Genomic DNA, 62,373 nt, shown 5'->3' on the forward strand with positions numbered 1-62,373 from the left:
GCGAGAAAGTAGAGACCAGCGCGTTTCCCACGCAACTCTGAGCGGAGGACCCCTGGGGTGGGGAGGCGCTCCGCCTGAGGACTTCCCGAGGCAAGTTGCACGGATGGGTAAAAGGAAACCCAAAGGGCTATCAGCGTACAGGAACTTGCCAATTTAGGGTTGCCAGACTTTGCAAATAAAATGCAGAACGTCCACTTCAAAGTTGAATTTAAAATAACGAGTACTATTTTGTTTTTTGAGACAGGGCCTCGCTATGTTGTTCAGTTTGGCCTTGAACTTATGGTGATCCTCCTGCCTCAGCCCCCCCCCCCCGAGTGTGGAGATTGCAAGCATGGGCCATCACGCTTAGTGAGTAAGGTTTAGTGTAAGAATAACCCAAATATTACATGGGACATACGGGCACTAAAAGAAAAAACATCCCCCATTAACTTAGTGTCCTGCTTTTTATCTGGCGATCCTACCCCAAGGTCACCTAGAAAGAGCTGTTGAAGCATCTTACATACCCATAGGTTTTCCTGGGATTTGGGCTAAGTTTGTCAAGTCTGATTTTTCCCAAGTGTACCCTGAGTTAGTTTTCAGGGTAACACAGACTAGAACTGTGAAGTCCTTGAGGACTCACGGCAATTCATCTCTCCCTCACCGGTGTCTACCACAGAAAGTGCTCAATAAGTACCAAAGGAATTACTTTGTACTGTCATTTATTGAGCACCTAGTGATATTCTAGGCCCTGGGCTCAGTATTTTATACCCATATTCTTATTTAATCCTCACAATAACCCTCCAAGAGAAATATTATTTCACAGGCACATTTCACAAATGAGTTAGATTCAGACAGGTTAAGACCTATGTTTATTTATTATTTGACATATACTTTTGAGCACCTGGTCTGTTCTGGGTGATGAGGACACAGCAGTGAAAAATAAGGTTTTTGCTGCCAAGGAGGTCACATGCTAGAGGACTGACAGATGATACACAGAAAAACGTGCCATGGAGTATGTTGAATGCTAATAGGGGCTGTGAAGAAAAGGAAAACCAGTTAAGGGGGAAAAGACTGGGAAGTATTGTTTTCTAAAGGGCAATCCAGGAAGGCTTCAGGTAAAGAAAACATTTGAGCAGAACCTGAATTAAGTGAGCCCCACAACAGAGAAGATCGTTCTGGAAAAAAAGGGACAGTAAGTGCAGACCCAGAAGTGGAGTGAGAAACAGAGAGGAGGCTGGTGTGGCCAGAACCAGTGAGAGAGGGAAGACTAAGAGTCTGAGGTATTTGGGAAAGGACTTTCAGTGTCACTGATGAAATAGAGACTGGAGTGACAGTTTCTTGCTGCTGAGTGAGGGTGGAGAGGAAGAAGAAGGGGAACTATCACTGAGAGGGAGCGAGTAGAAGTTCATCTGGAGCAGTAGCCGGTCTGTTGAAGCCCCAGAGTGAGCAAGCATGAGCCCAGGACTTTCACAGAGTGCAGGTGGGTGTGGGGAGGAGGAAGTCCCTCGGTGAGGTTCCCAGGCAGGATGGAGCTGTGAAGGTCACTGCTGATGGACATCTTAGGGAGGAGCTCCAAAGGAGCAAACCTCTGTGTAGCCAGGACTCCTGGAGACTTCTCAGCTTGCCACACACAAGCCCCCAGCCCCTTACCATTCTCCACATTTCATTCTCTTTTCTTCCTTCTCTTCAGAAAAAGATGGAAATAAACAAATAACTGAAAAGAAATGACTATTATTGATTATTCTCAAGTGAGTCACATCAAGGTTCTGTATATACTGTATCTTTCTCAGAAAAGTACATTCCATTCTCACAGCAAAGGGAACACGAAACACCAGTAAGGCTCCAGTAAGAGAGATACGTGTTCAAGCTCTGTGCCCGCCACCGTCACTCCAAACACAGGGCCCTCCCCAGAGGACCTGCCTTCAGCAAGGTAGTAAGTTACACCTGCACTTCACCATACCCAGCCACATTTCCTGCCCCAGGGCTCCTGCTCCCTTTGATACCAGATGTTAACTCCAGAGGGAAAAATTGTATTTGCCTTCCTTCCTCTCAAGAAAAAGAAGTGTGTGCTGGGGATCTTCCCCAAACAATTAAAAGAATCATACCACAGTGATATATGTGCACCCATGTTCATAGCAGCGCAGTTTGTAACAGCTAAAACTTGGAAACAGCCCAAATGCCCATCAACTGGAGACTGGATAAAGAAAATGTGGTTTTTTTCTAAAATGGAGTACTAATCAGCCATAAAAAATGAGAAATTAGAGACATTTATAGCTAAGTGGATGCACATTGAGGCAATACTCTTAAGTGAAATAAATAGGACACAGATGTGTAAATACCGAATAGTTTCTCTGGTGTGAGAAACTGAAAGTGTAAATAAGGACTAAATGTATAATAGGTCATGTGAAATAGGAAGAAAAGGGGCAAAGGGGAAGGAAGTGGGAGGGCTAAGGGAAAGGATAGAAGGGAATGGGATTAATATGAGAAAATGGAAAAATAGGAACAAAATCTTTGTAAATAGGGAGGGCTGGAGAGGTTGAAGGGAGGGCTGGGCAAAGGTGAAAAACAAGAACCAAGAGAGACTATGTAAAGATGCAAATTTCCAATGATGAATGTCATTATATTGTATACCTAAAATGTACCAATTATTAGAATGAATAATCGATAATGTAAAATAGGAAGAAAAGGTCCAAAGGGGTAGGAGTAGTGTGAGGGGCAGGGGAAAGGAAAGAAGGGAAAGGAAAACATGATGAGAAATGGAAAAAATGGAAATAAAGTCTTTGTAAATAGGGAAGGGTGGAGGGCGTGAAGGGAGGGCTAGGAATGGGGAAAAAATAAGAACCAAGATGCATTATATAAAGGTACAATTCCCAATGAGAAATGTAATTGTGTTGTATACCTACAATGTACCAATAAAAGAATTTAATACAAAAAAAAGAAAAAAGAAAAAGAAGTGTGAGTAGGTCCAGATCTGCTTGGATATCAGAAGTGAAAGAGGGCTCAGTAATAGTCTCACAGAGGGCTGAGACCAATGTGGGAATATCTGTAAAGCAGAGCTTGGGGTGGTATCAGAGGGACAAGGGAATGACCTTAGTGATTGCTTTCTGAGTCTCTTGATGTCCTGAGCTTTCAGCCTACTCCTTGTCAAAGTACAGAAAGTAAACTCAGTCTCAAAAAGGGCAATGCCCTTGCTTTTGAAAAGTACCTAGTTCACTCCAGACACATGGCACATGGCCTAACTGGTTATCTCAAAGCCAGGTGCAGGCCTAGGACTGCCTAGGATGCTAAAGCAGGATACCCAGGCTTATCCTAAGAAAATCTAAAGTGAAGCTGGGCATTGTAGTGCACGCCTGTGAGCCCAGCACTCAGGATGCTGAAGTGGGAGGATTGCCATGAGTTCAAGGCTGGCCTGGGCTACACAGTGAGTTCAAGGTCAGCCTGAACTACATAATGAGACCCTGTGTCAAAAAAAGAAAAAGTGAAGATACAAAAACCATGGCAGTAAACATCCAGAACAGGCAAACCCAGAGATGGAAAGTAGATTAGAGTTGCCGGGGGCTGGGGGGAAGGGCACTTGGAGAGTGACTGCCAATGGTCGGGGGGCTTCTGTTGGGAGTAATTAGTATGTTCTAGAACATACTGACAGTGGTGATAGCTGTACAACCCTGCTAATACTCTGAAAACCACTCACTTCCACACTTTAAAAGGCTGAATTTTATGGCATGTGAATTGTATCTCCATTTTTGTAATTTAAGAAAAAAAAATTTGGTCCCCTCCAGCATCTGGGGAAATCTAAAATTCTGAACTCCTTTGCTAGACTGCTTATGCAGCATGGGTGCAGAGCTTGGGGCTCTGGCAGTGTGAGGGAGCCCTCGTCCTAGCAAAAGCTGCCAGTCTGAGGGGATACCGAGGCTATTGGCATTGGACAGCAGTGTTCTGTGGCCAGCCTTGTTCTAACAGTGACTGCCTAAAGAAGCAAAACCCACCACAACGTGTTAGCAGTACTCTTACTGCTTGCCTGCCTGCAAGGAAAGGATATAGAGTCTGCTCAGAACCTCCCATGGGGAAAAATGGAGTGGGGGATGTAGCTCAGTGCTAGAGCACTTGCCTTCTCTTTAGAAGCCCCTGGCTCAATCCCTAGCACTGTAAGACATCCATCCCTTTGCTCTCTCTCTCCAGTATGAGTTTCCAAAGCTCTATCAATTGCTTAGCTGTCCCTACACTGGGCCAGGCCTTAGGCTGGGTGTTGGGTTCACGCAGAGGCCACTGGCCAGTCGTGAGCTCCTGAAAAGAGGCCGCTCTGATCCCACACCTCACCCCCTGACAGCTCACCCTTTCTCGTGACTCCAGTCTTCCAGTCTCAGAAGCCTGTGAGGAGCACAGAGGCGAGCCAAACAATGTGTGAGTAGGTGGTGCCCACACTGCAGCGGGCTCAGGTGCATGGGCTCATTGTGAAGTGGGGAAGTCTCCTTGTCTAACTCTGGCCACTTTGTCAGTTGAACTGCTGGATTCCACTAGAATATTAGAAACCCTAAATATCTATTTTCATATTTACAAAAAAGAAAGATAAGAGACTCTGAGGATACCGCAAAACCTGCCTGACCAGGTTCCTTGCGCCGCAGAGAAGGCAGACACGGCTGGAAGGGACAGGATTTATGTTGCATACTTGAACTACAGCGGGTATAAGACCAGTCCTATGTACAGGGCAGGAACAAACACTACAGGTGGAACGTGGGGGCAGCAGAGTGAGCACCAGAGTCCTGGACAGAGAGTGCCTGGCTTGCCACCTTCCCCACCTCTCCCAGAGGCATCTCCACAGCCCCACTGGGGTTGTCCAGGGGGAATGGAGCCTGCTCACATGATGCTTGCTGGGGTGAAGACAGGGCCCACGCATAAAGTGTCTGTGATCTCCCAGCCGCAGGACAGAGGCTTGCACACACCCTCAGCATCCTCGTCTTGTTCCACAGGCAGCAGCTGCCCCCGCAGAGCTTCCCTAGGGTGAGAGAGGGGTCCTAAAGGCAGCCAACTTGGGGACAACAGGGAGTTTCTTTGGCCCCTGTACCTGTGGTCCTGGCCCCATTAGGCACAAGAGTCTCACCTAAGCCCAGTCAAGGTCAAGGAACACCCGCTGACCCTTGTCCCCTCTGCTGGCTTCCCCTGTGGTCCCCATTTCCCAACAGGAAAAAGGAACCCACATTTATTGAGCACTTCCAGTGAGTCAGACATCCTGCCAGGCACTTCCCATCCATCATCTAAAGCCCTGTGAGGGAGCCATTCCCATCCTCATTTTACTGATGAAGAAACTGAGGCTCAGAGAGGAGAGGCTTGCCCGTGACCACATCCCTAGTGGTGCCAGCACTAAGGTTGAACCCAGCTCTCTCCCCTGTCTTCCCCTCCAGTCAGGCCAACCTCTATGAATGCCTCAGATATACCACACTTGGCCCTGCCCACCCTCCTTGCGTCTGCCTGCTGCCTCACATCTTCCCAGGGAGCAGGACTAGTCCTCAGGGAGGGCTTGTGCTCCCACCCAGCACAGTGCCACCCCAAGTGCCTGCCTGCAAATCTGCATCTCCTGATGCTGCATGCAGTCTCCTCGGAGAAGCCCAGCCCGCTCTGTGGCCCCAGGCAGGTGGTATATAGGCCTCACATAACAGTAGGAGCTCCTTGCCAAGTCGGATTACATAGAAGGGGGTCTCAGATCACCGGTTTCCCTTGTTGCTTCAGCCTTGCTTGCCTCCCCGTGCCCCATTTTGCAGCAGGGCCCCCTTACCAGGCTACCCGGGACATGGCGTAGGTGATGTGGCAGGTCTGGGTCCCCCCGAGGAGGGAGCCTGTGCCCACGGTGTAAGCTCCCATGTTCTCAAAGACCAGCCAGTCCCCTATGTGTAGTTGCGGCAGCCACAGACCCTCAGCCACACAGTCACGGCCATCAGCAGCGGGGCCCCACAGGCTGCTGCTGTACAGGGGCTGCTCCGTGGGTGGTTTCTGTAGGAGAGAGACATAGCCCCATCAGGCCTCCTGGGCATACCACAGCTTCAGCACTTCCTCCCTTACAAGCCTCCCATGGCTCCTGTGACTGACGGGATAAAGACCAGATGGCCCTCATCATCTAGCATTTGATACCCTCCCCACTTCTCTGCATTCATTGCCTCTTACACTCGGAAGCCACAATACCTGGTCTCAAGTCCAGTTTCTAACACTTTCTAGCCGTGTGACCTTGGGCAATTAATCTGTGCCTCAGTTTGCTCATCTATAAGATGGGGATAATAAATAGTACCTACTTTGGAAAGCTACTAAAAGGATAAGTGAGTATATGTCGAACATTTAAAACAATATCTGGCACATGACAACGGTCCAATTTAGTTAGTACTATTGTTACTGCTGTTTCTATTACCACATCTGTTCTGTGCCCTTACCTCTGCAGCCCTTCTCCCAGCCTCAATTCCAGACTGTGTTCCAGGCCTGTCCTAGGGCTTGCCCTTCTGTGAATGCCTCCCAGATCCTCTTATTCCTTGCCAGGCCCAGTGGCAGGAGCCAGGACACAGATATGTTAGGCCCAGCCTCCCTCAGGTCTGTGAGGAAAGACAGGCCTCCAACAGAAAATCATGGGGTGACTGGGAAGACGTCACAGAACACATCCCAGGATAGACACAATCACTGTCTTTTTAGGGAAACAGGCTCTTAGAGGTTAAGGATTTGCTCAAAGGCACAGCTACTGATGAATTTTAAATTTTTTTTCTTAAAAGACCCAAATCCAGAAAAGAAATCTAAACACAGACCATCTGCAGGCAACCAGTATAGCAGTGCAGTCTGTCACAGCATAGGGCTCTGCCAGGCCCTAGAGGAGGAGTCACAACTTAGGAACAGGTGTGTGCAGATCCTGATTGTGCCCTCGAGGCCCTTACCCCACCTTCCACTGCACTCCACGAGTTCCAGTTACTCCTGTTTCTCTGGGCTTCCCAGTAAACCCAGCTTCCCTTCGCCTCCCCCGCCTTCACCCTTGCTGTTTTCTGAGGCTCCAAATCTGCCAGCTCCTGTTTGTCCTTTAGGTCCCACAAGAAACAGCCTCCAGGAAGCCTTTCCTAAAGCTCCATACTCCCCGAGCCTTGCCTTCACAGCATTTGCTATGATTTGCAAGTGCATAGTTGTTTGTGGAGTATCTGCTCATGCCTGTCTTCCCTGACAGATGATAAATTCCATGTGCCCAGAGATGGTGTTAGCCCAGTCATCTCTGTCTCTTCCAGCCTGGCATACAGTAGGTGCTTTCTGTAATATTTTTAAGTAAATAGCTGGATGGAAGGAATATATATATATATATATATAGAGAGAGAGAGAGAGAGAGAGAGAGAGAGGAATAGATAGATAGAGGGTAGAGAGAGGAGAGAATGAGAAATCAAAAAGGGATATAAATAGAAGCCACTAGAAGGAAGCAAGTGAAGACCTTAGCCAGGGGCAGGAATGAGGAAAATGAGAAAGAAAAACCTTAAGTCTCCCCTGGTACCAAAAAAACACAAAACTTTGTCTCCATACACAGAAGTGATGTTCATGTATTTAACAGTTATTAATAAGCTATGAATCCCATTAATAAAAAATACAGGGCCAGGGATTTATCTCAGTGGTTCCGCTGCCTGCCTCGCAAGCGCAAGGTCCCAAGTTCAATCCCCAGTACCAAAAAACCCAAAAATTAAAAATGCAGACTTTGTGAATATCAAGAAAATGAACTACCCTATATTCGTAATCCATTCATTTAACAAGTACTTGTTGAGCACCTACTATGTGCCAGGTCTGATTTAAGAGCTGGGGATGCACAGTGAGCACGAAAACAAAGTTTCTGTGCTTGGAAAGCTTGTGTTCTAGGAAGAGGAGACAAATAAATATATTCTTGTTCATTTGACTCAATATTCTTGTTTACAAGCTTTTTGTTAATGAGTAAAATTAATCTCAGCTGCTCTAAATTATTTCCCTTAGCCCCAATCATTAAAAATCATTAATGTTTAAAGCTTTTTGGGGAGGGGGGGGGAAATGGTCTATAAACACATCCACAAAGATCTTTGAGCAAATAGGTTTTAAAGGTTCTTCCACAATAAAGAGAAAAGGCAACTCGGGTTGTTATAAATTAGCATTCTCTCACTTCCTATTAGTGGTGCAAATAAAATGTAGGTGGGAAAAAAGATTTCAAAACTTCACAGGAGATAATGTAAACTACCCTTTTACTATTTAAAGTCATTTTTAAAAAGAAGCCTTCTGGCCCGGGAATTTAGCTCAGTGGTTCTGCCGCCTGCCTTGCAAGCAAAAAGCCCAAAGTTCGAGCCCTGGTACCAAAAACAGCAACAACAAAATAAAAGAAGCCTTCAACATAAATATAAGAAGCACATAGCAATGAGACTGTGCCTCTCGGCCCTGTTTACAAGTCTGATAACAATACAAATAGAAAAGCATCTGTAAAATTCCAAGATGTCCACTCTTCTAGCCTGGGTCACCTCTGTGATAGAGCAAAGGGTTCCTCATTTACAAAGCATGCCACAGCTTCACATCGCATTGGTGAGGTAGATGCCACAAGTGCAATCCCCTTTTTATAGATGAGCAAACTCAGAGAGGGGGTGACCTGCCCCCGGTTCTGGAAGGAGTTAGTAGCAGATCTCTGAGCCATCCCACACCCAGCTGCCTTCCTCTTAGAGGCCTAATACAGGAGCATAACCACAAAAACAACAAAGGCAAACATTTATAAAAGTATGTAGTCCTGATGGGCCCCTACCTAATCCCCATCTACTTAAAAATACTATTTCCCATATGACATAGAGTGTACAAAAACATTTTAAAAAGAAGAAAATGAGATGAACAAGGACAACACACAAACAGAGAAAAACAGAAAAACCTATGGTCAAAATTTCATTTGTAAGCATACAGGCAAAAATCCGACATGAAACCTTAGCTAACCAAATCCATGGGCATATTCAAAGACTCCTTTGCAATAGTCAGATAATTTGTTTCTAAAATGGAAGGAAGGGTCCACATGAGCAGAGTCAGCTACTGCCTTCATCATAATATAGAAAATACAGATCTACAATTCAAATTCTCTGACCTGCTTTGTGACACTAGAGCTGGACTCTAAACATTTCTTCTTTTCTTCAGCTAGCTTAGTGAGAGGCTATGTCAAGAGAGGTGACTAGGGGACAAGCAGGACAGATCAGGAAGAAGGTACTTCCCTCTTTCACCTTGCTGTTTTCTGTGACTAAGCAGGCAAGGGTCCAGTAGCATTCACCTCAGTGGCTTTCACAGGTAGCCTTTGCCTGCGTCTTTCAGCAAGTCTCTCCTGCACTATGATTGGGCACCTGAGGAGTGTCTTTGCCAGTGGCAGACTGCATGTTTTTATGATACTACAAGCTCTCTTCAAAGGTTATGATATGGCATTGAAGAGAATAAGCGAGGAGAGAGGCCTGATGCTCCCAAAAAAAGTAATAAAAGTAATTCAGTGGCTACCCCAGGCATCTTAAAGGGCTGGGTCACAGTTGCATCAGCCCCTCCTGGCTGCCCAGGGAGATACTTGCTTTGGTTGCAGCAGGCTTCAGTCACAGACCCATCACAATTGACTCTGCCACTCTGCAGCCCTCCTCAGTCAGGTCCTCAAGAGGTGCCATTCCTCCCCATGGCCACCCTCTGTAAGCATCATCCTGCAGGTCAGTCTGGGTCAATCTGTGCAGCATAAGCCCTTTTAAAAGCCTCCTCTTATGACATCCCTGCCCATTTGTGATGTCTGTCTCAGGTAGTGCCTGCTGAGCTGGTAACACAGAGAGCAAGTGTGCCAAGAGCTGTCAGCAGCCTGGGGTGATAACACTGAAGACAGTTGGCAGCCAGAGAACAATGGAGAGCAGTGAAGAATTGCTGGGAGCCACCATCTCTGGCAGCCAGAAGAGTTCCCAAGACCTTCCCATAGCTGCTTGCTCTGAGCAGCAAAGGGGGAGAGCCACTAACATTAACAGAGCTGATACCTACTTGACTTAAAAGCTCAAGGCTGTTAAAACTATAAGAACTATCCTTTGCCAATTCATACTTTATATATGAATTCAGCAAGAACCCCCCAGCAAGTAGTAACATCTCAGAAGCACATATGGCAACTCTCCTCTTCAGAGAACCCTGAAGGAAAGGATAAACAATGGTGATGGTCATCAACAGGCTCAAAAATCAGCCCATCTGATTTCCATCTTACATGTGGCTAAGAACCCACACTAGCCAGAGACGAGAGGAGGTATTCTCTTAAGTTTCTAGATCCTTGTTCCCTCTCCCAGGACCAGGAGTGGTAGCTGGTTTTGCTCCATTTAGTAATTAGCTACCCTCAAAGATAATAATTCCTTATATTAAAATGTTCCTATTCAAATAAATTACTGGTATGGTTTCTATATCTTTTTTTTTTTTTTTGCAGCACTGGGGGTCGAACTCAGGACCTTGCACTTCTGAGGCATGCGTGGCACCACTAAGCTAAATCCCCAGCCCATGGTTTCCATATCTTGATACAATCTCTTCCTGAAACTAGGACTGGATATTCTGTCTTCTCACTGTATGCACTACTTTTTTAGCCTTTCTTATTTTATTCCTTTTTGTTTCTTTGTGCTATATTTCTATGATGTTTTCAACATTATCTCCCCGTGCTCTTTGTTTCTAACATGCTGCCTATCTTGTGTTTATTAAGCATGTGCTCTATCATTGAGCCAACATTCACTCATTCTTTGATCATATTTTCAATCTCTTATTTCTTTACACATTATAGAATTTTGTTTGTTTGTTTTGGCCAGATGTGGTGGCACATGTCTGTAATCCCAGCACTTGGGAGGCTTTGGCAGGAAGATCATGAATTCAAGGCCATCATGGGCTACATACCAAGTTCAAGGCCAGCCTGGACTACAAAAAAAAAATTGCTTTGTTTTATGTTTAGCACCTGGTAATTCCAATATATGAAATAACTTCAGGTCTGATTCTGCTGTCCATTGCTTCCACTAGTTCCCTCCTCATGGTAACTTGCTTGTGTTTTGTGATTTTTGGCTCCCAACTCATGTTCTGTGAAACCTTACCTGTAAGAATTGTTAAAAGTCTACCTAGGTTGAAGATTCCTCCTCCAGAGAGAATTTGTGTTTCCTTCTGCCACATACAATCAATTCTAGGCTTGAGGTTTTTTAGAGCACAAAATTAGTGTAAATGTGAGCCAGATGGCAGCCTATAGTTTCAAATTCTCAAATCTTTGCTGTCTTCCAACCACTACCAAAATTGAAACAAACAAGTTTTTTCTTGCTGTCCTCTGTGGAGCAGGGTGTTTTTCCTAGCTGACTTTTACACTAAGGGTGTCCTTTGAGAAATCTGTAGCTTTTCGTGAGGGCATCCTATCATCCTTTCATCATTAGGCTATAATTTGACACATATTTGAATAGTTACTGTTTTATGTGCTTGGGACACATTAATGAACAAAATAGGCAACAATCTTTGTCCTCATGAAATTTTCAGTCTAGCAGGGTGATGGCAAACAAAACAAATAAGTTATATAGTATGAGCCAAGCACAATGGTGCACACCTATAGTCCCAGCTCCATGGGAGGTTGAGGCAGGAGGATCACTTGAGCTTGAGAGTTTTAGAGCACCCTGGACAACATAGAAAGACCCACTCTCAAAAAGGTTTTTTAAAATTTTTTTAAATGTAGCATGTTAAAAGATAAAATGCTGGGCCACGGATTTAGCTCAGTGGCACACTGCACCTGCCTCACAAGTTCAAGGTCCTGAGTTCGATCTCTGGTACCACACCAAAAAAAAAGATAAAATGCTACAGCTGGGTAGTGGCATGCACCTGTAATCCCAGCTACTCTGGAGGCTGTTGGGGACAATTGTAAGCTGGAGGCCAGCATGAGCAACACAGTCAGACCCTACCTCATAAAAAAAACTGTTGGGCTAGGGATTTACCTCAGTGGTGCCATGCCTGCCTCACAAGCGCAAGGTTCTGAGTTCAATCCCCGGTACCCAAAAAAAAAAGTCAAGAGAATGAGAAGAGAAGCTACAGACTGGGAGAAAATAACACACAATTGCAAAGGACACACCTACAAGAGACCGTTGCCCAGGGCCGGGGATTTAGCTCAGTGGTTTCGCCACCTGCTGCACAAGCACAAGGACTGGAGTTTGATCCTCAGTACAAAAAAAAAGAGAGAGACTGTTGTTGCCCAAAGTTCTTAATACTCAACATTGAGAAAACAACCAAATTGCAGAATAGTCTAAAGACCTTAACAGACACCTCACCAAAGAAGATATACAGATAGCAAAGGGGCTTGTGGAGATTCCCTACACCATATATCACCAAGGAAATGCAAATTGAAACAACAAATACCCCTTGACATCTATTAGAAGAGCCAAAATCCTGAATACTGACAACACCAAATGCTAGTGAGAACATAAAGGAACTTCCATTCATTGCTGCTGGGATGCAGAATGATACAGCCACTTTGGAAGACATTTTGGCACTTCCTTACAAAGCCAAATATATCATTACCCCAAGATTCTCATAAAATTCCCACAGAATTGTCCCTCAGGGTCTCCCCACCCCCATATCCAGCTGTACTCAGCATGTCTGAAGTGCTGATATACATTTGTTGAATTAATTATCTTTACATCCTAAGTACATATCAGTTTAGATAACTCAATGAACATTTTAAATGTTTATATATAAAAGTCTACCTAACATGCCAATATTTAAATAAAACCATATGTTCATGGTTTGTTTGTTTTTGTTTTGTTTTCTTGGTACCGGGGATCAAACTCAGGACCTTGTGCTTGTGAGACAGGCTTGGGGCCACTGAGTTAAATCCCCAGCCCTCAGGGTTTGTTTTTTAAGTTAAAAACAGTGTACAGGGCCAGGGATTTAGCTCAGTGGCACTGTGCCTGCCTTGCAAGCACAAGGTCCTGAGTTCAATCCCCAGTACCACACACACACACACACACACACACACACAAAAATGTACACCAAGACACTTAGAACAAGAAGGAATTAAAGTAAATTTTAAAAAGTCATCTATGAGTTGTGGGATTTGTGAATTATTTTATCATTTATGCTAAACTTTCTCCAATAAATATTCTAGTTCTGTAAGAGAAAAGGCATATACAAAATAGACATGATTTACAACTTGCAGAGCACAAAAGTTAGAGATAAATTTTCATACTATTATAGCACACTAAGTTAAGATACATGAGATTGTGCTGAAACTTGGTGAAAAAATAATCATAAAACTATAAATCAACAGATTGAAAAGAATTGTATCAACTGTTACTTTAAATACACACACATGCATATGCAAGTTCACCTCTATTTGTAAGAAAAACCTTCAAGACCTCCCAGATTAGGTAAACAGAGTATGTAAAATGGCATTGACATCAAAGGAAAAAAATAAAGATTTCTACTTGTTGGGCTGGGGATTTAGCTCAGCGGTTCTGCCGCCTGCCTTGCAAGCACAAGGTCCTGAATTCAATCCCCAGTACCAAAAAAAAAAAAAAAAGTAAAGATTTCTACTTGTCAAACACATAGAAATGAAAGAAATCCTGAGGTGCGCCATTTCTGATAAATGAGCCAACAAGCAGGGGTCACATGTAGTGCTCAGTGCTTGTGAGCTTACTGAGAAATGGCCACAAGTGGTGACAGTACAGATAGTCCAAGATTATGGGAAAGTAATCTGGCAATACACATCTAGAGGCCTAGAAATGTTCGTATCATTTTACCTGGTAATCTAATTCCCAAGGATTCATCATAAGAAAATAGTTTGTAAAAGTAATTATACTGGGGCCAGGGATTTAGCTCAGTGGTTCTGCCACCTGCCTCACAGGTGCAAGGTCCCGAGTTCCATCCCCGGTACCAAAAAAAAAAAAGTAATTATACTTTAAGCAAGTAAAATGAGCCAGCCATGCAGAGAGATAAGCAAAGAGCATGCTAGGCAGGGGAGGATGAGTAAGGATAACAAAATTTAGCAATGCTGAAATGTCCAGTGACACCACATTTTATAGAGAGGTAGTAACTTTATAGGAAAGTAGTTGAGAGCTTTTCCTCTGGCACCAGACAGATAATCAAAGATGAATAAGACATGAACCCTACCCCCAGGGCTCACAGTCTCCAGTTAATAGCATTTCCCCTTATTAAGTACATGACTTTGAGCAAGGCAAGCTACTTCACCTCTCTAATTTCAGTTTTCTCACTGTAAAACAGGACTGATAATATCTACCTTGAAGAATTATTATAAAATTAAGAATAATGCTATGTGAAATGCTTAATACAACACCTGCACAATGACTTCAGCAGGCACCAATATATACGTGGAGTTTGCAATCACAGCACCGTATGGGAATGTTGAAAGGAGAGGTAACATGAGTTCCATTAGGGCACAGGATTCCAATTTTTTTTTGGCTTGTTTTTGCTTTTTCTTTCTTAAAAGTTCCTTTAAATTTTAAGTTGCTTACATAAATTTCTAAAATCTATTCAGTTCTACCAGGTATGGTAGCATGAACCTGTAGTCCTAGCTACTCAGGAAGCTGAGGCAGGAGGATCACTTTTAAGGCCAGGAGCTCAAGACCAGCTTGGGCAATGTAGTGAGACCCCCATCTTAAACACAAACAAAAAACCTCTTCAATTCCAATGTATACTAAGCACCTATCGTGTGTCACATTCTATGCTGAGAAAGCATGTGTGAATAGTTTCTGCCCTCAAGGGTCTCACAGTACAGTAGATAATTCACTCATTCATAATTCATTCAACAAATATTTAAGCACTATTATTTGCCTAGCACTGTGCCAGGTATTAGGAATTCAGGGGGAACAAATTGAACAAAGTAGCTTCCTGCATAAAGCCTGCATGCTAGTGGAGAAGACAGACTTTTGAGAAGACAAAACAAGGGGCCAGGGATTTAGCTCAATGGTGCCTCCACCTGCCTCAAAAGCACAAGGTCCCGAGTTCAATCCCCAGTACCAAAAAAAAACCAAGATAATTACAGATGGTAACATGTTATAAAGAATAAACAGAATGGTGGCAGAATTATCCAGTGGTAGGATGTGAGCCACTTTAAAGAGAGTGGTCAGGAAGTTGCCTCCTGAATAGGTGACATCTGAGGTGAGACATGTAGGAAGAAACTAAGGAGTGAATGAAGAGCATTCTGAACAGAGCAAATGCAAAGGTCCTGAGATCAGAAATTTTGAGCTCAGGTGATCCAGAACAGAACGGTGGAGATGGAGCAGATGAGTGAGGAGAGGTGGACAGAAGGATGGACAGGAGCCTCACTGGCTGTGGTGAAAAGTCTGGATTTTATTTGAGAACAATGAGAAGTTATAGAAGGTTTTAAGCAGAGAAGGGACATAATCTTTGGGTGTTTTAAAAGCTGCAGTGTGGAGAATGGATGGTAAGTAGGGACTAGAAGAGCAGTTAGTGATTGCTGCAATAGCTCAGGCAGGAGGCGACTGTGGCAGAGAAACAGTGTGATGAACTCAAAATGTACATTGGAACAAGACTCAAGAACTGCCCATGCACTCCATATGGGCAGGAGGAAGGGGAGGCAGGAGCAATGCCAACTTTTAGTTTAAACATTTGGCTGGTGACAGTGCTATTTACTTCGAGAAGGAGTTTGGGGTTGGAAATCAAGAATTCATTTCTGAACAAGTTAAATCTGAGATCCCAGGAGAAATGTCAAGTAGGGAGGTGGCTATCCAAGTCAGGAGCACAGGGTGCCATCCAGGGTAGAGAGAAATTTAGGAGTGAGGAGGGAGAAGAAGATATTGAAAGCCTCAGTGTGGAAGAGTTCACCAAGGAAGTACATATAGACAGGGAAGAGAGTCAAGGACTGAGGCCCGAGGCGGTCAACACTGCGAGGGTGCCAGAGAGACAAGGTGGAACAGCAGAGGAGAGGACAAAGCTGGGATGCTGCCATGGAAGCCACGACAGTCAAGTGTGAAGTTGGAGGAAGATGAGTTGCTAGGAACACAGACATGGCCTTCAAGAACATGCTCTGAGCTGGGTGTGGTGGCATGTGTCCATAATCCCAAAACTCTAGAAGGCTGAGGCAGGAGGATCACAAGTTCAAGCCTGGCCTGGGCAGCTCAGTGACTTAGTGAGACCCTGTCTGCAAAACAAAAAATTTTAAGAGCAACTAGAAGAAAGAGGTTCTAGGGTTGACCAGGGCCCAAGGACAGTAAATCCAGACCACTCTGTGGAGAGGTTCAGCCATGAAGAGCAGTAGCCAACTTATAGAGTCTCTGGAAGAAAAGGAGCTGTGTGGCCAATAAATATTCACAGAGATGTCACGCTTGCTAGTAATGAGGACATCTAAATGAGGACACAATGAGAATCCATTTTACATCCATTCCAGTGGGAAAACTTTTTCATGTTCAGAAAAATGTGGATCCACCAAATCTTATACTCAGTTGGCAGGATTGAACATCTGGAACCCAGGCCCTGTCTCACAAGTTACACATCCACAGGCTGAGTCCCCAACACTCCCAGCACAACTGGAGCCACCTCATCTATAACAAGTCTCCACCATCAGACTGCCCAGGGTCAGTAAGTGGTTGGTAGCCTGAAAGAGGAAACGGAGGCCCTGCCCAGAGGAGGAATAGCACAGACCACAGAGTAAGCAACATCCTAGTGCCCTCATGCAAAACCCCAGCTAGAGATTGCTCAAAGCAAAGATGCACCAGCACAGCACAGCAGTTGGAAACCTCAGTCCTGTTCTCAGGGGCTGATGGAGAGGGTGGAGAGTGGGTTAGGAACAGCACGCAGCACGACGAGGGGCCTGGAGCCAGAGAACCACTGACTGCTCTGCTGCCTGGGCCAGCCCAGTATTTTCTCAGTGCAGTAGATGTGAGCTGCTAGAAGAATGCAGGCAATGCTGCTATGTCAGAGTAGAAAGCTCTGGATTCCTCAGCACAGCAGAAAGGCTTCCTCAGACAACCAGCATAAACATATTTAACTGTGGAATGAGGAGCCGCCCAAAATACATGGGCCCCTGGGGGAGGGACAGAGGGGTTCACCCTGCCTGCCTGCAGTGGGATAAGGGAGAAGAAGAGCGGACTTTCAAGGCCTGTGATGGGAAGAGGAGCCGCACAAAGGCCTAGAGATGTAAAGATACAATGGTGTGTCTGAATCTCTTCCCCCTCTTAAAGATGCCCACTAAAGTTGCTGGAGGCCCAGCAATGTTTTGTTAATCTTGTTCCCCTGGTAATATGAAAAATTCATTGCAGGTGAACTGTTTCTTTTTTACTTCTAGCAGTAATCAGAAATATATGTCAAGATAGACTCATAATGCTCAAAACAGGAAATCAAACAACCAACCACTAGAATACTATGTAGTCATCGATTAATTAATAGCTACACCCCATAAATGAAAAGGTTACAAAACAATATGATCCCATTTATGAAAACAAAGTACAATGCATTTTTAAAGGAATGAAAAGAAATGTAATGTTCAAAGAGTCTATCTCTATCTGATAGAATTATGGATGATAACCTTCTTCATCTTATTGCCTATTTTCTACAATGAACATCTTTTACATTTTAAAAATTAGATAAAGGGCTGGAGATGTAGTGGTAGAGCATTTGCCTAGTGTGTACGAGGCCTTGAGTCCAATCCCCAGCACTACAAAAATAAATAAAAATAAAAATTAGATTGAAACCCCACAGATGCTATTGAAACACACACACAGGTCCAGTGAGGTAGCTCACCTTCTGCAGGAGGGGTGTGGGGCAGATGTTGTCAAACAGGACAGAGTTGAAGATGCCATACACGCCATCATCAAGGTGGTACACGATGGTCTTGAGGGCAGAACCATTTTCCTCTGTGGGGAGGCATCAAGGGCAACACAAGCAGAATGTTAGAGGGGTGGGGAGGGGAGTTGACACCATGGCAGGCTCAGCAAGGACTCTGCCTTACAGCAGAACAGCCCTCCCCAGGGCACACTTCCCAGCCTGTATCCGAGCCCCTAGATGCCCCAGCAAAGGCAGAAGAGCAGCCCACGCAAACTCAAGACCCCAGAGGTTAAGCCACTTGCTCAGCAGCACCACAAAGGGCAGTGGATGAGCTGGAATGAGAATCGAGGTCCCCTGGCTGGACCGGAAAGGACAACCCCCAGATCTACAAAGGAGACCAGAAGAACGCTCTCCCTGTGCACATACACAGGACATTTGACCTGAACCCCACACCTCCACATGAATTTTGTCTGAGGAAGAGCACACCGTCCTCAGGCTCTCCTGCCTGAGGGTCCCAGAGCAGAGGGCAAAGCCCAAAATCAGAGTCCTCGACACCCCTCACTCACAGGGTGCCAAGAGCTCACTCTGGGAGACCTGATCTATGTGGAAGAGCAGGGAAGAGCAGTGATGCTGATGGTGTTGGCATCCAAGTTGAGTCAGTCCAGCCCAAACTTGAGTTCTAACCCTGCCCCTTATCAGCCATGTGCCTTGGGCTGGTGACTCAATCCCTCCCTGCCTACATTCTATCATCTGTAAAGAGGACTTAAACAAATTTAAGTTGTCACTAATTATTTTTATTAAGTTATAAGAAGTGGTGAACAAGAGCCTTACTTTGGAGAGGTGTCAGACAAGGGGTCAAATGCAGGCTTTTCCTCTTACTAGTTCTTAAGCAATGCACTTACACTCCCTTTGACTTTGATTCCTCACCTATCAAATGTTATCCAAAAAGTATCTATTCTCCTAATGGCATTTTTATCTCAGTCTGCACACAGCTATGGAAAAAGATGCTTAATAATTGTCAGGAATAAGGACTTAATTGCAAGTTTCCCTAGGGCAAGCACCCTTTTCTCCAGATTCCCCCATCCTGGCCACTGGGCCGAACACCAGGCCCTTTCCAGTGAGCCACTGTCCCAGCTTCAGCGGGGGACGGGGCTCTGCTTCCCACCTGACACCTACCCTCTCTGTTGGGCTGGTCCAGAAGAACCTCCTTCTTGGCGACAATGCTTACAGCCACGGTGAAGGCAGAGGTCACATAGTAGCGCCCCAGCTCAGCAAGGATGTCCACACCACAGCCCTCTGGGAAGTACAGGTCCAAGGCTGAGTTGATCACAGAAGCAATCTAGTGGGAGCAGGTTGGGGGACAATTGCGAGTTTGAAATGTGGGGTTTATGCTGAAGATTTGCTACATCTCCAAGTCTATTCTTAAAAGCCGCTTTGATTTCAGGAAGAAGGACTTGGAAGCTGCTAAGGCCCCAGCTGGTAACTGGGGACAGCTAGCCGAGAAGGCAGGAGGGGAACAGGGCTGGGTTGAGACCCTCAGACTTGTATAAATCACCCTCTTCAATGCCCCCACAATGGGAAGGGTCACTCTTCCTATAATGTTTGGTGCTCGGATTCCAGAAGTCCTGGTGTAGATCTTTCATAAATAACCCATCTGCTAAAGAATATATTATAGAAAATTCAAAAATTACAAAGAAAAAAAGAGAAGATAGAAACCACTCTAATTCTATCACCCAGATGATGCTGAACACTGTGAGTCATTTCAGAGTAGATTCTTTATTTCCTTTTTATGAGCAGTATTTTTTAATTATAAACATCATGGACCTGCATGTGTTCCTATAAGCTGTTTTACTCAACAGACTGGGAATGTCCTTTTACCCTGAGAATGTGCAAATGCTTTTACCCTAAGAATGCCCCAGGAAAGTTCACTACTGTTAATGCACAAAGCTACAGCTCCCATCTTTGAGGCTAATTCTTTGGGTCATTCTGGAATTACCTCTTCAGAGTCAGTTCCTAGATATGGAGATTGCAGAAGCAGCCACCTTCTAAGGAGAGGCGACCCCTAGTGGGGACCTCTATGCATCTTTCTTGCCTTCATCTCACAGATGAGGAGACACAGGAAGCAGGGAGGTTGGTTTTCCTTCCTCTGTCTTCCCATCTGATTTCTCATCAGCCCATCCAAGGGTAAAGAGGGCATACCCAGACCCTTAAAGAGCCTTATGACATGCAATGATGTCTTGATTAAGCCTCAAGTGGGCTGGGACGTGCATGAGCTGGAGTCAGGCAGAGCCAGTGTCAGCCAGCCCTGCTGTGCACTCAGGAAGTGACATAACTTCAATGAGCCTCCATTTGCTTAGCCATAGCACAGGGTTAATAAGTGAGGTGACCCAGGTAACACACCAAGTACAGCATAAGGCACATAGGATCCACTCCCAGTAGACTCTATGACATGCTACCCCTCTGTACTAGTACCCAGCTCCCCACCCAAGGAGCCCACAAGACACCTCGAGCCCCACAGTTACCTCTTCAAATCTCACTTTGGTTCTCTCTACTCCAGGGAAGCCACCACCAAGGTCAAGAATATGCATCGTGTGGCCCAGCTCGGCACCCATTTCAAACACAAGCCGGGCTTCTGCGATGGACTGAGCATAGACCTGAGGGTCAGGACAGCCACTGCCAACATGAAAACTGGGAAAGAAGGAATAATCTCTGCTTCCACACAAAGTCCCAGGTGCCCCAACCTCAGCCCAGCCAGTGGTGACCGTGGGCAGACACATGGGACAATATGCTCATGTTACTGATGCAGTGACTGAGGGCCTGAAATATTAAATGGGTCACAAGGGACCCTGTGGCCAGCTAGGATACAGCAAGAGACACGTGGTGCTCCCCTCGTCCCTCCATATTGTCCCTAGAGGAACCTTCTGCGATGAGAGCCAGGGCCCCAAAGTACCCACATTTGGAGAGGTCCGACCGTGATGTGGCCTGGACAAGTTACTCAGCCTGCCTCATTTAAGTCTCCCATCCAGAGAGTAGGGAATAAGAGCCTCTATCACCCCAGGCCATGGGGTAACGGACATGCAGCACTCAGCTCAGTGCCTGAAGTATAGAATAATGAAGCTGTACAACTGGTCTTTATTATTTTCTTCCACATCCCTACAAGAACAGAGGCAGTTCCAGGGTGTGGCTGCAGAACCTTTGGCCTACAGGCTGATAAAACTTTCTCAAGACTAGGTCCCAGTGGGCAGATCCTCCTGGGACAAGACGTTCTGGACACTATGGGGCTGGGGAAGAGGACATTCCAAACCTTCTTTGCAAAGAGAGGACATTCTTAACTAGCAGAATTCTAGGCCCAGGAGGGGCCTTGCTTGGAGGCCCTGGGGAAACTCTCATACAGAATGATTAATTCCTGTGAAAGAGGCATGGGCTGGGCGTGGGGGGGGATGGTGGGGCTCCTGATGCGCACCTCACACCCACCACCTCCATATGGCTCTTCTTGGCATTTTCAAGCAGATGTCTGCAGGATTTCAGCAGTGCTCCAAATTTCAGGCTCAGGAAGCTCAGGGAGTGGGTGTCATCGGTGGCAATGCACAGAACCATCCTGATGAGACACACAGTACACCACTGCTGGATGAACCCCACCTACCCCATCCCAACTATGTCTCCCCTGAGTCCTGGTCTGTGAACTCACATGGCTTAGAGCCAGACGGGCCCACAAGCTTCTAAACCCTATCTTCTCCCTGCACATCCAGTCAACCTCTGAGTTCTGTCCAACTCATTCTCCTAATGTCCCAGTGCACATTCCTGCATCGTCTGCATGGGGTAGATCTCATCGGCTTTCCTGGGCAGCTCTAGTCCCTCCAAATACCCTCCACACCAGGCAGAGTTTTCAAACTTTGCATGTATGAGGGGAACCACTTTTCAAAGTCTTAAGAAGAACCCCAGTTAACATGATGGAAGTTGCTTTGGGTGAACCAGAGTAGCCCCCCACCTAGCCTACCCTTTACCTAGAACTCTTCCCTGGATCCCCAGGGTTATCAAATAATTTTTTTTTTTTTTTGGTACCAGGGATCGAACTTGGGACCTTGCGCTTGCGAGGCAGGCAGCAGAACCACTGAGCTAAATCCCCGGCTATCAAATAATTTTAAAAGTTACAGCCAGAGCAAAATGCCCAGACTCGACTCCTTCCAGAATCCACCTGCATTGGGTCCCTACTTATGACCAGTGTCATTCACTGTGCCCTTTACCCGTCACACAGGCATGTTCCAGCCACACCAAATTTCTGCTCACCCCTCAAACACCTCACACTACGTCTGACACCCATGATTTTGCTTATGCACTTTGCTGTTTGTGTCTTCCCCAAATTCTACTCATTCCTCAAGGCCTACTTCTGAAGCTTGCCTCCCAACCCTTCTGGCTCTCACAAGCCTGTGACTTTGACCTGCACTATACCATGGCCTTCTCTTCTTGGGGCTATAGCCATTTAGTTCTGCCTTTGATCTAGCCAGGCCTGGCATCCTGGGTCCAGTCCAGGAGCAATGGCCATGTCCAGGGCAGGGCCCTCTCCCCAGCACCCCCTTCCACTCCCTCTACCCTCAGCCAGTAGCCCAGCCCTCACCCCCTGCATGCCTGGTTCTTGGCTTACTTGGCACTGGCGTGGTTCTTGACCACCTTTGCCAGCTCCACCTCGTTGTCAAAGCTCAGCAGCTGCACCCCATGCTTGGCAGCATACTTGATCTGTGCAATTTGTTTACAGGGGTTGGCATAGATGATCTTACTGGCAGGGACACCAACACGCTGGACTAACTCCATCTCTGCCTGTAGGGCCCCAAAGGAGGTAGTAAGGACACCAGGACCTACTGATCCATGGAGCCCAGGGAAACAAAAATGAAGGGCAATCATAACTACATGACAAGTGGGCCATCCCTTTAAGACAACAAATAAACAAGAAGTTAGGACTTAAGGCTCTTTCACCATTCTCTGACAGGCAGAGCTGCCACATAGAGTCACACAGGAAGTACACCGCACAATCCTGCTGGCTCCTGCTCACAGCAAACACAGGATAGATTTGTATATTTATTGTAACTTCCTGGCATAAAACATCTCATTCTAACAAAATCAGTATATTTATTATAACAATTAAGTGTCTTAGGAAGGGGTACATTTCTAATTTACACAAAAGTCTGTACAGACTCCTGGTGGCCCTAACAACAGGCTTCTGACATATTTTCCTGGCAGATTTAAACTTTCAATAACACTACTTGGAAAATAGTAGGCAGGTTCCTCAAAAAATTAAAAATAGAGCTAGTATGTGGTCCAGAAATCCCATTCTGGGTATATATCCAAAGGAATTGAAATCAGTATGTGAAAGAGTATCTCCACTCCCATGTACACTGCAGCGCTATTCACAATAGCCAGGAAATAGAACAACTCAAACATTCATTGATGGAAAAATGGATACAGAAAATGTAATACATATACAATGCACCACTATTTGTCCATTAAAAAAGGAGGAAATTGGGTGGGGATTTAGCTCAGTGGTTCTGCCGCCTGCCTCGCAAGCGCAAGGTCCCAAGTTCGATCCCCAGTACCAAAAAAAAAAAAAGGAGGAAATCCTGTCACTTGTAACAACATGAATGAAGCTGGAGGATATTATGCTAAATGAAATAAGCCAGGCAGAGAAACACAAATACTGCATGATGTCACTTATATCTGGCATCTAAAAGAGTCAAACTCCAAGAAACAGTAGAATGATGGTTGTCAGGCTGGAGGGGGGCGCGTGTGGAGCGGTTGATCCAAGGATACACCGTCTCGGAAGGAATAAATTCAAGAGATTTATTGTGCCTCATGGTGACTACTGTTAATAACAATGTATTGTATACTTGGAAACTGCTAGGAAAGGAGATTTTAGGTGTTATCACAAAAAGAAAGTATGTGAGTTAATGCATACCTTAGTTCGATGTAGCCATTCCATGATGTACACATGTATGACATCACACTGTATACTATAAATATATATCATTTGTCAATTTAATAAATAAGAATATTGCTTCATGTTTTAGAAAGTCTACAAAGCGAAGAGACTTTCTGACATATATCACCTAGCCCCACAGGTCTGTGCATGCAGGACACTATACGGGGTGGCTGGGGCTCAGCACCCCCTCAGGGCCTCCTCTTCCTCTTTTTTTTTTCCCTGTGGTGGTAGTGGTGGTGGTGGAGGTGGTGATGGTGATTTTTGCTGCTATTCTTTTTTTTTTTCAGTTTTGGGGGATGGAACCCAGGGCCTCACGAATGCCAGGCAAGTGTTCTGCCATTGAGCTATACCCAAGCTCTTCCTCACCTTCACAGAACATGGCTCTGCATGATTGCTGCTTTAATGATGTGGATGATGACGGTGATGAAGATGGTGTTCACTGAGTGAGCACTGCCACCAGCAGGCACTGAATGAGGTGTGGGCAAACTTCTACAAAGGGGCTACTCTTTGAGCCATTCCGTGTCTACTGCAACTGCTCAGCTGACAATAGGCAAATGAGGAGCATGGCTGAGATTCAGTAACACTTCAGGAAATCAGGTGCTTCAAATTTACTGTTTCATTCAGTCCTCACAATAACCCATGAAAATCAGTGTTAGCTTTGTTCTGCAGAGGAGCAGACTGATATTAGAGACTAGGTCGAGAGTGGGTGGCAAATGCAGCTTTCAAACTCTAGTCTGACTCTACCATAAGGAAAAGAAGTCCAAAGAGAGACGATTTTGAAACACAGTGGAAGACCTAAGAGTCATATGAAGTTCTAATTTTGATTTAGCAACTTTTCCTCACTAGGTATTCACATATATTTCATATAATCCCTACAGCCACCCTCTAAGTATTTACTGGCCACATTCCACAGAGGACAAAATTGAGTTCAGAGGACTCCACCTGATGCCACAGTCAATGAAATAGCAGAGTGGGACTTGCTGCCATTAGCGCTTGCTTCCCAGGGGCAGTGGTGCCCCACATACACTCTCTCTCTCTGAGTTTCAGTGGATGTGCAAATGTATTTTTGCTCCCTGTGGGGACCTGTAATTTAGTTTTGATTATAAATCTTAAATACTAAGTATTGTTATTCACAAAAGGCTCACTCTATGCCAGCTATAGCATTAAAATTTTATATACATTCTCATTTAATCTTCATAATACTCTTACCGTAGGTAGGGAAGAGAGGCTCAGAGAGGTTAAGTGACTTGTCCTGAATCTCACAACACAGCTGTTAATAGCACAGCTGGGAATGTAACCGTCAGACCCCAGCTTGCACTAATAGATATCTCTCGAGCATCTATCTGAGTTGCCAAGATGTGACAGGTGCTGATGAAAACAAGTTGTGAATAACGCTGTGGATCTTTCAGCTGGTGGGGAGACAGGCAATCACAAATGGACACTGGATCATGGTGGAATTACAAATGGTTTAAAGTCATGATGAAAAAGTATAGGATGCTGGAGAATGTGGGATAGGAGGATCTGGGTGTGAGGATAAAGAACAGCCTGCAGGTCAGAAATGTAAGCAGATCCAGGATGAGAGAGAAAGAAAAAATGTTTCCAGGAGAGGGAGCAACTTGTACAGAGGTTCTGAGGCAAGACTGTGCTTAGCTGAATCAAGAAGCAGGGGATCCTGGAGTGGTCAAGATAAGGTCAAGGAGGTGGGCAGAGCCACCTAGGAAACCAAGTCTGCATATGGATTTATATTTTACTCTGCACATGATGGAAAAGAATTACAAGGGTTTCAAGAAGAGAAATGGCAAGGTCAGATTTGTTTGGGGGGGGTGGTTTTTTGCGGTACCAGGAATCAAACTCGGGACCTCAGGACCTTGCGTTTCCGAGGCAGGTGCAGTGTCACTGAGCTAAACCCTGGCCCCCAGATTTGTATTTTAAATATAAGGTCTCAACACTTAGCATTCTGACAACCTGAGAAGGGGCCTGAGGGGCTTCTGGGGAGGCTAGTCACAACCAACCCAGGAGTGACCACTGAGCTGGCTCTAGAAAGGTGGGGAGATGTATTCCAGAAGGAGCCTGGCAAGTTGAGTGATGAACTGAGATGGGAGAAAATGAAGTTCCCCAAGAGAAAGCAGAGTTTACAAGACGGGGTCCTAGAACAATACAGAGAAATGCTCCATGAAGAGTGATAGAAGATAGAAAGAGCCCGTTCCTAGGACCTATGAAGAGATGAGGAGGGAGTGAAATCCACATATGCTAACACCCAGGTCAACGATCAGAAATGACTGGTAAGGGTGGGGACAGGTCCAGACCAGCATGTACTCTCCACTTATATACTTTTTCTTTTTTGAGACCGAGTTTTGCTGTGGGGTCCAGCTGGCCACAAATTCACAAACCTCCGGCCTCGGCCTCCTGAGTGTTGGGATTACAGGCATGTACCACAGTGCCTGGCTCATCTTATATACCTTTGAAGTCTTTAGGTAAGTGATTGTTGAGAATTTTTCAAAAGGGCTGAGGATGATGATGTGTAACTGCCTCTTCAGGAGGCTGAGACAGGAGGATCACAAGTTCAAGCCCACCCTGGACAATTCAGACTCAACTCAAAAAAAAATTTTTTTTAAACAAAAATGAAAAAAATGTGAAAGGATTAGGGCTGTAACTCAATGGTAGAGCACTTGTCTAGCATATGTGAGGCCCTGGTTCAGTTCTCAGTATTGCAAAAAAAAAAAATATTTTAAAAAATATGTTGCCAGAAGAAAAAAAAAAATGTTGCCAGGTGGAAAGCTAGGAACAACATGGAGTGTCCTTAGACCGGGTCTAGATGTATCAACACAGACATGTCTCCAAAACCTGCTGAGTTTAAAGCTATTGTAGAAGAGTCTATGCCATATGAGTGCCTTATATATCTTCTTACAAAGATCCCAAAATATTTTATATAATTCCTGTAGATCATTGATATATTTTTTACATAATGTTTTTTGCTATGTATCCAACAAACCCATAGTGGTGATTTTCTGTGGAGACAATGCTGATATCCTACTTTCTCTTTGGGTGAGTGAATCAATGTATTACTTGAATAATTCATAGTTAGTGTTTCAAATAAAGTGCTCATTGGATTCTGGAGGTCCCTGGGTACCTTGGTAAGAGGGAATTCTTCAGACTAGTAAGAGTAGAGGCCGGGAAACAGGCTTAAGGAATGGGTCCTGAGGGAAAGAGGCAACGAGCGCAGTTGAATGCAGACAACGCTGCTGAGTTTGGCCACAAGGGGGAGCAAAGGATTGGGTTAAAGGAGAATGTGGTATCTAGGGAAGGCTTTCTAAGATGGGAGGAGGCTGAGGGAGCCAGCCAAGAAAAGGCAAGGGTTGGGGGCCGGAACAATAACACAGGGCCCTCGGGGAGGAGGCTAGGTGGACCAGAGGCCTTGTGCGAGCTATGGCCTGTGCCCCTGGCCCTACAGTCTGTCCAATGGATGTCTGTTTTTACCTCCAGCCCTAGCTTATGCCAGACCCTTGATTAATGAATGTCGAGTAAGGCTTGGTGCCATTAAGCACAGCCTCCCACTAGGACCAACCAGAAAAGAGCAGTTTCTGCCCTTTAAGAAAAGTTGTTAAGTGGGCTGGGGATTTAGCTCAGTGGTTCCTGCACCTGCCTCGCAAGCTCAAGGTCCCGAGTTTGATCCCCAGTACAAAACAAAGTTGTAAGTCTGGAGCTGTAATTAGGGTACTGGGGACCCAGTACTGACAAAAAAAAAAAGAAAAAAAAGTTGTATGCCCAGGAGCCAATCTTCAGTAAATACCCAAAGGGTCTCTGTGATCCCACCACAAGTAGGAGACTTAGGCCTCTCCTCACCCTTGCAGTGAAATGAGGGCATCCATCATTAGCCAAGTGCCAGCTCAGCCACCCCCTCCCCCAGGCAATGAAAAAACCAATAGCAACAGAGTCCCAACACCACATCACTAGGTTCAAGCTGGCACCTCCAGGGCATGACCCCAGGCAAATCATTCAATTTCTGTGCCTCACTTCCTTTTAGGCTGAATTCATCTTCACCAGGCTGTTGTCAGAATCAGACCTCACAGGGATGTTTCAAGAATCAAATGAGATCATGTACAGAAAATGCTTGGCAAAGCGCCTGGCACAGCAGACACACTCAGCAATGTAGAAGCTTCTAATGTCCCCACTGTCTTTGAGGTGTTCCGATGCCCTACCCCACAGCCCTGTCCTTTGCAGTCCAGCTCCTGAGGATTGAGGACCAAGTGCTTCACCCCTGGGCTTCCAGAAGTAGAGGACTCTAGTCAGTGGGGTTTGGTCCTGTTCTCTCCCCTGGCCCAGGAGTCAAAGGATTCTGTTCCTTCTCACTCATATGGAGGCCCAGCATGCTGCAGGAGGCAGCAGGGAGAACAAAAGTCCTGGCTCTGCAGTGCCTCCCCCAGGTGCCTGACAGGTTTTACCTAACATAGGTATGAGTTAAGGCATGCAATGAAAACACAAGGGGAAGACACTTGTCAGCCACGGAGAGCCTTAACATTTGGTCCCTGGCAAAGGTTAACCTGCTCATTCTGTCCTACCCCAGTACACACCTCTCCCTTACCTAGACTCACTCCAGCCCCATCATTCTGATCGGGTTAGCTCTCCTCTTTTCTCCTCCAGGAATCCCTTCTAGAACTCTCCTCCCAATATCCAGCCACACTGCCAATGAAGGCTTAAAAAGGGTTCCTTTCAGAATGACCATTACTAACTACCAAGAAAATGATGGCAATGACAATATACAGAGCAATGCTCGCCAGGCTCACTCCCATCTCAGGACTTTGCACTTGCTATTCCCTCTGCCTGGAATGCTCTTCCTCTGTTTATCTGCCTGACCTGATCCCACACCTCTTTCAGGTCTGTATTCAAATCTCAGCAATGCCTTCTTTGGCCAAACTCTCTAAAACTATGATCCTCTCACCCCACATTCCCTTTCCTATTTTTTTTTCCACAGCACTTACCATCTGAAATACCATATACTTTCATTGTTTAATTTGTCTATGTTTTAGAAATCAAGCTCTATGAAGGAAGGACTTTTTTGTTTTGTTTTATTCATGGGTAAATTCCCACCTAAAATAGTACTTAGCACCATAGTAGCTGCTCAGTAAATATTTACTGAATGAATGAATATGTTCAGAGTTGTACTCTGATGAAACTTCATAACTTTTCTTTTCATCTAGTAAAAGTAGAATGAAAATATATAAACTGAGCATGCTACTCAAGGACAACAGAGCCTGTCTTACCCAGTGCAGTCCTGCCAGGCCTACCCAGCACAGTTATCACCACACTGTAGTTCAGTGACTATTGAGTGGCAGTATACAAGCAAAGCAAAGTCAATCAAAAGACAGCAAAGGGCTGGGGATTTAGCTCAGTGGTTTCACCGCCTGCTGCGCAAGCGCAAGGACCTAAGTTTGATCCCCGGTACCAAAAAAAAAAGACACCAAAAAGGAACAAGACAACAGCAGAAATCAAATTAGAAAGGTAGTAGAAAAGGGCCGGGGATTTAGCTCAGTGGTTCGCCACCTGCAGCACAAGCACAAGGACCTGAGTTGAATCCCCGGTACCAAAAAAAAAAAAAAAAAAAAGGTAGTAGAAAAAATGGAAACAAAGTCTTTGCAAATAGGGAAGGGTGGAGGGGGTGAAAGGAGGCCAGGGGAAGGGGAAAAAAATAAGAACCAAGATACTCGTGTAAAAGTACAAGATCCCAATGATGAATGTAACTGTATTTTATACCTAACGTGTACCAATAAACTTAATGGGAAAATAAAATTAAAAAAAAAAAAAGAAAGGCAGTAGAATTGGCAGCAACAACAAAACCCTAAAAGCATCAGTTAGGAAAATACAGTCACACATTAGCATTATAAAAGAAAAAAAACCAAGAATATAAAAGTGTTTTTCTTTTATTTTAATTAGAAGAAGACTACATATAGCTCTATGCCAAAACATTTTAAAGCCTCCATGAAAAAATGACCCGCCTACCCAGGGACACACAAGGTTCCAATATGGAACATCCAAGCTGACACTCCATACTCATGTCTCCCTCCCTTACCCCTGGAGCTTCCTCCCGAGTGGGTGGCCTTCCCAGAAAGCAGGTCACCCCTGCTCCCCAGAGCCCACCTGCACCAGAAGGGCTGCATCCCGTAGGAATCAAGGGTCAACACACAGGGAGGAGTGGATGCTCACCTTGTTAACACAGCTGAAGCCCAGCCCCAGTTCAGCCAGGACCTTCAGCACACCCAGGCTGCTGTTGCACTTGACAGCATAAAAGGGCCGGACTCGTGGCAGGCACTTCAGAAAGCAGAAGTGCTTCCTCACTATGGCACCCAGGTTGGCCACGAAGAAGGCAGCCACCTCACCCTGCATGACAAGAGGTGGATGGCTGTGAGACCCCGCTCAGCTCCCTCCCTGTGATGCCATCCAGTCTTTCCAAGTCCCTGCCCCAGTTCAGCTCTGGCCACAAAGCTACCCTGCTATAATGTTTTCTGGGGCTCCCACCCCTACAGGATAGAAAGCAAACTCCTCAGCATGGTATTCAAGGCTCTGTGATCTAGCCCCAGTCCCTCTCTTCATGCAGGTAAAACTTTCAACTATAGTCTTTCTTCTCTCTGCTGGCTTTGGCCATCTCAGTCTACCTTCAAGTTTCAGCTCAAATGCCACCTTTCCCAAGCCTGTAAGGCAACTTGGCTTTTAATATTGTTGTTGCACTTTGTTTGTGTTTTCAAAGCATCAGAACTGTACACACATCCATCTATCTGCTCCAGGAAAGGGTCAATTTCTTGAAAGCAGAATTTGTGGCCTAAAGCACACTGATTGTCACATATGGTGTTTAGTGAAGCCTTGAGGTCATCCCACTGCCACCATAAACCATGCTGGTGGACAACTGGTCATCAAAGACTGGCTGATGGCTGAACATGTATGAGGCTGTAGGTGAGATCACCTTATTTAAACCTTCCCTGGGGTTCAATTTCCTTTTTCTGCAATACTTTTTAAATGGTGCCTACTTGATGTCAGTTATAATGTTAGGCAACAGAGGTAACCAATAGGGCTTTAGTCCTGAAGGGTCTTTGGGTCTGGAAGAGATTGAACTCTTAAGTAATTACAACTCCCTTCAATAAATGCGACATGAGAGTTTCTACAAAACGTATTGGGAGCCATGGAGAATGAAAATACAAAATCTGCCTGGAGTAATCAGGAAAAGGCAACACTGACAACAGCCCACGGTAATAGAATAGAGCATTTCAGCTCTGATGGAGCATTAATATAGACTGTGGAACTATAAAGCCCAGAAATGGGGCTATAGAAGCAGGCTTGATTTTGTAGCAATGGGGAACTGTCAAAGAATTCTGATTTTAAGTAAGGCTACTGTACAGTTGGAGGGGGTAGTTTGAAATGAGGAGGTCAGGGGCCCTTAGGGAGATGAGGACTGGGCTACAAAGGACATTCTACATGAGTTCCCTGGAGGGCTATTTAAGCAGGCAGAATTCACAGAGCTAGGTGAAGCCTAGAGGTGGGAGGCGAAGGAGAAGGTAAAAGGGGAGGTGAAAGAGGGGGCAAAGGAGAGACTCCCAGGTTTCAACCTGGAGGGCAGGGTAGATGGTGTTTGTGCTGCTTATTCATCAGGGCAGGGGACACAAGAAGAGCAAATTGGGGGGGGGGGGTTGCAGGAATTGGGGATAAAATGGGCCAGTCTCTTGAAAAAAGCAAGAACTGAATACCAAAGAAGTGAAATTAAAAAAAAAAGAAGTGAAAGAATAAGATGAAGGCCCTTCCAGAGGAGGGGTCAGGGGCCCACCCCCACTCCCAAGCCCTCACCGTGGTGGCCTGTGAGGCCTCCAGAGTGAGCTCCTCCAGCAGGTCTCGGGTGCTGAAGCCCTCCTCCACCATCACAAAGTCCGATTCACTCAGGTAGCCAGCCATGCCGAGCCGAGCCGGAGTCCAGTCGATGGGCTGGATGGAGCCACTGCCGCTGTCGCTGTCCCAGCCACCGCCTTAGAAAGTATGCAACACACTTCGGGGGGAGGGGAGGGTACTGCTGAGGAGCAGGCTCCGAGGCTCCCTCCACCTCCCAAGCCAGTCACCCACCACCCTGCCCCCGGCACAAGCGTGGGGAATCTTAGGCTCGCTTGGAAGGCTGTGCCACTGTCAGAAATTCTGGATTCTACACTGGAACAAGGCGTTACATGCTCAGATGTCAAAGCCTCACTTGCCCTATCTGTAAAATGGATAAGTTGTTTTGGAGATCTTTTCCAATTCTGAAATGCTGAGCTTAGGAAGAGGGAAAGAATAAGCGAGGGGGCAGGAAGTTTGAGAAGCCTGGGTGGGGAAATTTCCGGGGTGCCCCATGCAGAGGATGCCAGCGGCCACGCCAAAGATTCTCAGCCCCAGAACAGGAGCTTAGGTTCGAGTTCGCTCTCTGCTGCAGGACCACGGGCAGTTTCCGACCGCTCTCAGTGCCTCAGCTTCCCCATCTGTAAATGGTTGGTCCTGCTGTGCTAGAAATTCTTAGGCGTGCAAGGGGGGGCCACGTGGAAGGCGGGGACCGCGAGCTCCCAGGCGAGAACTGACCAAGGTTCTGTCCCGGTGACCCCTTTCGAGTGCAGGGTCGAGGTCCCGCCCTTCCCCCCAACACCCTTACCAAGCCCCGTCCTCCTTCGCGGTGGCCAGAGCCAGGCGCGCTGCTAGGGGGGGTCGCTGGTGACCTCGAAACTTGTGCGACACTCTGCGGAGGAGTGGCAGTTGCGGAGCCGGGGCCCCTGCTGAAGGAGGCAAGAGGGGACAGGAACAGGTCAGCATCGAAGCCGACGGTGCCCGCTCCCGAGGCTCCCCAAGCCGACCCCGCTGCACTCGCCTTAAAACGCATTTACACGGCTTCGGCCCATAGGTCTCCCCAGCGAGTGAATCGGATCCTCAGCGCCTCCGCTCGCTCGCTCCCCGTATCCGGGCCGGCGGCCTGCGCCCCTCGCGCCCGGCAGCCACCGACCCCACGCCCCGCCTTCCGCCGGCTGCCTGCTTATATAAGCCACGCCCAAGCCCCACCCCTGGCGCCCAGGCCCCGCCTCCGCTCGCTCCGTAGCCCTGGCAACCGAGTGCCGCCGGCCCATTGGTAGATTCCGACAGAAAGCATTCAGCTTTGCCCGCCGGCTCCTCAAGCCCGTGCCGCATTGCTCCCGGCAGGGTCCTCTAGGTGGCTACCCAAGCTGGGAATTCGGAACCGCAGAGCTCTAGTGTCTACGCGGGTAGGACCCTTAGATCCTGCATCTTGGCTCTAGGAAACTTTTTCTATCCCTTACTGAACTCAACGATGCCTTCTGTCTCCTCTGCGTCGTGAAGTGCTAGCTCATCTTCGGGAAACCCAGATCAAACGTCATCACTTTGTATTGTTTTCTAATAAAATCCTTTTTATTTCATTGCCTCTTCTAGGCATCTTCTCTGACTCCATCAACTCAAAACCCAGCTCGAATGGGTTCAGAATGCCTTTCTTTTTGTGGCTTTCCAGTCTAAGAAAGATTCCTCTCTCCTTTGCCCTCTGAATCCAACAAACTCATAGTCCTCAAGTAAAATGTGTCTCCTCGAGGAGCTATCTCTGACTTCAAAGTATTTCTCCTGTTCTATACTGACAGACTCCTGCTCTGGCTCATCCACCAAAGTCCACTACAATGTCACCACCTCTGTTGAGCCTGCCATGGCTTACCTAGCCCCAAGACACGGTGGAATTAAGAGCATTTATGTCTGACTGGACCTCTTGCTCATTTGACACTTGCTGCCCATAGGTGAGATTCCCGTTGTTGTTTTCCACTTCCTGTCTGTTGACATTTCTCAGCTACTTCAGGGTGCTCAGTGCCTAGCATACACAAGAATGGTCTGGAAAATTCAATAGCTGTGTTACTCAAAAGCTAATTCATCTGGGGACCTGAGATTTATCTCAGTGGGTCTCCCGCCTGCTTTGCAAGTGCAAGGTCCTGAGTTTGATCCCCAGTACCAAAAAAAAAAAAAAGCTAATTCATCTGAAGCCGGGTGTGACGGTGCTCTGGATTCAGTACTCAGCACCACAAAAAATAATAATAGTAATTACAAGTTAATTTAGAACAGTTGTTCCAGAACAGTCAAGCCATTGTTGGTAAGAATAAAGAGAAGAACTTCCTCTACTAGATATCCAAATTTTTTTTATTAGCTACAGTCTTTAAAACAGCATTGCACTGGAAACAGGAAGACAGTGGTAGGATAGAACATAGTCTAGAACAGTCTTGGACACATGGGAGGAACTGGTACAAAATGAAGGCAGAAACCAGAAACCTGGAAAGATGAGGCTAAGAGGAGGGAAGGGGCACCCAAACAACATTGGCTCTCATTTAAATCACTTTGACCTGGCTTCAATGGATACCATGGTATGGGTAGATCTCACCTGCTTTTCTCATCATCTGGTATGTAACAGGCAAAGAATAGGTATATTTATTATGCTTATTGAATGAACAGGCAAGAAGGAATGAACTAGAATCCAGTCTATTTGTGATCTGTCAAGGATAATACGTAAGCAGAGCAGTAAAATCTATGCCCTGGTTTGGGTATTGAGAGGCTGCAGCTTTATATTTTTCCCTACTAAGTATGTTATCCCCCAGAATCACTATGACAATCCTGTGTCCTAGAAACTATAGTTGTTTCCATTTTATAGATGTGAAATCTGAAGTCCTGAGAAGTTCAGTAATTTGTCTAGGATTACACAGCAAGTAAGGCAAGTAAGGGTGGAGCCCAGATTCAAACCTAAATCTGGGCTGGAGGTGTAGCTCAATAGTAGCATTCAAACCCCCCAGCACTGCAAAAATTCAACCAAACAAAAATGTTCTATAGGTTCATAGAACTGGAGAGTTTGCAAAATACTTTTCTACCCATCATTTTATTCAGGCTTCCCCAAATTGTACTCATATTAATTTCCTAGGGCTGCCAGAACAAAGTGCTAATTAGTAGTGGTTTAAAACAATGGGAATTTATTGTCTCACAGTTCTGGAGGCTGGATGTCTGCAATGAGAGTATTGGGAGGCCTATGGTCTCTTTGATAGTTCTAGGGGATTATCCTTCCTTGATTCTTCTCATTTCTTTGTTTTTTTGTGGGTTTTTTTAGTACCAGCGATCGAACTCGGGTCCTTGCACTTGCAAGGCAAGTGAAGGAACCACTGAGCTAAATCCCCGGCCCTCTTCTCATTTCCATCCTTGATATTCCTTGACTTTGAGTACATTGCTCCAGACATTTCCCTGTCTTCCCCATGTGTCTTCATATCATCTTCCCTCTATTTATGTCTGTCTCTGAGTCCAAATTGTCCTTTTAAATAAAGACACTAGTTGTATTGTTTATGGCCCACCCTAATGCCCTCACTTTAGCTTGATTACCTCAAACAAAGTCCCTATTTCCATATAAGGTCAAATCTGTGGGGGTTAGGATTTTAACATATCTTTTGGGAGAAGAAACACAGCACCATCCAAACTGCCAACAGACACTTCCTTTCATATCTTTGCCCAAGACATAAGCAGTGATATCTAGCTGCAAGGGAGGCAGGAAAAGATAGTCTTAGTTGGGTGCATTTCTGTTCCTCCCTTGCCCTAGTAAGCTCAAAATACCTAGAGAGGGGCCGGGGATTTAGCTCAGTGGTTCCGGCACCTGCCATGCAAGCACAAGGTCCCGAGTTCAATACTCGGTCCCCCCAAAAAAATACTTAGAGAGAAAGGGAGGTTTAATATTGTGTGGTAACTGACCATCTCTGCTACAGGTAGGGAAGATTATTTCTCCCTTTTAAATATTAGTATACATAGTTCAGAATGATTATGTGATTTGCTGCATAGGCAGAAAGAGAAGTAACAAACATCAAGCATCATGCTGAATGTTTAAAAACATAATTGCATTTGATCTTTAGAAAAACCTGTGAAATAGGCATTGATTGCTCCATTTTACAGATGACAGAGTTCAGATTATTAAAGTAGTACAGCCTAGGACTATCTTGAAGAAGAACCTGAGGCCCCAACCCTGGGAACCCCAAATTCTAGTCATCAGTGAGGTGTCTGTGCCCCCGACACAGAAGCAGACAAGTAGAAGACCACTCTGTGCCAACTCTGAGAAGGCAAAGTTCAAGTACATTGATTAAATGGGTGACTGTATTCACAACCCTCCCCTAAACAGCTGCGATGCTCAGATGTTAAAACCCATAGTTTGGATTTCTTTGTGTTTATTTTCACTCTCTTTTAGGCTGCACACAAATGTGAAAACATAATAATAGTGTGTGACAATTAAGGAATTCACACACTTTCCCTTAAGCCAGACCTGAGTCATTTCTAACAAATGTGATGAGAAAACAACAACCACACACAGGAAGAAAAGAAAAAAACCACTCAGCTGAAAATATTGCTTTCTGCAGCTAAGTGTCTTCAGAGCCACCTGGGAGTGGGACGGAAAGGCTGCAGCTTTCCCCTGTATTCTCCAGTGGTTCTCAGGCAGCAGAACTACCTGGAGGCTTGTTAAAACACAGAGTTTCTGATTCGGTAGATCTGGGAGACTCTAATAATGTGCATTTCTGACAATTCCCAAGTTTTGCTATGCACCTTTGAAAGAAGGCATCAGACTCTCACCTGGCAGGGACCCAGGATGAGGCAAAAACCAACTCAGACTGGACGGCGTTGCTGTCTGTAGACAGTAGGAACACAAACTTCAGGGGTATACATGCTTCAATCCTCACTGGCTGCGTGACCTTGGCAAAGGTACTTATCTTCCCAGAACTCACTTTATTCATCCATGAAATGGGGATAAGAGTGCCTACCCCTTAAATTGTTCATGAGCATGTAAAACCTGCTGCCTAATGCCTGGCACATGGATTAGCAATGTATTCCAAATAATAGCTGCTAGTATTACTACCCTGGGCCAAGATGCAGAACAATATCAGAGGGATACAGCTAGGCCAGAACAAGGAGAAGCAATTTCTTTGGGAGGTTTTGGGACCTGGGCTGAGGAACCCAGCAGGGGACAGAGGCTCAGGAAGTGGCTCAGTGTGATGCAAGAGGGTATTCCTGTGCATTCCCTGTAGGATTTCATGGGGCAGAGACTGATGGGCTGAGCACCAAGCCATACAAGCTTGACCCAGGCAGGGCCTCTTTCTAAGTTGCTATAGTAGTCACGTTCTCTTTTTTTAAAAAAACCTCTTCACTTCAATTGGGCATGGTGATACGAACCTGTAATTCCAGCTATGTGGGAGGCTGAGCCAAGAAGATTGCAAGTTCAAGTCCATCTGGGGCAACTTAGTAAGACTCTGTCTCAAAAATATAAAGAGAGCTGACCTGGGGATGTAGCTCAGTGGTACAGTGCCTCTGGACTTGATTCTCAATACCACCACCACCAAAACAAACAAACAAGCAAACAAACAAACAAAAACCTTTCATTCACCCCAAGAAAGAGAGGACTCAGACAGGAGAATTCTCTGCCCCACTGCTAACTGACCCACACTCATCCATACACTTCTGGCTAACTGACCAGCTAGAAATCCAGAGCCAGTGGTCAGATAATAGGATAGAGATAGGTCCAGAGAATCCACTCCAGAGGGAGGCAGAGCGTGTTGCCTCTGTCTCTGGGCTTCCAGCTGTACAGCCATCCTTGAGAGACTCTGGGTCCTTTCAAGAAGTCTCCTTTGCAGAGAGGCAGCTTGGTCAAGTCCTCAGTCACATGGACACAAAGAATCAGACTTCTTGCCTTTGAATCCTGGGTCCCCATTCCCTTGCACTTCATTTTCTTCATCTGTTGAATGGGAATAATAAGGTTGCTGTTATTAACTGCATGAGGTTGACATAGTGAGTGAAAAGGTGACCATGTGACAGTCTGAATGGTGATGCCCCCCAAAATCTTCATGTTAGAATCTAACACCTGCTGTGCTAATTCAAAGGGTAATTGAAAGATACAGTGAATGCTTAAATAATAAACTTATTACAGACAAAAAGACACATTGCCCAAAACAATGAGCTAAGTATGTTCAAAATGTGGAGGAGCATTTTTGAGGGGTATTAATGACAATGTGTCTTTTTCTGTAATAAAATTTGTAATTTAAACATTATTTTTCATTACCTCATTGATCAAGAGATTACAGTAATTTCTGTCAAATAAAAACCTTAGCGTGTCCCCTCATCCGTCTTATTCACTGGATCCGGCATCATGCAACTTCTGGCTCTTCCCCAAAGTCAAAATGACCATTAAAGGTGAACATTTTTAATCGATTCGGGACACTGAGGTAGCCAAGACAGTCCAGCTAAAGACATTCAGGAAAAAGAACTTCCAGAACTGCTTCAGAAAGTGGCAAGAACGATGGGCTATATGAGTATAAAGGGAGGGGAGGTATGTTGAGGGCCATTAATTTTTTCTAATTGAAACATTCAGCCCATTTTTCAGTCACACCTCATGTTAAGAGGTGGGGCTTTGGGAAGTGATCCCTCATGAATGGGATGAGTACCTTTACAAGAGGTTTGAAGGAGCTTCCCTACTCCTGCCACATGACTATGCAGCAAGAAGATCCTATCTTGTTTTTTTAAAAATAGCATAATAGATTTTTTTTTCCCTTTTATAGGTGTGCAACATAATGACATTCATCATTGGAGATATGCACCTTTATATACTCTCTTGGTTCTTATTTTTCCCCCTTCCCGCACCCTCCCTTCAACACCTCCACCCTCCCTATTTACAAAGACTTTGTCTCCATTTTTTTGTTTTCTCATATTGATTCCATTCCCCTCTTTCCTTTCCCCTGCCCCTCCCACTTCCTCTCCCCTTTGCCCCTTTTCCTCCTATTTCACATTATCTATTATACCTTCTAGTCCTTATTTACACTTTCAGTTTCTCACACTAGAGAAACTATTCGGTATTTACACATGTGTGTCCTGTTTATTTCACTTACGAGTATCATCTCAATGTGCATCCATTTAACAATAAATGTCTCTAATTTCTCTTTTTTGATGGCTGAGGAGTACTCCATTTTATTAAAAAACCCCACATTTTCTTGATCCAGTCTCCAGTTGATGGGCATTTGGGCTGTTTCCAAGTTTTAGCTATTACAAACTGTGCCGCTATGAACATGGGTGCACATATATCACTGTGGTATGATTCTTTTAATTCTTTGGGGAAGATACCCAGCAGCAGATTTATATTTAATATAGTACTTTACTCCAGGAGGATGTTCCTTGGTTTAACACAAATGGTCTTTTTAGTATTAGATATCTTCTCCATTTCAATGTCAATATAAAGGGATTTTTTAATATTAGATCTTTACTCCCTTTCTATATCAGATATACTGAATATATTTTTCTGACCCCACTCCCTCAAAAGATAAACATTTCAATTTTGACCTGTTTGATCTCTAAGTACAATATGAGCTTGGGAGATAAAACAAAAGTCTGATTGAAAAAAAACATGAAAAAAAGACTCATCAGTAACTCAGAGGTAGTGATTATCATAAACGAACAGTGGTAACTGCCTGAGATTCTAGGCAAGAGCTTCTTCTTATTTCATGTTCTTGGAGAATTCTGCAACTGTGGAATAATTATGCAAATTTCAGCCATTATACTTTGACCCCCTTTGGAACCCACAAAATATTAATTATAGGCTGCATTTTTTCAGTGCATTATTTGTTGTAAAGCAAACGTTTTTACCACTTTAAAGCTCAATTTATTCCCATGTTACAGAAACAACTAAGAAGGTAAAATTGATACTGGATGGGATTTTCTGCATGGGAACAATAGAAGTGAGACTGCAGTAAGTATTGTGAGCATACACACTCTTGCACAGGCAAAGCTTTATTGAGGAAACAAGGTGGGGGACTGCAGCTGAAGAAAGTCAGCATTGATGGAGGGATGGACGAAGCTGCTCACAAAACAAAGAAAGCACTGTACAGGGCCAGGGATTTAGCTCAGTGGTTTCGCCGCCTGCTACGCAAGCACAAAGACCAGAGTTTGATCCCCGGTACAAAAAAAAAAAAAAAAAAAGCACTGCACTTTTACTGATTTCCTGGGGCAGGTTAAAGTTCATGAAGTTTCCACCAGCCAGGAGCACGGTTTCAAAAAATGTTTCTTTTTTGTGACCACCAGTGGTCATAATCAATTCATCCCAGGTCTTGCAGTTGGTGCCCTCATCCTGTGCAAACATTCTGGCCTTGTGGTTGGTCCAGGCCTTATGATAGGGCTTAAGGACTTTAGGTGCTTCGCTGCTGCAAAGGCATAAAAGTGGGGTGGAAGAAACATATACTAGCTCCAATGAGAAATAGACCAAATTAACCCTGTATTATAGTCCTGGAAAAAACATTTTTTAAATGATAAACATGTCTATGTCCAGAAGCAAGTAGAATATAACTCAAAGGTTAAGACAGCAAAGGGAACAGACACAAATCAAGATAGAGCAGGCAAGACTTTTATCCCATTTTAGTCACTCATCAGACATCTGTGGGCTCAAGTGAAGAGGTAGTGTTTTCATCAAAAGTCGCCTTCAAGTTTCTGCGAAGTAACCTAGACAACTAGGTTATACCACACAGGCTAGGGGTGAGATCTACAGCAACGCTGGTGGGAAACAAATAATGTATCATCCAGCCATGAGATCTTCAAAATTAGTGATTTTTTTATAAAGTCAACTAAAGGCAAATGAAGCTAAAGAGCCTATTTAGGTTATTTTTCCCTAGAAACAACTAATTCATTTTGGATAAGTATTCTGCTTCTGTGGTTTCATCAGCGTCTCATGAGGAGTCTATTAAAAGGGAAACAACATGCCATGTATAAAGGGGTTGCGGCTTACTGAGCCCAGAGATTTATTTTGTCATTCTAGCTTTTTGTCCCACCATGGTGGTCCCTAACTCTCTCAGAACCCATTTACTGTTTCCTGGGAATAATCAGTGACAAAGCTCAAGTTTAGCCTCTGGAGCACAAAAGTTTTCAGTGTGAGATTTGATTCAGAAGGCCCTTCAAAATCATTGCTGTCCATTTCTCTCTTGTGCATATACCATGCGTGCATGCAAACACAAATGGTCGTAATGATGAGAACAGCCTAACAAGAGCAACTGCATCTTCACCTTTTCCTGCTTCAATAGGCAGCAACAAAAGCAATGAATGAGGACTAATAGCACTTGTTTTGAAACCAAGGTCAAAACATTGAGATCTTGAGAGCTGAATGTTTCCAAGAAATAGTATAAATATGATTCTATCTGGCTTGAAAATACTCCCTTTCTGGCTGGAGCTCTAGCTGCTCAGGCTAAGAGGCTCCGTGTTACACCACTTTCCAGGAAGCAGTCTTTACAATTATGGTCAAAAGGTGCCCTCTTGGAAGCAAAAAACAGTCCTTACTACACAGTGAATCTGCTGGTGTTTTGACCTTTGACTTCCCAATTTCCAGGACTGTGAGCAATAAATTTCTGTTATTTATAAAGTACTTAGCCCAAGGTATTTGTCGTAGCAGTATGAATGGACAAAGACACCATGTAAAATGATCAAAACGTGTGTGCATACTTAAGACCCAATATTACCATTGTTCTATCATTCATTTGTATCGGCTTAGATGGGCATTTGTTCTTATAATCTGTCCTTGCTTGACACTGTGTCTGAGTACAGCCCTGGAAAGTCACTTCACAGAATTGTGACTATTACATGGACACTCATCATCTTATATTCTCCACCTCATGCCCAATTCAGCAACCTTGACATCATCCCTGACACCTTTTCTTCTGCTTTCTTATCCTTGTCACTCCCTGAATGGTTCTCAAGCCTGCTTCAGCTTACCTAGTGCTGTGTAACAAGTCACTCCAAATCACAATTCTACGGATTGACCATCTCTGCTGGGCAGTTTTTCTGCTGCTCTCTGTCATGTTTTGTTATGGATTAAATATTTGTATCCCTCTAAAATGTATATATTAGAACTTAACTCCCAAGGTGATGGCTTAAGAGGTGGGGCTGTGGCAGCAATTAAGCCATAATGGCTGTGGTCTCAGGGATGGGATTAATGGCCTTATAAGAGGCTTCAAAGAGCTGCCCTCCCCCTTCTGTCCCTTCCGCCATGTGAAGTCCCCTAGATGCCCGCATCTGTGAGGGACGGGTTTCACCAGACACCAAATGTGCTGGTGCCTTCATCTTGGACTTTCCAGCCTCCAGAACTATGAGAAATAAGTTTCTGTTGCTTACATATTACGCAGGTATTTTGTTAAGATGTGGTCTCTTATGTGGTTGTAAGCAGATGGCAGCTGAGACTAGAGTCATCTAGAGGCTGGACAGTGACACTGAGATAGCTAGGCTTTTCTCATGCTCTTCCACATGGCTCCAGAGCAAGGGGGCTGGGCTTCCTCCCTGGTGGAACAGGGCTCCCTGAGGAGGACTTGCCAGGCCATCTTTTTAAAATTTTTGTTGTTGCTGCTTTTTGGTACTGGGGATCAAACTGAGGACCTTGCACTTGCGAGGCAGGGGGTAGAACCACTCAGCTAAATCCTCGGCCCTAATTTTTTTTTTTTTTTGACAGGGTCTCACTGTGTAGTCCAGGCTGTCGTTGAACTCACTATATAGCCCAGCCTGGCCTCTAATTCACAGCAATCTTCCTGCCTCAGCCTCCTGAGTGCTAGGATTACAGGTGTGCACCACTACACCTGGCACCAGGCCGTCTTAAAGCTTAGGCTCAGTGCCAGCACAGCACCACCCCCTTTGCATTCCACTGGTTCACAAGGGGTGCAAGGTCATCCTGGCTTCCATATGGAGGGGTAGAACTACCCAAGGCATGAATACTGAGAGGCATGCTTTCTTGGGAACCATGTTTGGAGACTGGCTGCCACAAAAATCTATCCACTTTCTACATATCCATGCCTCACTCCGGTCCAGGTTATCATCATCTCTAGGCCTGAGATCTGTAATTTTCTAGTTTCCCTGCTCTACACTGCCTCCTGCCAGTCTAGCCCCACACTGCAGCCAGAATGTACTTAATAAAAGAATGTCAAAATGCAAATTAAGTCAAAGTTTCACCTATTTACAACCCTGTGATGACGTCCCATTGCTCTCGGAACAAAGTCTCAGGTCCTCGAGGTCCTACGTCCAGAATTCCACTTTCGTCCCCTTCGTCTCTGCCCATCCCCCTCATTCTCCCTGCCACCATTTTCCAGGCTTGAACTCAAGCTCCTTGGACCCACCATGCTCCTTCCATTCCCGGGGCCCTTGCATTTGCTTTTCTCTCTGTCTGGAATAGTATTTTTCTCCACTTCTTCACTTGACCAACTGCTCTTCATCCTTTAGGCCTGAGGCTTCCCTGACACTTTGGACCAGTCAACATGCATCTTTGTTGCAGGTAAAACGAAACTCTGCCTGAATTGGCTCAAGCAAAAAGGGCATTTGTTGCTTCATGTAACTAACCCGTTGAGGGGCTAAGAGTTCAACCACGAAGGTAGGCATGATGGCACATGCCCTTAATACCAGCACTTCGGAAGCTGAGGCAGAAAGAATGCAAGGCAAGGCCCATCTAGGCTATACAGTAAGATCCTGTCTCAAAAACAAACAACTCAGACAGGGATGGTACCCAAGAGCTCAAAACTGTCACTGGGAATCTGTTTCCCTTCAAGTCTCACCAGTGCCTGCCTTAGGGTTGGCTTCCTCTTCGGCCAGGCTCCTACCCCTCTGCTTATCCCCCAAGCCCTGGCCCAGCTCCTTGGCCCTGTTCTGTGATGTGCACACCTGTGATGGACCAGGCCTGCGTCTCAAGCACCCTCCTCCTCCAGCCGGAGGATGGGCTCAGCCCCACACTCACTGTACACAATGCGAGGGTTGAAGGGATGGTTCTGCAAAGGAAGAATCAGAGTTGTTACCTGAAAAGGCAGGCATGCATTCTAGGCAGGGAAAATACTGATGAATTTCTTTCTTTTCTTTGCTAGCACCCTAGCAAATGTACTTTTGCACCTGTGGGTCTTTACATGGCTATTTCCTCTGCAAGGATGCTTGCTTGCTTGCTTGCTTTTTCAAGTAATATAAATCCTTTTTTTAAAAAAGTTTTATTTTAAAATTCATACAGAAAATGTCCAAAAATAACACATATCCTTCACCCTCTTTTCACACGTTTATGTGTGTGTGTGTACATACATGTTACACCTCCATTGATATCTATATTACCTGTCTGATGATGTGTCTCTCTCATTTATTTTTTCTGAACCATTTAAGAGTAAGTCGCTGACTTTGTGCCCCTTTACCCCTAAGTGTGCCTGTGTTGTTTGCCTGGACTGCGCTTCCTCCAGGTATCTACATGGCTCACTGCATGTTGCACACCTTCATCACGTTTAAGCCTTTGTTCAAATGTCACCTTACCATGATTTCAACCCACCCTTATGCATGCTCTTGCTGCTCTTATTTCTCTTACCTGTTCCTCTTCCCCAGAACCTGACATTTTCTAGGATGCTTTAGAATTTGCAGAGTAAGTCTATGTTTTATACTCCCTGAGGAAGAGTATGTAATCTTTTTGACCACTGATATATCCCAACTTTCTTTTCTTTTTCTTTTTTTATGGTACTAGAGATTGAACCCAAGATCTTCTCACTGAGCTACCTTCCAAGCCCATCCCCCCCTTTATGTTTTATTTTGATACAGGGTCTTCATAAGTCTCTAATTTGCCCAGGCTAGGCTGAACTTGGGGTCCTCCTTCCTCAGCCTCCCAGAGTGCTTGGATTACAGGCCTGTGCCACCAGGCCTGGCCCAAGTTTCTAAAATAGTACTTGGCATATAACAGATGGTCCAAAAATATTCACTGAATGAATTAATTAATGAGACAACCCAAGGTCATAATGAGGAAGTGGTTCAGTGCTTTCATCAGACGCTGCCCTCAGAGCTCTTCTGTGACATTCTCTGGTGCTGCCTAGCTCCTCAACTGGCCCATCTGTGATGCTGCTTTCTGTATCCTTTAGCCATCATGTGGTTGATGCAAGAAAAAAATTATGAGATCTCAATTTTTTCTTTTTCTTGAGACAGGGTCTCACTAGGTACTTCAGGCTGGCCTTGAATTCACTATGTACCCCAAGCTGGCCTCAAACTCATAATCCTCCTGCCTCAGCCTCTGAAATGCTGAGATTACAGGCATACACCGCCACACCCAGTGAGGTCTCAATTTTCTCATTACCTTTGACTTCCCTTTTTCACTCCTTCCTCCCACCTCAAATCCACTCTTTTACCCTACCTAGTATGTTCCTCTCACATGGTAACCATTCCCTTCTTGTGTGGTAGGAGTCAGGGAAGAGCACTGCACAGGAAGTCCTTGGAAAAGTCACTTCCCATTCTGGCTCTCAGTCCCTCCTCTCTGACTCCTATGATCTCTGAGACTCTGATCATCTGCCAGACTCTCTGTATATGGCTCTAGTGAATCCAGGGAGAGACCTGTAGGCTTCTCACTAATAGCAGCATGTGTGGCTTGTTCTCCTATGAAAGAAATCATAGGACATACATGAGAAAAGTGTTTTTAAGGCTGTGGTTGCTGCTTCCCTGCCACTCAGTTTGAGAACTAGATAAATGTTGATTTCCATTCAAAGCTACCATTACATTGAAGCCCTATGACCTGGCAATTTGCTTCAGTTTTCTGAATCCTTTTTTTTCCACTGTAAACTAGGTTTAGCCAAACCTTCTCCAGAGGGTGGCTGGGAAGAGAGGTCCAGAACAGCCTCGTCATAGTATGTAAGGACTGGCTCCAAGTTGCCATGAGACCAAAAAGAGGCAGACAGGCCCAAGATTGCCCAGAGTGCAGTTTTTCAGGGTATTTACTGATGTAAATGTGGTCCTGGGTGGCAGCAAGACCAGTTGGATCCTTGCAATTCAAGTCAGAAAGAGGGCCATGTCTGTGGGTTAAGACAAAAGTGACTTCATCTTGGCTGGAATATACCTGTTTTATTTTAAGCTGATTCCTAAGAACCAAGCACATCCCTAGAATGAAGGTCCAGTTATAAAGTTCCACATACCACTCTAATGGTTTTGTCTATTTATAGTTTTCTGGGAAACTAAGGAGGAAAAACCAAGTAGGGCTATTCTGAAGGAATCATGACAGTTATGACTGAAGATGGTCCCAGTCATGTCAAGGTGAATCCATACAAACAGTAAACAAAAAGATTCAGGCAAAGCACTTTGCATATCACCTGGTAAACAAAAAGTATTCCAAAACTAGCAGCTGTAACTGGCTTCTGAGCCCTGGGTAGATTCCTGCTGCAGCTGAGGACACATAGGCAAGGGTCAGGGGACATTCCTGAAGTCCTCTCTGTCAGACAGGTATGCGTTATTGGGAGACTGTTCACTAGATGAGGGTCTGGAGATACTAGTTGTTGAGGTCTAGACAGAGCTTCCAGCCCCTTGTCACCCCATCTCAGAGGCTGATCCCAGAAGTCTGAATCACAGAAAACATTTGAAAGTTCCTGGGAAAACCATCTAGGCTAGGAGAACTTTGAATATTTTTCCCCACACATTTAATCTATTGAAATATTATATTAGTGTCTAATGCTTCATAACAAATAACCCCACAATGTAATGGCTTAAAACAATAAACATTGATTGTTTCAAACGGTTTCTGAGCGAAATCTCATGGTTCGTCATCAGGCAGTCAGCTAAGACTGCAGACATCTGAAGGCCTTATCTGGGGCTGAAGGATCTCCATTGTAGCTTGCTTACATGGCTGTTGGCAGGCTCCATTCTTGCCATGTGGATTTTTCTATAGGGATGCTCAATATATGGCCTCCTCCAGAATAAAGGGGTGGGGAACAAGATACAACTGCAATGTCTTTTATAGCTTAATCTCGGAAGTGACACCCCATCACTTCTGCCATATTCTATGGCCCACACAGACCGGCCTGATACAACACAAGGCATGGTAGGGATCCTTGGGTCTATTTTGAATGCTGCCGGCCATACATATAATTTATATATGATGAAATTCACAGGTCTTCAGTGTACAGTTTGACGAGTTGTAAAAATTGAATATTCTAACATAACCCACACTTCTATGAAGGTTCAAACATGTCCATCAGCTCAGACTCTCCTTTCATCCCCCTTTCCAGTCAATCCCCTCTCATCCCAAGCAACTACCAACCTTATTTCTATCCACATAAAATTCACAGTTTTACCTAGGTTGATGAAACTGGAACCATATACTATGAATTTATCTGCCTGATGATTTGAGATTCATCCATGCAGTTACTTGTTCAATGGTTTGTTCCATCTTACCACTGAGTTTTGTACTCCTCCCACCTTTATGTAAACTTACCCTTATTAAATGTGCCCTGTAACATGACACCGGGAAGTTTACTCATGTTTCTCCTTCTACTAGACTGCTCAGTGATAGAGGTTGTATCTCATTTATTTCTGGATCCTTAACATGAGCTCAATGCCTAGCAGAAGGTGGGTGCTGGAAAATGTCACCTCCTGGGCCTTGGGAGTGCAGCATTATGGGAAAGAGGAGTCAGCAGGGAGTGGGGTGGAACTGGCTGAGCACCAGCAGGAGACCAGTGTACACAGGTCCCATGTACCCAAAGGGATTTCCAACTAGATGTTCTAGGACAGAGAGGGGTTCCAGGCCAACAAACAGGCCTTTTACCCTGAGCTCAGCCTTCTGGCCAGTAGGAAGCTCAGTGATCAGGGACAGACAAAAAGAAAGTAAAAATATATTCTCTCTCTCTTGTTTCTCCATGCCTTTCACTCTAAATGTGCACCTGACAGCCAGCCCTGGCCCTTGAGCAAAGGTTTGCATGCCCTGGCTCTTATGAGTACCTCCTCCAGCCCACCCTCTCACACCGCTTACTCTGCCTTCACCCCCAGACGGGCCCTGAGGAAACCAGGGCTGAGGCTCTTACCTGTAGGCTTTCTGGAATCCCAGAGTCCCTAGAGCATGGACATAGGGGTCAGAGCTGGCACTGAGTTCCTGCCCTATCCCGTGTGGCTGTGTGACCTTGGTCCTCCTAGACCTTCTCTGTTAAATGTGTTCATCATTTCTAGCTGGGGGTGGGGGATGCAGGAAGGAATGATGGAGGTAAAGGGCTAAAGGGAAAGGGAAAGCACAGTGACTGGCAGAGAAAAGTTGGGGTGACTTGATGAGGTGAGATGTTAGATGGGACCTTCCCTGTTTTTCCACAAAAGTAGAATTTATACCAGTGTCCATAGCTAGGGACAAAAGGCAAGAAGTACTTTGCCTCCCAAACCCAGAATGCTGCTGGCTCCCCTCGGGGCTTGGTAGGAAGTGTCATTTCAGCAGAACTGGCTCTACCCACAGTGCTGGGGGTGCAGGGCTTGTGAAAAGAAGCCACCTGTCCCTCTGTCCCTCAGCAATGAATTGGTTTTTCTCCCCTAAGCAGGACAGCTGTGGCCAACTGCAGTGTGCAGAGATGGCTGCTATAATATCTCCCATCCCACCCTCCAAGTGATTCCAGCCCCCAGCCATTAAAGTCTTCCCAGCTAATACCCAAATATCATGAGCAATGTGCTAGTTATCTATTGCTGTGAAACAAGTTACTCTAGAAGACAACAGCTAAAAACAAATATTTATCAGCTCACCCAGTTTCTGATAGTGAGGAATCTACATCTGGGTGATTCTGACTCAGGGCCTCTGACAAAAATCCATTCAAGCTATGGGCCAACCCTGCAGTCATATAAGACTTTGGGGCTGGGGATCCATTTCCAAGCCTGTTCACATACTAATCCACACGATGCCTCAGTCTCTCTCCAGTTGGGACTCTCCACATATGAGTGTTCTCACAACATGACAGCTACCTTTCCCCAGAGTGAACCATCTAAGAGAATCACTCATAAGTGACATACTGGATTAGTCTGTTTTCTGTTGCTGCAATGAAATACCTGAGGCTGGGTGCTTTTTAAATAAAAGAGATTTAGTTCATAGTTTTGAGGCAAAAAGTCCAAAACCAGGCAGAGCTCACCTGTTTGACTTCTGGTGAGGGCCTCATGGCAGAGGGCATCAGAATGGCAGGAATGAGTGTGGAAGAGATCATATGGTAAAATAGAAAGCTAGAGGGATTCGAGGCCAAGCTTATTCTCTATGACATCTCCTTCTTGGAAGAACTAATTCATTCCACAAGATCCGCATTAATCCCTTCTAAGAACAATGACACCATGATCTAATTCCCTTCTACTAGGCCCCACCTCAACATCACCACCCTGGAGCCCAAGCGTCCAGCACATGAACATTTCGGGGAGATATTCAAACATATTCAAACCATACATACTATTATTTCTGCCATTTCCTATTGGCCACACAGACCAATATCCTACGGAAGGCAACTTCACAAAGGTGAATACCAGGAGACAGAGTCCATTGGGAACCATCCTGGAGGCCACCGACTGCAAGCAGAGTCCAGCCCTCCCTCCTATGCCTATCCTCATTCCTGACTCAGACTCTTTGAGCATGGTAAAATAGTGGTTGCTTTTTGATACAAACATGAAGTGGTCTGTTACACAGATGTAGATAACCTGAACAAAGCTAAATGAATTATTCATCCGGTTTAGGGGGCCACCAGAGGGTGTCCGACTTCTCAGTCCTTGATGATGCCCTTTGAGTAACTGAACATACCAGACACCCTACCCTGATAACTTAAATAGGGGAAAAGGTATTGAAGAGGAGGTCAAACATGTGACCAAGGTGGCAAGTGGGCAAGGAGAGGTAGAAAGATGGAGTCCACCAATCCCACAGGTCCTACAATTGGAGCTGCAGAGAGTAGATATGATGGGGGCAAACAGGTGAAAGGTGAAGGGGAAACCAGAGGCCCCCAGCAATGGAGAGCTATAGGGTACCTAGCCCTTTATCAGCTTGGCCTGTGGGGACATCCCTCCACAAAAGCCCCCCAACACACACACACACACTATGTCCATAGACAGCAAGCCAAGCAGCTTTCATGACCAAGAAAACAGGAAAACAGACATCTTCTAAACCATGAAAATGGAATCACCCAAGTGGGAACAGGGAACATCCACAGAAACAAGTTCGTTCGCTCTTTCTGGTTCCTGCCCAGCAGAGGGCAGAGCAGAGAGAAAAGACTCCGTCCACCTCCTCTCCAGGCACAGGTTTGGCCTGCTGGACTTTGAATCCAATAGGAGATTGATTGACCTTTGGAAATGGATCATACCTGAAAAAGACACAGTGTTAGTAACTAGAGGTCAATTAAAAGCTTTAGAACTGGCTGGAGATGTCATTTGGGTGCCAAATGTCCAGCAGGAAAGGAGGGTGGTAGAAATTATTTTTTAAAAACTGTTTGATGTTTACTTTAAGGTGTTGGTATTCCTCAATCAAAGTAGTTCTAGGAGTCATCATTATTACTGTCTTTGGCTCCTCCTCTTTCACTCATCATCATGTATTGTATGCTGGCCATTGTTGTAGACACTGTCCCCAGGACTCTGTGATGAGCAAAACAAACTCAGTCCCTGTCCTCATAAGTTTATGATCGACTTGGGAAGGGAGACATTAAGCAGCTAATCCCACAAGTACAAGTTTAGTTTCAGGCTATGATAACTATAGTTAATTAGAAGTATAAAAAAATTAGAAGTATAACCGATTGATCACTATGTTCTGTCCATTCAACTTCCAAATATCTCCTAAACCTTCTGCTATTCTACTCATCCCAGATGTACCTGTCTTTGTTCAAGCCTCAGTGTCTTTTATTTGGGTTGTTTCCTTGGCTCTGATCTCTTTCATTCTAGCACATTCTCCACCCTTCCCCAGAGAGAACATAACAAAAGGCAAATAGGATTGTCACGCCTTGCTGCAAACAGCTAGTCATCCCACACATTCATTCCTCCTTTAGTAATACAGCCTTTCCTTTTATCTGACAATATGTCTGTCCAGAATAAGGACTACATTTCCCAGGACCCTGGCTGCTAGATATGGCCACGTGTCTCACTTTTGGCCCAGGCAATGTGCATGAAGGTGATGCCTGCAATTCAAATTTACACCTTTAGAGGGGAGGGGTGTCCCTTACGGCCCTTTTATTCCTCCCTGCTGGCTAAATGCAGAAGTGATGGTAGGAGCTGGTACCACCATAAGAAATAAGCTGTATGTTGAGGATATCAGAGCAGCCAGCCAAAAGGAGCCAGAGGCACTGATGTAGGAGGCACCATATCGACACTCATTGCCTACCAGGGTTTTTACATAGGCGAAAAGTCAACTTCTATCTTGTTTAAACCATTGTTATTTTAGAGGTTCCATATAGTAGTCAAGCTTGCTTCCTAAATAATAAACACCCCAACTCCAAACCCATCCAGTGGCTGCTACTGTCTCCAGGGTAAGTCCAAACACCTAACCCAGCACCTTCAGGATGCAGCTCCTGTCAGTCTAGTCTCTCACCCTGTCTCTTGCCCCTTGCCCCTTGTGAACAAGCAACTTGTACTTGCCCACTGTGCCTCCAAGCCTTTGTTTAAGCTGTTCCTTCTGCCCAAAATGCCCTTCTTCTTTCTTTGCTACCTCCTTCTCACTTATCTTTCAGGATTCAGTCATGTCCTTTAAAAAGTTATACTAGAACCCCACCCTTAGCCCTATCCTGGACTAGGTTATCTGCCTGGGCTAAATGCTGCCTTGGCACTTTGTGCCCATTTCTCTCATGTTGATTAGACTCTCAACATCAAGAGGGCAAAGATAGTCCCTGTCTTGCTTACACTAACTGTCCAGTCCATTAAATGTCCAACCCCTAGCAGAGCAGGAGAGCTCAATGGATATGCTTCAGATGAATCATGGAAAGCTGCGCAAACTCCCAATCACCTGACCAAGGGTACAGTGGCAAGATAATAAAAGACAAGATCTTAATGCATAAATGGGGGACTCAGGACAGTCAAAGCTCTTATCTGGCTGAGACACCATCACCTGGAGCTTGCCACTATTTATTGAGCATACAGCTTCTAGAAGGAGTAAGGGGCAGTGCAGGGAACAGTGAAGAGGAGAGCACTGATGCGAGCAGGGTCCTAGCAACAAAGGAACAAGATATTCTAGTAGGAACACATCATTGATTAATGGGAATTTTGTTTCTTCCCATGGATTAATTTTTGCCTCTATAGGAGTTTTCCGTACGAGTCATGCTGCCCTTAGCTACACTATTGTCTTGCCATCCAAGACGTCACAGTGTCACGGATCATTGAGACCTCTGCTGTAACCAGTGGTGTGGGGGGTTGTTCCTTTGCCACGCACCAACTGCTGGCTCTTCAGGCAAATATTGTGGGCCAGTAGGCAGACTCAGACTTTTCATATGAAGAGCCAATTTATGAATTTGTAGCTTGGTCAGAGTGGTCTCCATCAATGAATGAACAACTAAATTAAGCAGCAGATATCATTTATTACCCTTAGCACTCTGTGCTACTTACCTGCCTATCACTACTATCACCTGCATTCCCTGACAGTGTTATGGTTTAGATCTAAAATGTCTCCCCAAAGTCTCATGCTTAAAGCTGGGGCCTGGTCGGAAGGGACAGATCACTGGCGGGATGGTTGGAAGGAAATATTCTTGTCCCCAGCTCCTCCCTTCTCTCTCTGATTCCTGGCAGACATACAGGGAACAGCTTTTCTCTCTCATGCCATTTCTTTCTTGGACCCAGCCTACCACAGAATGAATCCTCTGAAACTGTGAGCCAAAATAAAGCTCTTCTCTTTTTATTTTATTTTATTTTTTTGGTACCAGGGATCGAACTCGGGTCCTTAGTTTGCAAGGTAGGCGGTGGAACCACTGAGCTAAATCCCCGGCCCACTCTTCTCTTTTTAAATCGTGGATGTCAGGTATTTTGTCTGAGCTACAGGAAACATAATATAGAGACCACAGAATTCTCACTGTGAGGCATAGGAGGTGCTCAAAAAGTGTTATTCTAGTGAATAGTTCCAACCCAGTGCCCTCTGCTCTGCATTATCATTTTCCAATAGAACTTCTGGTTCCTCTCACGTTATCACAGTTCCTATCAAATATGCAGTGTTTCCCAACTGAACGTCCATTTGTTATGACAAAGGTTCTTTGTTTGGCCGAAGTGTAGTCAGGCTTCTAAATCTTCTGAGGCCCCTCTGTGCACTTCCTTATAAAATCCAGTTTTAGCAAAGAATATGGCTAAGTCAGTTTATCTGATCATCCTTGATTAATTCTTCATCTTCTACCACCCGCCAGGCAATATCTGATCACTCTGGCCTGATTTCAGCAAGAGCCTGGTTAAGTATATTTAGTCAGAATAGCTCTAACCCCTGAAGTTCCTTCTTGGTAATTTTTCATCTACTGACACCCCCAGAACCACTTCCTCATTATAAATTCCCATTTGCCCCTGCTGTATTTGGAGTTGAGCCCAGTCTCTGCACCACTGCAAAGCCCCATTGCAGTGGCTGCTATACCTATCTCAATGGTCCTGGGTAAAGTCTGCTTTACCATGCTTTAACAAATGTCACTGAATAATTTTTTCTTTCATGGTTGCTGTTACTATCTTAAGCTTTTTTTTTTTTTAAGGCTGGCAGCTTTTACAGAAATCAGCATTTGACCACAGTGACCTCAAAAGAGTAGCAGAAAGGCTTTGCTTGTTCAGGTGGCTTGGGCTTAGTCAGTTCTTCAGAAAACCACATTTCAACACTGTGGTTTGGGTGGCAAAGGGATAAGGAAGCATATTATAGAGATTGGAAAGGGGCTCCAGGTGAGGTAGGCTTGTGAAGCCCGAAAAGGGTACAGAAACATATGCTCTCGGCCAGGTGGGAGCGACTTGGTCTGAGTAGAAACCAGAACTCAAAGTCCGCAAAGCCACTGGAACTCAAAATCTAGGTCTCCACTCAGTAGAATAAGCAGATCTTGGCTCACTTGGCAACAGCCTCCTGACCAGTCTCTTTATTCTGATCCCAATGAGGGATAGATCAGTTAGGATGGGCAAAGTTTTGCTGCAATAAGCAATAACTGTGAGAATTTCATCACCAAATAAAATCCATGCTCATGCTAAATCTCATTTGAATTAACTAGAAGGCCCTGCTTGTCTAATTCCTTAGAGTCATAGACTGATGGAGGTTCCAATTCAACACAGCTTCCATAACAGCAAAATGAAGAGAAAGAAAACACAGAAACCCCACCAGGGCTCTGAAATCTACTGCCCTGAAGTGGCATGTATCTCACTTCTGCTCATGTCACATTAGCCAAAGTAGGTCATATGCCCTCACCTAACTTCAACAAGATAGAGATATAAGGGGGCCGGGGATTTAGCTCAGTGGTTTCGTCACCTGTTGTGCAAGCTCAAGGTCCCGAGTTCAATCCCTGGTACCAAAAAAAAAGATAGAGATATAAGGGCCAGGGATTTAGCTCAGTGGTTCCACTGCCTGCCTCGAAAGTGCAAGGACCCAAGTTCAATCCCTGGTACCAAAAAAAATACCTATATACAATCCTCCCATAGAAAAGAACAGGACTTATTTGTAAAAAGGAATATAGCCCACCACCAAAAAAAAATGCTGTGTAGTAGATTTTACTAGCTATGTGGTTTCAAGCAAGCCAATTAATCACACTGAGCCTGAGCCTCAGTTTCCCCCTGCATAAAATAGGAATAACAATAACTCTGACATAGCAAGAGCATCGGTATGACTCATTGAGACTGTATGTAGTGGGCTGGACGTGGGCCTGGAGCAAATACTTGGCTCAATAAATGCTCACTTTTTAAAATTAAATCATGGAGAACTTTGTCACAAGGCAAATATAAAATGAAAGCCACGTAGCCACTTCCTTCAACTTAAACAGCTGCCTGTTAAAAGTCATGGACAGGGACGGGGACTTAGCTCAGTGGTTCCGTCGCTTGCCTTGCAAGCGCAAGGACCCGAGTTGGATCCCTGGTACAAAAAAAACAAAAAGTCATGGACAAAGTCCTCAAGGTCAATTCTATGGAGTTTTTCTCATTCCTCGCCCATAACACCTCCATGATGGCAGATCATGAGTTTTTCTTCTGATTATTCACTGCCTCTCTGACAAAGACCTTCCAAATGGGAAGTGTATATTCGGAGTCCCACTGGCAGCAGTTGGCCCGTGCTTTGGGAAGTATGAGTGTATATTAATTGTGGCACATTCATGACCTGTGCTATTTCTGGGCTGAAGCTTCAAGGAACAAAGGCAATCTCATCATTGTACTTCTCCAGTGCTTCTCCAGTCTGTAAATATTTAACAAACAACTCTCCCAAAGAAAAAAGTATTTGTCAATTTCAATACTTCCCACTATGACTGATTTCAGGTCATGTGACATTATCAAGCACGAGTGTGTTGTTTACTTTTCTCTAGTTGCTGAGACAAAATACTGGACACCTAAAGTTAAAGGGGAAGGGATTTATTTGGCTTACAGTTCGTAGAAGTTTCAGCCCATAATTGGCCAACTCCAAGGCAGGGATGACAAACAGGCATGGCAGAGAAGGAACAACATGGCACCACAAGGCAGCAGAGGTAACAAGGGGAATGTTAACAGTGTCTCTCTGCCCCTTTCTTCCCCCCCCAGACAGGGTTAGAACCCCAGACCTTGCCCTTGCAAGGCAGGCAGTAGAACTACAGAGCTAAATCCCTGGCCCTGACTCTTTTTTTCAAACTACTTAGCGTGGGTAGCATTCACACCCTTAATCCCAGTGCCCTTGAGCCTAGCATTGCACCATGAGTCAGTTCCAGCTTCACATACTCTAGATCAATCCTATGACCACATGAGACTTTGGGGGAACATCTAGACCCAAACCATAACAAGGGGGTTAGAAAGACATGTATGCTATAAACTTTCTCTAATGCAATCTGAATGCAGCACACCATATATCCTCTCTTCTTCCCTGAGAACAGCATTTTTCTAAATAGGACTACCAGCTGCTCCTTTAGCTTATTTCCCTAATATACAACAGCTAATCCTGACCTATAGCTGCCATGTAATCCTTTCTGTAAGAGGAGATTTGGGGGTTATTTGTCATTGCAGAATAATTTAGCTGAAGCTGATTAACATATTCCATGAAACTCTTTCTCTGGCTTTGGTAACACTCTTTCTTTATTATTTCAACCAACAAACATTTATCAGCACCCACTACATAGGAAAGAACATAGCAGAGTGGGTATACTGCAGGCTAGAGAGCCAGTCCACCTGAGTTTGTGGCCCAGTTATACCACTTATTAGCCACAATGTTGGGCAATTGTCTTAACCTCATAGTACTTAAATTTCTTCATCTGTAAAATGGGACTAATATTAGCACCTACCTCATCAAGTTGTCATGAAGATTGCAGAGTTAAATATGTATAAAGCACTTGGACAATGCCTGCTATCAAATAATAGCTTCTGTTATTGTTACCAGCTACCAGGCCCGGAGCCAGGGGTGAGGAGATCCAGTCTGGGCACCTCTGCTGTCAGGAGTTCATTCCTGGTCAGATGTAGGAGGCAGATATAAGAACAGAAAACCACATAAATCATGACAAATGGAGAAAAGAAGGGAGAGCTGTGGGAGATGGACAACTAACTTGAAAACTGAAGCTATGGTCCAACTAACCAGAAAGGGTTCACAGAGAAGCAGATATTTAAACCAGACTTTAAAAGGCAAATAGGAGTTGTCTAGATGAAAAAAGGAATGGTGGGTAGAATAAATTTCAGGTTTTCCTCTTAACTCTCTAATAATTCCCCAAGTCCTGTGCTGGACACCCTTTTCCTCTCAAGTATTGGCTTCCTATCAAGGACCCTGGCCATGAGCCCTGATCTCCTACAAGACAATATGATGGAGGCCGGGGATTTTTCAGGGGTTCTACCACGTGCCTTGCAAGCGCAAGGATCCGAGTTCGATATCCAGTACCAAAAAAAAAAAAGGCAATGTGGTGCAAGGTGAAAAGACACAAAAATTCACAGCAAAATAGGGAACTGGGATGGACCATGCCAAGCATGTGGTAAGGACCGCAAGCAACCAGGATTGATATTTATTGATAACACAAACGAGCAAAATAGGGTAGAGGGATACGTGTTGCATCCAGTGATATCAGCTCACACAAGCAGGCTTGTAAAAGGGGGGTAAGGCATTCTTCCAAAAAAAGCAGAACAGACCACAGGTAGGTTATAGTTAACTAGTAAGCTACTGAAACAATTAAGGGAGGGGTAGCTCTAGGAACAGAATGTGGTTTGGAGTCATAAGGTCCTCCTCGGTCAGCCTGGATGTTATTTCACTTCAGAGCCCTGCAGCTTCACAGACCAGGACTGAGATCTCCAGCACAGCACTTGTTGGGGGGCTTTATGCTAGCCCCACAACATGTTCCTGTGAGTCCCATAGGCTTCAGTCCAGCTCCAAATACATTGTGGCCAATTATGGGGGGAAATGCCTACTTCATATGGTAGCCCACTTTAAGCCTAGACACAGGGGTCTACCACAGCTTCCCAGATTTCAGTCTTCATTCTCCTTCTCTTCTTCCTACCCTCTCCCAGGACAAACTCATCTACTCCATGGTTTTGAAGCCAATAGTATATAATAGCATTTACAGAGTGCCTAACATAAGCAAGGTGCTATGCTAAATACTTTACATCTGTTATCTAATTCAACCATCACTGCAACCCTGTCGGACAGGTACCAACAACTTGATTTTTCATAGTGAAACCAAAGGCCAGAGAGATTAGGTGACTTCAGGGTCACATAAGGCTTTCAGCAGTAGGTATCCAAATACTCAAATAAATGTCACTTGACCGTTAGAGGTTTATCTCTGATCACAAGAAGTCTAGAAGAAAGTGATACTCAGGTTGTTTAATTCAACAGCTCAGTGATATCAGACCTTGGGTCAGCTTTTCTTTGAGACTCTTCACTGTCCCTGCATGGTCCCAAGGAGGCTGTTGAACGTCAGGCATTGCATCCTCTCTTGCTACCCAAAAGCAGGAAGGGAGTTTTTCCTCCTAAGAATCAATCTCAGTCTACCTCTTCTCTCCCTTTCTCTCCCTCCGCCCCCCTTTCTCTCTCTCTCGTATTTTTGTTGGCTGTTTTCAATACTAACAATTGAACCTACAACCTTGGTCATGTCAGACAAGCTACATCCCAAGCCATTTTGGAAAAAAAAAAATTTTTATTTGAGATAGAATTTGCTAAATTGCCCAGGCTGGCCTTGATCTTGTGATTTTGTTACCTCAGCCTCCTGGGTATCTGGGATTACAGATGTACACCACCACATCCAGCCCCCTCGTGTAATAGAGCCAGGTGAGCTGGAACTGTAGAGATCCACCACACTCTGAATTGAATGGAATCCTTTATTATGAGCCAGCTGATCAAGGAAAGGCAGTTTGCAGGGTCCTTTTAAGGGCTCTTCCATTTGGGGAGGGCTCAAGGGGTCAGGGGCAGTTTCACACAGTTTAATTAAAACAAAATGTCACACAGGTGCCCTGTCTTCTCTTTACAAGGTAGTTAAGATAACATAGTTGCAAACTCACACAGGCATTGTATTTACAAGGCAGAAAAGAGAACTATTTGTAGATTCACACAGGATGCAACAGTCTGTCATGCATTAACTGAGGGGACTCCCAAAGGGGAAGGGGAAGGCGACCACCCAGAATTACTGGACTTTACACAAATGGAGTCAGGTTGGCTATCACACTCATTTGAATTTTAACTCCAGTCAAACTGACACTCTTCTGGCTCCACACCAATATTTGCTGATTTCCATAGTATAAACACTCCCACCATGACTGATTTCAAGCTGCCAGTATGGACTAGTTGGCTGTTGGGAGCAATTCTACATGATTTGGGGGAAAAATCATTTCATGATTAAATCATGATTAGGGCCTAGTTTTCCTGCTTACAGGCCAGCTATGGTATGTCAAGACATAACTCCATTTGGGCCTCTGGTCACAGCTAGACCTCGATGGTCTGGTGATGCTGTGATGCTCCAGGGCAGGATTGCCACAGCTGGAGACATCCTGGGAGGAACCAAATCTTTATCGGCATAGCTCCTCATTGTTCTAGGATTTTGCAGCCCTGTTCTGAGTCATCCACTAACTTTTGTTTCTCTGGATGTTCTGAATAAAGGTGTGGCAAACTCGGAATCTGGAGTCTTTGCTTCCTAGAGCAGCATTAATCAGGCCAAAGCTCAGTTTCTTCTCTAAATCTCATTTCTGTCTATATATTAATTAATTCACCTTGTGCTGTCGTGGCTCGCAGGACACTATAACTTGATGCAGAGGTTCTAGTAACGTCCCCTTTCCATGTTCCCTACAGGTGGCTAACCTAAGCAGTGAGGGAACTTCATGAATAATGTGAGGTTCTCATGAATTCCAAACCTGAGTAGAAACCAAAAGCAGTTAGGCTGAGAGCACAGCCAAAGACGTGACGCGGCGCAGGCATTGCCTGGCTGGACAGGCACTATTGGCCATTGCACCCAGTGCTGCTAGACTCTCACCTCCCCTAGAACAGGCCCTGCCTCTACATCCCCCAACTTCAAAGGTCAAAGTCCTGGCCAGGAATATCTTGCTGGCCAAGCTTGGGGATATGCTCACTCTTCTTTTGCCAAGAAAGCAGGTGAGTTTCTGCCCTTTCCACTCCTACAAAGGGAAACAGCTGTTTTCTACCAAGTCCCTTGCAGTAGAGATGTTCCACAACACCGAGAAGTGCTCCGCTGCTGAGTACCGCCATTCCCCTCCACTTTCCACAGTCTCCTTTTTAGGCCTTTGCACATGCTTTTGCTTTTAGAATGTGCTTCTTTTTCTTTTCTAGGTAAATCCTCCACATCCTTAAGATTTCATCTCACTTAGACAAAATTCCCCCTCAGTCTGAGTTAGATGCCCCTCCATTGTGTTCTCTCTGTAGCCTGTACTTTCCCCAGGATAGCCTCCATTCATCTCTTACTTGTACTTTCCTCCATTAGACTGCAAATTCCATAAGGGTGGACACCCTGCCCTCACTGGATCCTTAGAACCACACACAATATTGAATGATAGGTCTCCCACTACCTCAGCAGCTATTATGTATAGTAGCTGCCCTCTTCCTCTTCCTATCGTGCCTTGCCCCCTCCCCTGTGTGACGTCATGCCAAGATGGTTGCTCCCACCAAAGAACAAACCCTTTTTCCCAGCATGCCCCTGTTCCTGCCTAGAGAGTAGCATAATACTCGCTCACCTGCTACCACCTAGTGACATCACAGGCTCCTCCATTCCCTAGTCACTACCTCACTCAACCCCGCCTCAGCCCCTACAAACCCCACCCCAGTTTCTATAAAAGACTCTCCCTGCCCCGGCCATATTGCTTTTGTGTCTCTGTTCAGAGACAGCTCAGCAGATCTATTCCCCTAATAAAGGCTTGTTGTGGCCTGGTCTGGTCTTGGTTTTCGGCCCTTTTACCTGACATTGGGCACATAATAAATGCTCGTTAAATGTATCTTGAATTAGTGAAAAAGGAGATAAGTATAAATGGCTCCACTTTCCTCCCTAGTCACCTGGCCCTAAGACTCACACTTTCTTATCCCCATTTGATCTGGAGACAAGTCCTGTTAATTCTACTTCCATATTCTAGGCCCTTGTTATCTTTCTCATGGACTTTTGCAATAGCTCCCTCCAGGGGACATCTGTTGTTTTTGCCTGTCCAAAACCCTTGTCTTATTTTGGAAATTGTCACCATTTACTTTTTTTGTTTTTTTTGTTTGTTACTGGGGTTCGAACTCAGGACCTTGTGCTTGCAAGGCAGGCGCTGGAACCACTGAGCTAAATCCCTGGCCCACCATTTACTTTTAAGGAACTACTTCTCCATTCCCAATAGTCCTGAGGGAACTGTTAGTCAATCAAGGTCCTTTCCACTTTCACCAAGAGGTAAATATGAGATACAAGCCAAGTCAGAAATCTGAATTTTTTTTTTGGAATCTAAATCTTGAGTGGAATGAGTCAAGACATTGTTGAGTTTCAGAGTTGCCTCATCCAACTTTAGAAAAAATAAAGGAAGAGCTATAGAAGTAAGGGAGAGGGAGATCAGAATATCACCTTTATTCTTGGCGGAGATGTTTGAGATGTGTCTTCATTGGCACACAATGGACTAATACTAGAACACCAAAATTAAACTTCTCTAACTCGTCCTAGGTAGTACTAGAACTCAGTCAGGGAGCCATCCCCTGGGACTGCATAGTGGCTGTGTCCCTGCTGCCTGCATCCCCACTTCCCAGGCTGTCCCTCTTGAGCAGGGGCAGTTCCTCCCCAGAGGGTTCCCAGAGAAGGGGGCCTAGGCGAAAGCAGCACTTCTGGTGGACAGTGTGGGGCTTGGTGGCACATACCTTAATCCCAACTACTTGGAAGGCTGAGGGAGGTTTCACTTGAAACCAGGAATTTGAGGCCAGTCTGGATAACATAGCAAGATCCTGTCTTTCAAGAAAGAGTTTTTTTTTTTTTAAAACAGGGCCTTATTATGAAGTTCCGGCTGACCTTGAACTCACTATGTAGCCCAAAATGGCCTCAAACTCGCAGCAGTCCTCCTGCCTCAGCCTCCCAAGTGCTGGGATTACAGGTGTGCACCACCACGCCTGGCCTAAGAAAGAATTATTTTTAAAGAAAATAAAAGAAAAGAATGGAGAAAAGGGGAGGGAGGGAGAAAAGGAAAAGGAGGGAAGGAGGGAGAGAGGGAGGGAGAAAAGGAAGGAAAGAAGGAAGGAAGGAAGGAAGGAAGGAAGGAAGGAAATTATTGTCCTTTCTGTGAGGGATAGGCCTTGGGAATTTTTGAGAATGTAGGAGAACAAAAGAAAGTGCTATTTGTGGGCAGAGAGAAAGAAATGTTGAGTTGAGCTCAGTTCATTCCCTGTAAACTCACTAATCAGATACTGTATGTATCATTCCTCCTCTGGAGAGTAATGTGTGGGTGAAGGGAAAAGGCAAGAGTGTCAGTCTTCAAGAGATCCCTCCATGTGGAAAAGCAGGGGGTAGGGAGTGAATGTTTCCCTCGGCAATGTTCGTGTGATCCTCATATCTAGATGACCCAAAGTAGCCCTGGTTCCTACCGTTCCTGAAGCCTGTGGTTGTACAATTGCATCTACCCAATGAGTTCCCCTCTTGCTTAATGGAATCAAAATCTGTTTCTATCACCCATGCCAAAATACCTTGTATAGGTTTCCTATTGCTGCTATAACAAGTTACCACTAAGAAAGTAGCCTAGAACAACACAAATGTATTATTATAGTTTTGGAGGTCTGAAGTCCAAAATAGGTCTCATGCAGCTCAAACTCAGTCATTGGCAAGCCATATTCCTTCTCCCCAGGGGAGAAGCTACATCTTTCCTCTGCAGCTTCACAGGCTGCCAGTGTTCCTTGTGACTGCCCTGCCCAGCAGTCCTTACTCTGACCTCTGCTTGTGTCGCCACATCTTGTCTAGTTCTTCTGCCTCCCTCTTTTCCTTATGAGGACCTTTGTGATTACACTGGGCCCACTCAGGTAATCCAGGATAATCTCTCCATCTCAGAATCCTTAATTTTTGTCATGTAAAGTGACACAATCCCAGGTTCTGGGGATTAGAATGTGGACATTTTTGAGGGGCTATTATTTCTACATACCACAAAACATTAACAGAAATACCTCTTGTCTTGTCAGAAATACCTCTTTTTCTCCTCTCTAGTCTACCATGTAAGTGATCTTTAACATAAATCTGGTCATAGACCCTGACCTAGAAACTTCCCAATTCCCCCAAACCCCACAGCACGGCTGCTATCTCCTGCTCCTCGGAGTTTGTGCCAAGCAGTCTCTCAGCTTG

General features: G+C 45.1%; 1 protein-coding gene across 9 annotated transcripts; it reads right to left on the reverse strand.

Annotated features, from left to right (window-relative positions):
* Positions 1–831: 831 nt before the first annotated feature.
* Azin2 (antizyme inhibitor 2) lies at positions 832–32,720 on the reverse strand. Of its 9 annotated transcripts, none has more exons than XM_021262822.2 (12): positions 32,562–32,720; positions 32,349–32,469; positions 31,526–31,721; positions 29,897–30,070; positions 22,367–22,539; positions 21,188–21,322; positions 20,247–20,412; positions 18,901–19,063; positions 17,701–17,813; positions 5,750–5,964; positions 4,838–4,972; positions 832–1,663 (listed from the first exon to the last, which is right to left on the reverse strand). In XM_021262822.2, exons 3-12 carry the CDS (start codon positions 31,628–31,630, stop codon positions 1,447–1,449), a joined length of 1,596 nt encoding a protein of 531 aa, XP_021118481.1. In that variant the 5' UTR covers positions 31,631–31,721; positions 32,349–32,469; positions 32,562–32,720; the 3' UTR covers positions 832–1,446.
* Between the last annotated feature and the right edge of the window lie 29,653 nt (positions 32,721–62,373).

Source organism: Heterocephalus glaber, unplaced genomic scaffold (genome assembly GCF_053883595.1).
Source record: "Heterocephalus glaber isolate CG9 unplaced genomic scaffold, H.glaber_assembly_v1.0 deba00001452, whole genome shotgun sequence".
Classification (NCBI taxonomy): Eukaryota; Metazoa; Chordata; class Mammalia; order Rodentia; family Bathyergidae; genus Heterocephalus; species Heterocephalus glaber.

What these genes read in the sequence shown, in the direction of transcription:
- Azin2 (XM_021262822.2), bottom strand. Translation starts at nt 31,630, where the DNA reads ATGGCTGGCTACCTGAGTGAATCGGACTTTGTGATGGTGGAGGAGGGC. An exon ending in AGGCCTCACAGGCCACCACG is followed by an intron (nt 30,071 to 31,525) that starts GTGAGGGCTTGG and finishes CTTGTCATGCAG; the next exon opens with GGTGAGGTGGCTGCCTTCTT. An exon ending in GCTTCAGCTGTGTTAACAAG is followed by an intron (nt 22,540 to 29,896) that starts GTGAGCATCCAC and finishes GGGGCCCTACAG; the next exon opens with GCAGAGATGGAGTTAGTCCA.